Source organism: Suncus etruscus, chromosome 15 (genome assembly GCF_024139225.1).
Source record: "Suncus etruscus isolate mSunEtr1 chromosome 15, mSunEtr1.pri.cur, whole genome shotgun sequence".
Taxonomy (NCBI): Eukaryota; Metazoa; Chordata; class Mammalia; order Eulipotyphla; family Soricidae; genus Suncus; species Suncus etruscus.
In genome coordinates this window covers 93,198,819-93,270,193 of record NC_064862.1, presented here as the reverse complement: position 1 = coordinate 93,270,193, position 71,375 = coordinate 93,198,819, and the positions used below count along the sequence as shown (strand labels likewise).

The following is a 71,375-nucleotide window of genomic DNA, read 5'->3' as shown; positions in this document are numbered from 1 at the left end:
ATCAACATAAAGAACCATATCCACAAAAGAAAAATAAACCATATGATCATATCAATGCAGAGGAAAAATTCGATAAGATTCAATGCCCATTCATAATAAAAATTCTAAACAAGAGAAAATGAAACAACTACCCCATCTACCCCAAGCCAATAATAAATATTATTCTCAATGGAGATAAACTAAAAAAGCCTTTCCTCTAAAATCTGGTACAAGACAAGGCTATCCCCTTCACCACTCCTATTTAAAATTTTACTATACTTCGCATAGTAATTGAGAAAAAAGTTATCAAGTGCATCCAGATAGGAAAGCAAAAGTCAAGCTCTCACTGTCTGCAAATGACATACTATACTTAGAAAACCATACAGACTCTACCAAAAAGCACCTAGAAACAATAGATTTATATAATAGCAAAGTAGCAGGCTACAAAATTAACATGCAAAAACCAATGGCCTTCTTATACACAAATGATAGAGAAGAAATGGACATTAAAAAAAAAAAAAAAAAAAAAAACGGGGCCCGGAGAGATAGCACAGCGGCGTTTGCCTTGCAAGCAGCCGATCTAGGACCAAAGATGATTGGTTCGAATCCCAGTGTCCCATATGGTCCCCCATGCCTGCCAGGAGCTATTTCTGAGCAGACAGCCAGGAGTAACCCCTGAGCACCTCTGGGTGTGGCCCAAAAAACAAAAACAAAAACAAACAAACAAACAAAAAAAAACAATGTCAATCACAATAATGCTACAGAAACTCAAATACCTTGGAGTGAAGAGGTGAAGGATCTATACAAAGAAAAAAACACACTCCTCATGAAATAAAAGAGGATGGGGGCCGAAGAGATAGCATGGAGGTAGGGTGTTTACCTTGCATGCAGAAGGACTATGGTTCGAATCCCGGCATCCCATATGGTCCCCCGAGCCTGCCAGGAGCAATTTCTGAGCATAGAGCCAGGAGTAACCCTTGAGCGCTGCTGGGTGTGATCCAAAAACAAAGAAGAAGAAGAAAGAAGAAGAAGAAAAAGAAGAAGAAGAAGAAGAAGAAGAAGAAGAAGAAGAAGAAGAAGAAGAAGAAGAAGAAGAAGAAGAAGAAGAAGAAGAAGAAGAAGAAGAAGAAGAAGAAGAAGAAGAAGAAAAGAAAAAAAGAAATAAAAGAGGATGCTAGGAAATGGAGGCACATAACCTGTTCATGAATTGGGAGGTTGATTATAATTAAAATCGTAATTAATCCCCAAAACACTGTACAGATTTTTTTGTTTGTTTTTAAGTTCAGTAAGTTGTATTTTTTTTCTTAAAGGATAAGAGTAAAAAATATATATATAGTAAAGGTGTGATAGTGGCAATCGCCAATGTTTACATAGGTCCAGAAAAATGGAGAAAATGGAAAAAAGTCCTTGACCTGATTACAAAAAGGCCTCACCCCAGAAGTTTATTGGCATAAGACAGACTCTGGGTTCCAGGCATACCAGTCTATCCAACTCCAGTCATTCTCAAGGTCCCGGTGAAACTTTTGCACACTTTAGCTATAGTTGGTATCAGACTTTTATATTTAAAGACTCTGGATTCTGTGCATTTCTTTCGTCGATGTCAGGCTGATGTGGAGCATCCTCTAGTTTCAGCATATCATTAAATGCAGAGAGATCTGCCCTGCATGCAGACTGTTGCTTAGTCGCCTGGTTTTTGGGAGCTGTACAGATTTTTTTTAACACTGTACAGATTTAATGCAATTCCTCTAAGGAGACCCATGATATTCTTCAAAGAAGTGGATCAAACATTATTAAAATTCAATTGGAACAATAAACACCTACTGATGGCTAAAGAAACCCTTAGGGAAAAGATGAGAGACATGACTTTCCCCAACTTTAAATTGTATTACAAGACAATAGTCATTAAAATAACATCATATTGGAATAAAGACAGACTTTCGGATCAGTGTAACAGTCTTGAGTAGTCAGAGAATGTTCCCCAGACATACAATCAATGAATCTTTGATAAAGGGGCAAGAAACTCAAAATGGAACATCAACAAGTGGGGTTGGGTCAGCTACAAACTCAGACCTCCATCTAACACCATGCACAAAGGTGAAACCCAAATAAATTAAATACCTTGATAACAGACCTGGAACCATAGGTATATAGAAGAACATATAAGGGAACACTCCAGGACACTAAGACTAAAGGCATCTTCAAGGAAGAAACATCACTGTCCAAACAAGTGGAAGCAGAGATAAAGAAATGAGCCTAGATTAAGCTGAGAAGCTTTTGCACCTCAAAGGAAATAGTGCCTAGGATACAAAAGCCACCCACAGAATGGGAAAGTATTCACCCATTATCCATCAGATAAGGGGATAATATCCAAGATATACAAGGAACTGACAGTACTTAACAAGAAAAAACATCTAACTCCATAAAAAAATGGGAAAAAGAAATGAACAGACACAGCCTCAAATAAAAACACAAATGGCCAAAAGGCACATGAAAAAATGCTCTACATCATTAATCATCATGGAGATGCAAATCAATGAAGTACCATCTCAAGTCAAAGAGACTGGCACACATCATGAAAAACAAGAAAAATCAGTGCTGGTGGGAATATGGGGAGAAATTCTCATTCACTGCTGGTGGGAATGCCATCTAGTCCATCTATTATGGAAAACATGGATATTCCTCAAAAAACTGAAAATTGAGTTCCCTCCATATGATCCAGCTATACCACTCCTAATATACCCTAGAAAAAAACAAAAATACAATGCAATAATGCCTTCTGCATACCTATTTTCACTGCAGCACTATTTACAATAGCCAAAATCTAGAAACAAACCTGATGCCTGACAACTGTGGTACATATACACAATGGAACTCTATGCAGCAGACAGGAAATTTTTCTATACACACATGAGCATGAAAATAATTATACTGGGTGAAATAAGTCGAAGGTGTAGATGGTGTGGTGTATCTCCACCCTGGATTTAGGTGTACCTACCTGAGTCCCGCCCTTTTCTGGGAGGGGTCTTGGAAACCGGATATTAGGTGTAACCTTACCTGCAAGACCCCTCCCATTCTGGGGAGTGGTCTTGGAAGGTTATATAAAGCCTTTGACCCAGGGGATTAGGGTCTTTGCCCTTTTGGTCTTTGGCCAGCATGGAGGTCAAAGGAAAGATGGCTGAAAGGAGTTAAGATGCAGGGCTAGCTAAGAATGGCTGTGCTTGAAAGGTTCTGATATAGGCCACATACATGTGGTGAATAGGGTATGAATAAAGTTGATGTTTCCTGATGCCTGTCTCTGGATGTCTGATTCCGCCGTTTACCTAAACCTGGGACCCGCCAGCTGAATGGGGATTGCGGAGCCACGTGGCCTGGGATGGCAGAGAAAAATTCCTTCACCATCCATCCTTCTCCATTGTTAATTATTTAATGCTACAACTGGCACTCGAACTATGATTTGAATCCTGGACCCAAGAAAACAGCGAATATGGTGAGATTTCTGCTCTTCTGTTTGATTTTGGCTGTTTTCACATGGAGTCAGCCCAAAGTGTTTGGCCACGTGAAGCCATGTTCAAAGATGGCCGCGACCCCTCCTAGGGGCAAAAATATCAGTGAAGCAGGGTAGTTGAAAACTTGTATCACTCCCATCCAAGTCTCAGGACTGAAACTTTGTTGCTGAAAATCCTTTTTCCAAAAATCTCGGCCTCCTCAGATACTGATGGAGGGCCTTAATTGGAAAAGGTTCAGAAAGAAAAAGCTTCTACAAGCGGACTGATTTTCTGAGAACAACCTTCGGCTTGAATTTGGATTTCGACTTTGAAAATTTCGGACTGGACTTTTAGAACTCTGAACATCCAAAAGCCCCCTGCAAAAAAGCTGTGGCCACGAAACCTGCTTGCAAAGTGCCACCTGGAGGGGAAAAAAGGCAGCTGTAATCAGCCAAGAAGCCCTATCCTGCAGCAAAGAAGCAGCGGAAAAATCTCCTAATCAGCCCACAAACGGCAACACCTGCGGCTTGGCTCAGCTCTGCTATGGAAAAGCGGCAAGCCTGGAATCCACCCTCCAGATCACAAAGGTGAAATGGTGCGAGCAAACCGGCCTGCAGAAAGTTTAAAGAAGCCACGTGGTGAGATCAGCGTGGGACAAACCAGCATCTGGACTATGGTTTTAGGTGTAGGGACTAAGCGGGTAGTCATATATTTTACTCATAGTTGGTGATGGGATAAGTTTTAGTTAGTTAGTGGTTTAAAAAAAATAAATAGGGGCCAGGCGGTGGCGCTAAAGGTAAGGTGCCTGCCTTGCCAGCGCTAGCCTTGGACGGACCGCGGTTCGATCCCCCGGTGTCCCATATGGTCCTCCAAGCCAGGAGCAACTTCTGAGCGCATAGCCAGGAGTAACCCCTGAGCGTTACCGGGTGTGGCCCAAAAACCAAAATAAATAAATAAATAAATAAATAAATAAATAAATAAATAAATAAATAAAAAAGGAGTAGTAAGTTTAGCCCATTTAAAGATCTGATTTCTAACCGCCTGCATCTTTGTCTTGATTAAGTCATTTTCTTTATAATTTATATGTGTTTTGTTTACCATAATTAATATTTTCAATTGCAAAATGTTTTACTGTGTGTATATTAATGTACTTAGCCTGTTTTTAAAATGTATGTTATGCATTTATGCTGTAGTACTTGTGTTCAGGGAAGGTTAATCGGAACAGAAAGTTCCCCCAATATAGTTTAAAAGTATAGGAACATGAAAGTCCCGGAATAGTGCTTGGTAGAAAAGCATTAAGAAAATATTAAGTTACAGGTGTATAGTATATTTTGCAGAAATGTTGTTTTTGAAAAGGGCTGGTATGTTAATTTTCACTTTATTACGTTGTTGCATGAAAATATTAACCCACCTTTGGCTAAAGGTGGAGTCAGAATTACAAAAGGTTCTTTTATATTTCAGAGAAGGGGGAGATGTATCTCCACCCTGGATTTAGGTGTACCTACCTGAGACCCGCCCTTTTCTGGGAGGGGTCTTGGAAACCGGATATTAGGTGTAACCTTACCTGCAAGACCCCTCCCATTCTGGGGAGTGGTCTTGGAAGGTTATATAAAGCCTTTGACCCAGGGGATTAGGGTCTTTGCCCTTTTGGTCTTTGGCCAGCATGGAGGTCAAAGGAAAGATGGCTGAAAGGAGTTAAGATGTAGGGCTAGCTAAGAATGGCTGTGCTCGAAAGGTTCTGATATAGGCCACACACATGGGTGAATAGGGTATGAATAAAGTTGATGCTTCCTGATGCCTGTCTCTGGATGAGTCTGATTCCGCCGTTTACCTAAACCTGGGACCCGCCAGCTGAATGGGGATTGCGGAGCCACGTGGACTGGGATGGCAGAGAAAAATTCCTTCACCATCCATCCTTCACTATTCAGTACCATCGTTAATTATTTAATGCAACAGTGTGGAGGCCTTTCTCTGCCAGCCTGCGCCAGGTGCCTGCAACCCCTTCCATCTGGTGGGTAGCGGTTTTAGGGTAGAGGTGAGGAAATGATCCACAGTAGTCAGATTTCAGGAGACATCAGCTTTATTAATAATAAGGCTTTAGCCAACATATGTGGCTACTAAAATAAACCTTTAAAGCAGGCTTCATAAGCAGCCCTGCACTCTAAACCTGTCCCTGATATCTCTCCATGCTGCCAGCCCCTCCAGCCTTCCTTCCTTCTTCAGACACCCCTTACATCCCTCAGGAAACCCTTTTGTTACCTTCCATAGATGCCTGCCAGATGTGGGCAGGTCTGACCATCAGGTAAAATTAGCATTTAGTCTAGGGTGGGGTGACACCTCCCCCTTCCTTGAATAATAAACGAGGAAGGGTAAGCTTTGTTTTCCTGACTTTCACAAGATTCCCCTAAGCATAAAGTCCAAAGAGTAAAACTAAAATATCAGCCTTTTCCATAAACAGAACTTTTCTGCAAAATACACCTGTAGCTTAAATTTGTTTTTGTTTTTGTCTTTGGGCCACACCCTGTGGCGCTCAAGGGTTACTCCTGGCTATCTGCTCAGAAATAGCTCCTGGCAGGCCTGGGGGACCATATGGGACACGGGGATTCAAACCAACCACCTTAGGTCCTGGGTCTGCTGCTTGCAATGCCACTATGCTATCTCTCCGGCCCCTTAAAATTTCTTAATACCATTTACCCAGCATTTTTATCTTGAAACTTCCTTGTTCCTATTCATTAACCTTTCCCTAAACAAAATTACAAGAACATTTATACAGAAAATAATTTTTTTGTTTTTGTTTTTGGGTCACACCTGCCAGCGCTCAGGGGTTCCTCCTAGCTCCATGCTCAGAAATCTCTCCTAGCAGGCTCAGGGGACCATATGAGATGCTGAGATTCAAACCACAGACCTTCTGCATGCAAGGCAAATGCACTTCCTGCATGCTATCTCTCCGGCCCCAGAAAATACATTTTGAAAACAGGCTACTGCAGGGTCCGGAAAACCCGATTTCCAGCTGCCTGGCGCAGAGTAATGAAAAGACTCAAGCCCAGCAATAATGCAAGCAAGTTCCATATATTATCTGGCCGGTCAGGGTCTGAAACGTACCCGTGGCAAAGTAGAGGTTTGTGGACCCCGAAACCTTAAGCCAGTCTCTTTTTATATAGAATTTAGACAGGCTGATTCATTCTTATCATCGAAGCACAATCTTAAAAGAAACAGGAATGAGCACTGACATAGGAGAACTGCGCCCGGGGTTGTGAGATAAAGGTGATTTCAAATTTCAAGATTTTAGAGCGGGTGGGCCACACAGGAACGGGAAGCAGGGAGGCGGGGGGGGGGGGCAGGGGGGCAGCATTTTCAAATCTCAAGGGCGGGTGGGTCACACAGGGGCTCGTAAAGCTGTGGGAAGCAGGGAGGCCAGCAGGCAGGTTCTGTAACTTGGCAGATAAGAAATATGCAGGCAGGCAGTTAAAGAAAACAACTTATGGGCCCGGAGAGATAGCACAGCGGTGTTTGCCTTGCAAGCAGCCGATCCAGAACCTAAGGTGGTTGGTTCGAATCCCGGTGTCCCATATGGTCCCCCGTGCCTGCCGGGAGCTATTTCTGAGCAGACAGCCAGGAGTAACCCCTGAGCACTGCCGGGTGTGACCCAAAATCCAAAAAAAAAGAAAGAAAGAAAGAAAGAAAGAAAGAAAGAAAGAAAGAAAGAAAGAAAGAGAGAGAGAGAGAGAGAGAGAGAGAGAGAGAGAGAGAGGGAGGGAGGGAGGGAGGGAGGGAGGGAGGGAGGGAGGGAGGGAGGGAGGGAGGGAGGGAGGGAGGGAGGGAGAGGGAGGGAGGGAGGGAGGGGGAGGGAGGGAGGGAGGGGGAGGGAGGGGGGAGGGAGGGGAGGGGAGAGGGAGGGAGGGAGGGAGGGAGGGAGGGAGGGAAGGAAGGAAGGAAGGAAGGAAGGAAGGAAGGAAGGAAGGAAGGAAGGAAGAAAGAAAGAAAGAAAGAAAGAAAGAAAGAAAGAAAGAAAGAAAGAAAGAAAGAAAGAAAGAAAGAAAGAAAGAAAGAAAGAAAGAAAGAAAGAAAGAAAGAAAGAAAGAAAAACAACTTATGATTAGTTGAAATGAAACGGGAGAGAAAAGCAACTTATGGCTGGAGTTTAATAAATTCATATCATATTTTAAAGCTTTCATTAAAAGTATGTTTTTCACTTCTTTCACTTCTACATTAAAATACACAGTAAAATTATGCAATTGGAAACATTAATTATGGAAAACTATAAAACACATTTTTTTTTGGGCCACACCCGGTGATGCTCAGGGGTTACTCCTGGCTATGCGCTCAGAAGTTGCTCCTGGCTTGGGGGACCATATGGGACGCCGGGGGGATTGAACCTCGATAACTAGACCAGCCAAGATAATTGAAATAGTCTTTGTCTCTAGTAAGTTTTTAGATTTCTATAGAATAATATACAAATGGGAGTGGTCCAATTTTTTTGTTTTGTTTTGTTTTGTTTTGTTTTTGGGCCACACCCGGTGATGCTCAGGGGTTACTCCTGGCTATGCACTCAGAAGTCGCTCCTGGCTTGGGGGACCATATGGGACACCAGGGGATCGAACCGCGGTCCGTCCTAGGCTAGCGCAGGCAAGGCAGGCACCTTACCTCTAGCGCCACAGCCCGGCTCCCTATAAAACACATTTAAACCAGCAAGACGATGATGCAACAGATTAAGAGATAACCTGAAACAGTTCAAAGGCAGGTTTTTAAATCAAATTTTCAGTTGGGTTTCGCTGTTTTCTTTCTCCTATTTTTTCATTTTTTTATCCCATCACCAACACCAACAATTGTCCAGACTGGAATACACACGCTGTGGGCTTCTCCAGGCCGTGTGAGTTCTACACGTTGCTTTAGCTCCTCAGTACCCCAAGCTCCTGCAGGTGGGTCTTGGCGGGAGCTGCAAGCCACTTCTTGCCTTCTCTGTCCCGCCCGGCCACAGCCTCTCCCTCTCCCCACCACCCTGCTAGAAGGAGGGACCAGTTTGGTGCTTTTCCCTGAGAAAGTGATGCAGTGATCTGTAGTAACCTCTCGCAGCTGCCTCTCTGGCCCCCTCCGGTGTTTGGAATGTGATGCCTCTTTGCAGGAAGCCTAGCTCTTCATTGCACAGCCGGGGTCCAAAGCAACGGAGAGTCCAAAATTTCAAATCTGAAATCCATGTCTGGGCTGTCATCCAGAAATCAGTCCTTTTAGTGAAGCCATTTCTTCCTGGTCCTTTTCCAATTAGTGGCCTTCAGAAGTCTCTGAGGCCATGGTCCTTCGCAAAGGACATTTACAGAAAAGTCACAGTTCCATGCCTCTGAGGGGTGTGCTCCAAGTTTTCAGTTCCCCTCCTTCACTGCCCCTTCTGACTCTACCATGTTTAGAAAAGGCACCATGTGGCCCACTCTTTTGGACTCACTTCAGCTGAATAGAGCCAAAATCAAACACAAGAACAGGAATGTCGCCATCATCACTGTCTTCTTTGGTCCAGGGTTCAATCAATGTTCGGGCACCAGTATGTAGAATTAATATTAATTATAGAGTCCTGGATGGTGGTGGATGGTGAGGCTTTTTTCTTCCAACCTGGAACCTGCAACTTCTTTGGCCTGGTCAGCAGGTGTGCAGGTTCAGGGTAGTAGCTAGTAAATGATCGACAGGCAGTCAGATTTCAGGAGACGTCAGCTTTATTAACAAAAAACACTCACCACCATGTGTGGCTTTTAAGGTAACCTTTTAAGCAGGCTCTCTTTCTCTGCCCTGCCATTCAATCCTGTTTCTATCATCTCTCCATGCTGCCCACTCCTCCAGCCACTTCTAGCCTCCTGCAGACACTCTTTACACCCCTCAGGAAACCCTTTTATTACTTTCTATAGACCCCTCCCAGTTGTGGGCAGACCTGCCAGATGGAAGGGGTTGCAGGCGCCTGGCCCGGGCTGGCAGAGAAAGGCCTCCACTCCATCTCCTCATCTCCACTGTTGTGTATGTAAATATTTTAGGGATTATATTACTGACCCTAACCTGATCAGTGATTGTGCCCTATCCTAGGGTGTGACCTGGCATTCTGCCCCCACCCTAGGGTAGTACCTGATTCTGCATTCTCAGTTCCTTCTCACAATAATACCCATCCCTGCAGTTGTTTCCAATGGACTGTTCTCCCCCAAGGCATGCTGAATTCCCCAACAATGTGCCAGTTTTTTGTAGATAAGGTTTTGAGCCCTGCTCATGAAAAATGTCCTCAAGCCATGATATTTCATTATACAGATGGTATCTTGCTCACAATGAACAATGAAACAGATTTACAGGACTTATACTCTTATGTTATTGACTGTTTACAAACATCAGAACTGAAAATAGCTTTAGAAAAAATACAGATAATGCCACCGTATCAATATTTGGGTTTTATTTTGGACCGGACGTCTATACGTCCACAAAAAAATTCTATCAAAAAAGAAAGCCTCAGAAAGCTTAATGATTTTCAGAGACTTTTAGGTGACGTAAATTGGCTCCGCCCTGCACTAGGAATCCCGAATGCAGAGTTATCTAATCTGTTTAAAACGTTGGAGGGTGACCCTGCTTTAGATAGCCCGGAAACTTAACAGCTGCCAAAAATGAATTGGACATCTTCTTGAGCAGATTACAAAAATCGTTTCTCTCAAGATTCATCCCAGGAGAAAAGGTATTTCTGTTAATCTTCCCTACTATAGAAACCCCCACAGGGGCCTTGATGCAACAGTCAGGACCTTTGGAATGGGTGTATTTACATAACAAACAGCCTCGCTCAGTTGACCCCTACTTGCAACTGATTTCAGAGATTATTATCAAGGCAAGACTCAGATCTATATCTCTTTACTAGGTTTGACCCAGAAAAATAGTTTTGCCAATACCAAAAATGGAAATTGAGTCAATATTGTCTCTTAATGAATCTCTACAAAGGGCCCTCTCAGATTTCACAGGAGAAATATCCTCCCATTATCCAGCAGGAAAAACTTGGGACTTTTTAAAGAAAATTCAGTTTGTTATTTCTTCAATTGTTCAGGATTCCCCTATTCCTAATGCCAAGGTTTTTTTCATCGATGGATCCCAAAATAGAAAAGGAGGAATACCGGAGACATTAATATGACCATAGATACCAACTATAAATCTGCACAGAAAGTTGAATTAGCAACGTTAATTTACCTATTAGAAAATGTATCTGAAGCCATGAATATAGTTTCTGATTCTTTGTCTGTGGTAAATTTATGTCATGTGATAGCCGCTGCTTCCCTTAATGCTAATAACCCGATCATACAGAACTTACTTAAACGATTACAGCAGCTTCTTCAAAAACGAACTGAGCCCATCTTCATCACGAATATTAGAGCCCACTCAGGTCTTCCAGGACCGATGGCTCAAGGAAATAAAACTGCTGACTTGCTAGCAATGCCTATATTTAAATCACCTGTAGAGGAACATTCATCCCTACACACAAATGCTCACCGTTTACATGTGAATTACCAAATTCCATGAAGGCAAGCTAGAGAAATTGTAGAAAACTGCAACATATGTGCACTGTTAACAAAAAAGACTCACATAGCAGGAGCAAACCTAAGAGGCTTACAGTCTAACGAACTTTGGCAAATGGATATAACTCAAACAGATTTATTTCCAAGAAAACCTTATCTTCATGTGGTGGTGGACACTTATTCTCGTTTTATGCGGGCAATTCCCATGTCTTCTAAAAAATCTAAGGCTGCTTGTAGTTTTCTTTTACAATGTTTTTCTGTGATGGGTATTCCATATTCTATAAAAACTGATAATGGGCCAGTCTATGTTAGCAAAACTTTTGAATTTTTTTGTAAAGAATGGCAGATAAGACACCTCAAAGGAATTCCTTACAATTGTAGGGGACAGGCCATTGTAGAAAGGACTCACAGAACCTTAAAAACTCAATTACAGGGGCCGGGCGGTGGCGCTCGAGGTAAGGTGCCTGCCTTACCTGCGCTAGCCTAGGAGACGGACCGCGGTTCGATCCCCCGGCGTCCCATATGGTCCCCCAAGCCAGGAGCGACTTCTGAGCGCATAGTCAGGAGTAACCCCTGAGCGTCACCGGGTGTGGCCCAAAAACCAAAAAAAAAAAAAAAAAAAAACTCAATTACAAAAAAATAGAAAAAGAGGTTTAACACCAACAGATTTGCTATCTTTGACTCTTATCACACTCAATTACTTAAACTTACCCCAAGGGGAAAGTTACACTGCAGCGGAAAGACATTTTAAAGAAGATATTCGAGACAAGAAACAACCCATAAACCTATTTGGATCAAGGAGGATGAAAAATGAATAGCTGGATATCTTCTCCTAAGAGGAAGGGGTTATGCCTATGTTTCTACAAATGACAACCCTCCCAAGAAATGTTGGGTTCCATTACACCTTGTTAGAAATCGGACTAGCACAAATGATCAGGTTCAGACTATAAACTCCCCTTCAGAGCAAAAACAGAATACTCCAGACACTAACAGCAGTAATATTGCTGAGTTCTCTGGGGCAGGGAACAAGGATTTAGCTGTCACACACCATACATTGAGTGAGACTGATGGTAGTGATAAACCCTTACACTCCAAGATGCAAAAGGAAAGACAGGAACCTGTCTTAACTGGGCTCCAAAATATAGGAAACTCTTGCTACATGAACTCAGTATTGCAATGCTTGTATAATATTTCAGACTTGACTCAGTATTTTCATCAAGATCATTATAAAAAGGATAGTAACAAGAAAAATCCGAGGGGGCATGAAGGCAAATTAGCCGAAAAATTTGGTCGGCTCATCAAAACCATGGGAAATGGATTTCATAGATATATTAATCCTGAAAGCTTCAAAGAAACAATTGGCTTACTTAATGACCAGTTTGCTGGACACAATCAGCAGAATCCACACAAACTACTGATGTTCCTAATAGAGGGACTACATCAGGACTTGCTTACTGTAAATCTAATGACAGACAAAACTACACATCTTATGGAAAATGAAAATTATGAACAATTTAGTCCAGAACACCAAAAGGCTCACAAATCTATTAATTATGATCTCTTTTAAGGAAAATTCAAATCTATACTACAGTGTCTCATATGCCACCAAAAGTCTGAGGTTTATGAGACATTTGTTCATTTGTCTCTGGCTGTTACATCTACAGATAAATGTACATTACAGAAATGCCTCTCTGAATTTTTTGAAGAAGAGTTAAGGGATGACAACAAAGTTCTGTGCAACAGCTGCAAAATTAGAAGGGATTTTTCAAAGAAAACGTACTTATGGAAACTGCCACCAGTACTTATAATACACTTGAAACGTTTTGCTTTTGATGGCAAACAAATAAAAAAAATTGCATAGTTATGTAGATTTTCCTTTAGAAGACCTCAATTTAGTAGAATGCACTTCAAATAAAAGCAAGATTAAGAAATACAACTTATCATCAGTGTCAAACCATTATGGTAAATTTCACTATGGACACTGTACTTCATACTGTAAAATTGCTGCAAAACAACACTGGATTGATTTTGATGACAAGAAGATCAAAAAAGTCCCTAATACATTGGTGAACTTCACAGCAGCATACATCCTGTTTTATACTTCTTCAAGATCTACAATGAACACCAGATAATCATTTCACTTCCTTATCGGTTGCTATTAATGCTCTAGGATTCTTTCCACAGGCATGATCAATGAATATGGGTTGAAAATCATGGACCCCCAATGTGTTTCCTTGTATGATAGATTTATGTCTTAATTTAATTATTGCTCTAGGTCTCAGTTAATCATGAAATTTTACAATTTAATTTAGTCAAGGTTCACCTGAAAGAGAAATTTCTCATCATATTAATGTTGTTTTTCTTTCTAAGTATACTCATTTAACGACTTTCACTCTTTTTATTTTAACATCATTGCTTTATTTCCCTCAAGTTAGGTTTTAAGACGCTGACATAATGATAATATTTAGGTGGACTTTCTTCACAGTGCTTCTTGCCTATGATTATCATAGTTACTGTTATACAATAACTTTGTATATGTACTATTATACACTTATAGTAGTTTTCCATGTTTGTATTATGCATGAAATTCTCTTTCAGATCTGCTCTGCTCTGCCATAAAAAATATTTTTTTTTGAATTTGAAATGATTTATCTAAACAGGTGCCGGCTATTACATTTTAAGGCGCTTTTAGTTGATTCAGCTGAATTCTCTTTTTCTTTTGCTCTATTTTGGATCCTTTCAAACATTTCTTCATATGAGTGAGTGTTATGGCCATATTTTTGTGAAGTCTGTATTTGTATGTCTTGTTCAGTGTCTGTTTTGCATATTTTGTATATAGTTCCCTTTTTCCTAACTTTATCTTCCTTCCTAACTTTAACTTCCCCAATTTCGTCATTCTTATCCTTCCTTCCTAGTTCTTAACATTTAATTCTCAGGATTCCCTTCACATGTGCAACTCATCTCCTTCACCCACAATTACAAGCCTCCTGATCTCAGCCCGAGAAAGAAATCCGTGTCTGTTGGAGTTTTGTACCACGTTTGCTGCAAACTTGTTGAAAATGAAGCCACCTGGAATTTGTGTCACAATGAAACCCCAGAAAAAAAGATCCATGGATAAGACCCACAATTTCTGGATTCCAGTTAAACTGGAGTGTTATCTGAATCTCTGGTTTCCCATACACATACACAGTGCTATTGTTGGCCATCTCTACAATGGCTACCCCAAGATTGCACTGATCCCAAAGAAAATGCAGAAGCCCAACCAACTCATGATGGCTTCAACCCACTTTTCCAGACCCATCAAGTGTCTTTGGCCGGTCTTTTTGGAGTTCCAGTCCCCTCATCTTTACAAATTGATATTGGACTCTGTAGAAATTTCACCTTTTGTATTTTTCTTATAATTGTAATCCTTTGAATTTATATTTGGTACTACACTTCTTTTGACTGTTGTAATTGTTTTTCTATTTTAGTTTTTAATCTTAGGAGTTGCTGTTGTATTACATTAGGGTTTTGCTTTCTTGACTTTAAGTTAGTGGGTTAGATGTTGTTGTCTATAATTTCCTAAATGATATTTTTGTCTGGTCTCAGGGCTTTTTGCGTGGGCACATCATAGGCAAAATAGTAGGTTTATAGGAGGTTCCATCCATTTTGGATGGACCCTCAAGTTGTTTATTTACAAAGGGAGGGTCTCTGCCTTAAACATTTTGTTTTGGTTTGTGACTAAGCTCCCATCTATAAATAATCGACCTTATTGGTATATCAATTTCGGACATCATATGGACTTCAGCCTGGATTAAGAACTTGGATTAGGGCCCGGAGAGATAGCACAGCGGCGTTTGCCTTGCAAGCAGCCGATCCAGGACCAAAGGTGGTTGGTTCAAATCCCGGTGTCCCACATGGTCCCCCGTGCCTGCCAGGAGCTATTTCTGAGCAGACAGCCAGGAGTAACCCCTGAGCACTGCTGGGTGTGGCCCAAAAACAAAAAAAAAAAAAAAAAGAACTTGGATTAAGTTCAGAAGCCTATTGATCATCATTGCAGTGGCCCCCCACTGTGCAGGGGGTACATGCTTCTTCCTCCAAAATAAGGGCCTAATTCAATGACCTCAAAGATGGGCTTTCTGGTCTACCTGGACTTGAATGAAAATGGGGCTGGAGAAATAACATGGAGGTAAGGTGTTTGCCTTTCATGCAGAAGGTCATTGGTTCGAATGCCGGTATCTGCCAGGAGCGATTTCTGAGCGTGGAGCCTGAGCACTGCCAGGTGTGACTCAAAAACCAACAACAACAACAAATAAAGAAAAGGTGCTTCTTCTTGCCTGCTACACAACCTTTCTGGCGTCTCTTCGAAGGATCTATGTACGTCTTAGATTTTTCTCAGGAGCTTGTAGTTGATTCCTTGATACATGTTTCTGGTTTTAGACACCCTGTATTTAGGTTAGAAGTTTTCTTTACATTTTCCTGTGATGTGCTTATGCAAACAGCCACTCTTTTATTATTGACTAGTTTTTCCTTTAATAATTGTAGACAATATTGTTTGTTTACTAAAAACAAATGGGGGAATTGTTGTGTATGTAAATATTTTAGGGGATTATTATGTTACTGACCCTAACCTGATCGGTGATTGTGCCCTACCCTAGGATGTGACCTGGTATTCTGCCCCCACCCTAGGGTAGGACCTGATTCTGCTTCCACCATTGGGTGGTATCTGATCCCACCATTGAGTGGTACCTAATTCTGGGGGATATAAACAAGGGCTGTGGAAGGCAAGGGACTTTTTGGCAGAAACTGATGCTGAGGCTTTGGACTTCAATCTTGTTCCCCGAATAAACCTAATATTTCTACATGCCTGACTGTCTGTGAGCTGTTTACCCACCGCTTCACCTCAGAACCGTCGGCTAGACAGGGTGGCAGATGCGTGCTCCGAGCTGAAGGGAAAAGACCTCATCCTCCATCCCTCCATCAGTCAACCTCTTCAGGGGCTGACTTGCAACAGTCCACCACCATCCAGAACGCTATACTTAATATCTAATTCTAGAGGAGGGAGAGTGATAGACACAGAATAGTTTCATAAGAGTATTGCAATAATACCTGAAGAATATAAGTCCTTCAGATGGGCTTGGATGGTGGTTGATGGTGATGGAGGGATGAGAGGCCTTTCTCCTCCAGCCCAGGATCATGTGTATCTAAACCCCCTTCAGCTGGCAGGTCTGCAAGTTTCAGGTAGCGGTGAGAGAATCATCCACAGACAGGTTCCAGGAGATATCAGCTTTATTCATGCCCTGGCCAACATGTGTGACCTATTATCTTAAACCTATTTAAGCATGCTGTCCTCAGCTTGCCCTTCGTCTTAGCTTCTTTCAGCTATCTCTCCTCCTGCTCCCTCTATCCTCCAGCAATCCTCTAATTCCCTCCTGGCCTTCCAGCCAAACCTTTTGAGACCTCCCCAAGAAATGGGGAAGATATTTCTGGTAGGTAAGGTTACACAGGAAGAATGAGGGGTGGGGTAACAAATACCCAGAGGCAACAGAGATGAGGGCTGGAATGACTAGCCCACAATAAAAAGTCTACCACAAAGACTAGTGAGTGCAATTAGAGAACTAAATACACTAGCAACTAACACAGTGGTCTGCAACCTTTAAGACATAAAGAACCACTTGGATTCGTTTCTAAAGGATAAAAAACCTCAGAGCCACAAAACCATTGTGACATTTAAAACAAATATAGCACCACATACATGATTTCTTATCTTAATGCTATAGACAGGATCGTGCAGTTAGCTGTTGATCTGAAGAAAAAAAAGAACTTTTTCACTTAACAATGTAAAATATATTTATGCAAATTAATAGCTAATTAAAATATTTAATTTATGTATTTAATCAGATGTTTGCTCCTGAACTTCAGTGCTGTGCCTGCACATTAGGGCTGAGATGTCACCTTCATTTTCACACAGATTAGTAAGCTATCATCTGTGAGGTGTGATGGATGTTTGTTTTTAATATAGTTAATGTTAGAAAAGACCTGCTCCCATACATACGCTGAGCCCAAGATCGACAAGACACCAAATGCATACTTTTTCATGTTTATATAAATATTGGGGATGGCGTTCCATGTTTCAAATATACATTTGTCCTGTTTGGGAAGATTTTCAATATCACTCCATTTCTGATTTTGAGCCAGATTGGCCTTCTGAAGGGCAACGTCCTCAAGAATAGCAGTCAAGCATTTGAACTTGGACACCCATATATATTTGTCAGCTATATCGGCCAGTTCCATCTTAAGATCAGGTAAACTTACATCTGCAAATGCAGTCATATTCAATAAGGATGGATCAATCGCCAAGGGAGTAACAGGGAAGGATGTGGTTTTTTTCCTTTCTGAGCTTACAGAAGTTTCACAAAAATTTTTTTCATTGTGGTTATTGCAGACTTAAAATAATCCAAATTTATCATATCCTGACTTTTTTTGAACTCTCTCAAAGAGGGAAAGTGAGACAGAGTACCTCTCTGTAAATCTTTGATAAACACTGTCAACTTGCACTCAAATGCCAAAACCTCCAACATATGCAGGGCTGTGCTTCCTTTTCCCTGAAGGGTTGTATTTAGTGTGTTTAGATGTGCTGTTATATCTACCATAAAATGTAAATTGTCCAGCCACTCTGGTTGTTCTAGCTCAGCAAAGGTGAGCTCTTTACTGGCCAGGAAAGTTTTTACTTCTCCTAAACATGCGACAAAGTTTTTTAGCACCTCGCCTACAGCTGCCGGACCTTGTTGTGGAGCAGACGGTCAGAATATGTACTGTCCACCTCATCCAAAACTAAACGGAACTGGTGGTGGTTTAAACCCTTTACCATTATCTTATTAACAATCTGAATGACTACATCCATCACTTTTGTGCATTCTGGGAGAAATGTTTGAGCACACAATGCCTCTTGGTGCAGGATGCAATGAAATGACAGCAGCGTTCTACCAGAGCAACAAAGCCCTTCTGTGCTCCTCTCATGCTCGATGCTCCATCGGTAGCTACTGAGACCAGGTGGTTGGTGTTTATTTTTTTGCACTTAAATAGTCCAAGACAGCCTTACAAATATCCTCACCCCTTGTTTAGTCTTTTAGTGGTATCAGCTCAATCAGTTCTTCTTGTGGCCCAAAAGAGTTCACATATCAGCAGAACAGTGCTATTTGTTCAATATCACCTTTATCTTTGGACTCATTACAGGCAATCGAGTATGTCACAGCTGAACTGATGTCTTGAATTTGCTGTTTGTTAATGTTTTCTGCCATTTTGACAGTCTTAGCAGAAAGAGGCATGTCTTTAATTTTCTGCACAATTTCATTCTTGTTTTTGAAGTCCTTGTATAGATGTTCTGAAACCTTAATGAATGCTTCTTTTATAAACTCTCCCTCTGTGAATGGCTTCCCATGCTTGATTATTTCCTGAGCGGCCACAAAACTAGCATATGTTGAGGAATTTTCAGACTTTATCTGATTCAAAAAATTAGTTTTGTTCCTATCTGTGCTCGCTTTGGCAGCACATATGCTAAAATGATTTTTGTTCCTATCAACCTTCCTCATAAGTTCTGCAACGGCTTTTCGTCTCTCATCTCCATCTGGATATTGTTCAGCAAAGGCTCTGTGTTTACTCTGGAAATGTCTTGCAACATTCGACTTTTTGTTGTTTGCAAGTTTCTTACCACATATTAAGCATACTGGTAAACCAATCTCGTCAGTAGAGAATGCAAATGATTCAGTCCATGTATCATTAAACACTCTGTTTTCTTCAGAAATTTTTCTCTTCTTGCCTTTATCCATGGCTGACATATGGGGGGGGGGGGTCAAAAACAGAGACGTAATAAGAAATCATAAAATTAATCAGGGCCCCAGTGTACCATAAATCATAATCAGTGCTTAGTGTAAATAATAATTAATATTAATAAGAACATTAATAATGAGTCCAATGTCATCCTCATCATTATAAAAATAATTTTTCCACTTATTTTTTATTATTTCTTTGTTTGACCCCCTCAGAATTACTCCTTCTTATAGGAATAAACGTTAAATTAACAAGTCGCCTTTCTTTCTTTTTTTTTTAGTTTTTGGGCCACACCCAGCAGTGCTCAGGAGTTACCCTGACTCTATGCTCAGAAATCGCTCCTGGCAGGCTTGGGGGTAACATAAGGGATACTGAAACTCAAACCACCATCCTTCTGCATGCAAGGCAAACGCTCTACCTCCATGCTATCTCTCTGGCCCCAAGTCACTTTTTTAAAATAACAATTCATCAGGCCCAAAAATTTTGTAAATTAATTAGTAAGCCATGCATGCCATAAAAATAATTCATCAGGTCCCCCAATATCCTGTAAATCAAATTAAATAAATTGAATATAAAATGTAACTTATTTATCTAAAAAATATTTTTATATAATAGCCACAATTTTCCTACGGTGTCACCTTACAAAAGGACCTGTCTCCCATGCTTAACCAACAACAAAAATTAATATCTGTTAATTTTTTTTAACCTGGCTAATGTTTTTTTCTTTCAGACTCTTATTCTCCACTCACTGTACTGGCTGTCGACTCCCAGTAACAGTCACACTGCAAGCTCTCTCTTTCTCTTACCTCACTCCTCTCTGTCCTTTCTGTCTTCTTTCTCCTTTTCCCTATTTTCTCTTTATTGATTTTTTTTCAGTGTCCCTTCTGTCAGCATTTCTCTTTTCACTCACAACAGTCTCCTTCTCCCCAGTTCAGAGGTGCATGCTTAGCATGCCCTCAGTGACATCACATGCTGTGATGTAAGAGAGGAGGCTGGGCCAGGACAGGGATGCTGTGGTTGCCTAGCGACACCAAGTCTACAGCAACCTGCCACACAGGTGATCCCGCTCCCACCCCACTGAACCCCTGCTATTGGCCCTACTCTCAGAGCTGCGGCAAATCTTCAAAAAAGCTGAATGGAGCTCTGGAGCCCCAGAATGCAGACACCGGAACTAACATGACAATGGTAGTGAGTGATAGAAATAAAATGCTTGTCTCAATACAGACAGGTTGGGGGGAAGAATGTGTGTGGGAGGGTATAGTGGAAGGAAGGTTGCATTGATGGTGTGTTCTTTTTTATAAGTATAAACATGTTTTTAATCATGGTGCTTAATAAATGAAGATATTATAAAATTAAATTTTAAAACTTTTTTTTTTTGGTTTTTGGGCCACACCCGGCAGTGCTCAGGGGTCACTCCTGGCTGTCTGCTCAGAAATAGCTCCTGGCAGGCACGGGGGACCATATGGGACACCGGGATTTGAACCAACCACCTTTGGTCTGGATCGGCTGTTTGCAAGGCAAACGCCGCTGTGCCATCTCTCCGGGCCCATTTTAAAACTTTTTTAAAAAGAATGAAACCTTGCTGAATGTGCATCATTGCTGGAGTGTATACAGGTTATTTTCAGGTGCAAAAGAGCTGATAGAAAAGGCAAGACAGGGCCCGGAGAGATAGCACAGCAGCGTTTGCCTTACAAGCAGCCAATCCAGGACCAAAGGTGGTTGGTTCGAATCCCGGTGTCCCATATGGTCCCCCGTGCCTGCCAGGAGCTATTTCTGAGCAGACAGCCAGGAGTAACCCCTGAGCACGCCGGGTGTGACCCAAAAAACCAAAAAAAAAAAAAAATCAGAAAAGGCAAGACAGGGCCCGGAGAGATAGCACAGCGGCGTTTGCCTTGCAAGCAGCCGATCCAGGACCAAAGGTGGTTGGTTTGAATCCTGGTGTCCCATATGGTCCCCCGTGCCTGCCAGGAGCTATTTCTGAGCAGACAGCCAGGAGTAACCCCTGAGCACCGCCGGGTGTGACCCAAAAACCAAAAAAAAAAAAAAAAAAAAAAAAAAGAAAAGGCAAGACAAGGAGCTGAAGAGATAGCATGAAGGTAGGGCATTTGCCTTGCACGCAGAAGGACAGTGGTTCGAATCCAAGCATCCCATATAGTCCCCCAAGCTTGCCAGGAGCAATTTCTGAGCATAGAGCCAGGAGTAAATCCCTGAGCATTGCCAGGTGTGACCCAAAAATACAAAAAAAGAAAAAAGAAAAGAAAAGAAAAGAAAAGAAAAAAGAAAAGGCAAGACAGATTGGGAGAATCATGGTGAAGAGTGTGGAAAAATCCACCTGAGCTCTGTGCTGGGCTCACGCATCAAGGGTTTAAAACTACAGACAACAAGTTTATCTGAGAGGGCCGGAGAGAAAGCACAGCACTTGCTTTGTTCAATTCCCAGCATCATATCATGTCCCCTGAGTCCACTGTGAATGATTCTGAAGTACAGGACCAGGAGTCACCCCATCTACCATCTGAATGAACCTCAAAATAAAAGTAGAGGAAAATATATCCCTTCCTTGGGGATCTCAAAAGCTCCATAATCATCCAACAATCAAGTCAAGAGTGAAGGAAAAAGATAGAGTGGCCTGAGAAGGGCACCCTGGCATGGGGCTGTGCAGCCAAGCTGACAGGGAGGGAAGGTTCAGAATTTCAGGATCTGTTCTAAATGGCAGGGAACAAGAGCAAACGCAAAACAGCAAAGCTCCAGATCAATCTGATCGTCAGGATCAAGGACAGTGAATGGGAGTGGGTCCTGCACCCCTGATATAGGAGTTCCAAGCCCCAAGTCCAGGGCCTACATCTCAAAAGTACCCAGAAGCTCCAGACACAAACCACGCCCTGAGCTACGGGGGCTTTCCCATACTCACCTACAAACATGCCTCTCTTCAGCCTCTCCAGGGATCCTTCTTCCAACCAGGAGATCAGCGCAGGCTTTACCCCGCAATGCCCTGCCACAGAAGACCGAACCTTCGCTTAGAGAAGGGCACAGCAGGCAATGCACGAGTTTGGGTCCCTAACAAAAGGGGCCAAAGCATGGAAGAGATGAAGAAAAGAATCTCTGCTCTTCATGTGAACGTTAGTTACTTCACAGATGAGAACAGGTGGAAAAGAAAGAGTCTACTTGAGGAGCCTAGAATATACAGGGAGAAGGGGGTAGCAAAGGGACAGTGCTGGCCTTGCACTAGGCCGACCTGTATTTAATCTCAGCACCCTCTGCATGAATATTGAGGAGAGCCAGGAGTAAACCCATGCACCGCCAAAGCCCAAAGGTGTCTTAAAGAGAGCCTAGAGTGACAGTATATGTGTTAGGCATATATATGGTCAGGGTTGACAATGATTTGATTTCCAAAACCATATAGGATACACCAAGCCAAGTCACAAGTGATTCCTGGGATTAGACATGGGTATAAGACCTTGGTCTGCCTGGATAGATCAAATTAAAAGAAAACAACTGTCCCTGACCAGTGAAAAAAAATGTAACAGATTGGGAAAATGTTCTGCATACATGAACATAAGATTTGATTTCCCCCAACATAATGTCCTAAGAACTGAGGAGACACCAAAATAAGCTACCAGGTGGCCCTTTTGAAGTTATGAAAAAAAAAAAAACGTAAGTCTCTTCTAAATACTGCAGACTCATGAGGATTGAAACAACAGGAGAGGAGAGCTCATGACCATAAACAAGGCCAACCAGGTATGATTACTAACACCCCAGGTGATCCCCTAGAAGACCTCTCAGATGCCAGAATAAGTCCTAAGCACACCCAGGTGTTTCTAAGTACCCTGGTTCATAAATTCACATCACTTTTGACCAAACCCACATTGAGCAGGGCCAACTCCTAGCTCTGTGCTCAAAGAGAATACCTGCAAGCTTAGGGGAGGCAGATGCAGAATCTGGGGTCAAACCCAGTTTGGCTCCAATGTGGCAAACAGCCGACAGAATGGTCACTGAAATGGCATTTAAAAGTATAAAGTTAAAAAAAAAGTATAAAGTTAAACTCATCTAAGAAATAAAGTCGGAGCAGGAAGGTCAGAATAATGAGAAGGGGCTTCACCATGGAGATCAGAAGATTCATGTCCACCATTGAACACAGATCCCTGAGTGATCCCGGAACCTCCCTGTCAGCCTAGCATGTAGCCCAGGGCAGCTCTCACCTACTGCTTGCAGGTGCTCATAGGTCTCCAGCATCACATCTCTGTAGAGCTTCCTCTGAGAGGGATCCAAGCATGGCCACTCCTCGGGGGAGAAAGTCACAGCCACGTCGAGGAACATCACCTTATTCTGAGCACAAAAAAGAGGGCGTTTGGACCCAGGCTCACCCCGGGAGATGGGAAAAGGAAAGGACATCCTGGGTCCTAGAGGGACGCAGGGCCTCTCCTCTCTGCCTTCAGGAAGAACCAGCCTCCACGTCCTCTCCAGGGGCACCAAGAGGGAAGGTCCTAAATAGTATACTAGAAAGTCAGATCAGATAACATGATGTGCAGGCACTATTCTGGAAGGTTTTTAGAGGTGGCACTTTGCACAGAAACAACCCAGAGCCAATCCCTCAACTAGATTCAATGTGCACCAGTAAGCATAATGCCTGAGTATAGAACCTGAAGGAGCTGAAAAGGCAACTCTGGAGTGGCCAGAATTGCTAAACACACACTAGCCCCTTCTGCCTCAGAGCCCATCTCTGTCCAGGATACAGAGGTGAGAAGGGAAATTCAGAGTCCAGTGAGTGAGTCAAACCTGTACTTGGCTCAGCACTCATGGTTCATTCCCAAACAAATCCTTTCTGGAGCAGGTCAAAATATCCCTACTCCCAGCAGCTATGGCTTTCAAAAAGATCCTTTGTTTCTTGTTCCTAATTACAACCAAAGCCACAAGACTACAGACAAGTAGGTTTTAGAAGTACAACTGGTTTACCGAGGAGAAATGTGGCTGCAGAGTAGGTAGACTGCAGTGAAGAACAAAACAGCTCAGGTGCTTGTCCTAGGACCAGAGTAACATTTCCAGAAAGGATGCAGACAGGGCCAAAGTGAGATCAATCCCAGGGATAGGCTAGTGTCTCCTGACGTGGCCTGGAGCAAACCCTCTGTGTAGAGTCAAGAAAAAGCCTGGAGCACTGCCAATGTGGATTAAAACTGAAAACAAAACAAAAGCAGAGATAGCACAGGGCAAAGCAAACCAATCAAAACCCACATGAAAGAAAGTATTTTGCTGCATTCTTTCAATTGTGCAGAAATTCTTCACCTAGAGGTAGGACATGGGACCCCAGGGAGAGTGTGCCATACCTGATAAAGGATCCAGAGTGAATACAGGAAGGCGATGTGGGCATGGGCATCAGCTTGGCACTTTGGAGCAGCAAAAAAAATAACTTTGTGCTGGACCAACAAGAAAACTTGGTGGTTGCTTGCCTCACACAGGGCTGGCATGGGATGAACCCCTGACACCCTAGGAGGTCCCCCAACTCAGAAGGTCTGATTGCAGAGTGTCGAGCCAGAAGAATCCCCTTGCAGCTGTGGTGCCATTAACTAATCAAAGAGTTTTTCCACACATTAGGTAGGAATGATGCTTCATGGCAGAAATCCTGGGATCATGTCTCCTTCCTCAACAACACCCGACTGCAACCCTGGAACCTGGCATCCAATAGGGTCACAGGCCTGCCGGGGTGACCCAAGAACACTGAGGCCATAGGAAGGCATGAGAACCGCCTGGTGAAACTCCAAAACACACACAAGACAACAAACAAGGAAAAAAGTGGTATCAAACTGCAAAGACCAGCACCCTGCCAGGAGTGCCAGGAGCCACATCCACACCACAGATTCCATCCTCAAACAACTCTGAGCCCCACACGCCCCCAGGTCTTTGCACTCCTGTACTCTACCTGTCCTTGTCACAACCCGTCTTTCTCGCTGTCCCCTCACCTGCAGACAGGACTTCATTCGGTATGCCCCCATCTTCTCCACCCTAAATTGAACCTGAAGAGCAGCCGCAAGGTCCATTGCACAAAGCCCTAGAGAAAAGTCACAGCTATGAGCAACAAAGATGAGCACAACCCCTGCCCAGCTGCTTCCTGCTGGGTCTTGCTGGATCCTAACCAGATCCGCACATCTGAATTCTGCATCCAACACCTGCTCCTTTGTGAGGGAACATGTAGAAAGAGCCCAAACAGTGTGTTGTCCAGCAACACTATCCGATAAAGGCTAAAAGGTACATTTTATGTTAGAAGGGAACGTAAATTAGGAATTAACTGCTAAACTGGTGAGATAGCACGGTGAGATAGCACAGCAGTAGGGCATTTGCCTTGCACGCAGCTGACTTAGGACTGACAGTGGTTTGAATCCTGACATCCCATATGGTCCCCTGTACCTGCCAAGAGGGATTTCTGAGCACAGAGCCAGAAGTGATCCCTGAGTGTGACCCCAAAATAAGCAAAAACAAAACAAAGTAATCAACTGCTATTGTTTCACTTTTGTTTTTCGGGCCACACCCATTTGATGCTCAGGGGTTACTCCTGGCTAAGCCCTCAGAAATTGCCCTTGGCTTGGGGGGACCATATGGGATGCCGGGGAGGATCGAACCGCGGTCCTTCCTTGCTAGCGCTTGCAAGGCAGACACCTTACCTCTAGCGCCACCTCCCCGGCCCCTATTGTTTCACTTCTTAACCATGCTTTGCTTTAGATATAGGAACAGCCTGACAGGTCTCAGGTATTCAGAAGAAGGGAGCAGCCAGAGCAGCCAGTTCCAGGAACTCCAGGGCTCATGCGAGAGCAGTCAGGTAAACTAGCAGCACTAGGGAACCTGTGGGCAATAAACCTTCTGTAACTGCACGCCAACATCACGGGCGCCCAAAGGATGCCCGACCCCTCTTTTATCACTTCGGCCACGCACGCAGTTTGAACCTGGCTGACTCAACAAGTGCTAAGAACCTATAGTTTGGGGGCCAGAGGGATCGCACAGCCTTAGGGCAGTTGCCTTCCATGCAGCCTGGATAAACCGGGGTTAGACACCAGCCGTCTGAAAAGGTCCCCGTCCTACCGAGAGCGATTTCTGAGCACAGAGCAACACCGGCTGTGGCCCAAACACCAAATAAATAAATGAAGAAGCAAACAAATAAAAGCCCAGACTTTGCCCTCGACTGAAGGACGCCCAGGGGCCTCCAAGCGGGCTCGCAACGCCCAGCTGCCTGGGAGGGTGGAGGGTGGAGGGTGGGGCCCGGCACCTGCTCCCGGGCTCCCTGCCGTCCACTCCAGACTGCGATGGGCCGACCCGTCCATCCCGGCGCTGGTCTCGGGGCAGGAGCCAGAGGCAGCGGACCCAGGGGAGTCCGGGGTGGACCCGGCCGCCCTGCCCGGCCCAGCGCTGCCCGGCCAAGTCGGTCCTTGCGCCGTCTCCCCTCCTGCGAAACGAGACTCGCCGAGTTCTCACCCGAAGCCGAGTCGCCGGCCACAGCGGTGCGGAGCGTCCCGGGACACGAACCAAAGCGAAAGGTCAAGTGTCCGTCCACAACCGCGAGGCCCGGGCGGAGTCGCCCCAAGGTCCGGGCGGAGCGGGCGCGCCCCGGGAAGGGCCCAGGACGGGCAGCTGGGCGCTCCGAGGGGCCCCGCGACGGGCGGGCGGGCGGCCGGGGAGGCGGAGAGACAGACAGCCGTCCGTCCCGCGGCCCCTGCGCCCGCGGGACCCCGAAACCTCCGCGCGGGCCGCGAACTGGCGGGCGCTGGAGACCAAAAGGCGGGGTGCGTGACGTCCAACGACTCCTTCAAGGGCCAGGCCCATGTAGTCACCGCATCTGCTTTCCTCCTGGCTGGCCAAGTCGGGTCCCCCGCAGGCCACACGGAAGCGAAAACTGTTAGAGCTCACACCCTGCTTTCCCCCAAACAGGGACTTTGTCCTGACTGATTCTTTCATTCTCCCGCCCCTTTGGAAGCTTAAACATTGGGTAAGTGCTTTCATCCCTTAACTTCATGTGAACTGCCACCACAGTCTCCAGTGGTCCTCAAACTTTTTAAACAGGGGGCCAGTTCACTGTCCCTCACACAGTTGAAGGACCGGACTTTAGTGAAAATAAAAACTATGAACAAATTCCTATACACACTGCATATATCTTATTTTGAAGTGAAGAAACAAAACGGGAACAAATACAATATGTGGCCCGCGGGGCCGTAGTTTGAAGCAAACTTCAGAATGCGGGGCCGGGCGGTGGCGCTGGAGGTAAGGTGCCTGCCTTACCTGCGCTAGCCTTGGACGGACCGCGGTTCGATCCCCCGGCGTCCCATATGGTCCCCCAAGCCAGGAGCGACTTTTGAGCGCATAGCCAGGAGCAACCCCTGAGCGTCACCGGGTGTGGCCCAAAAAAAAAAAACAAAACAAAACAAAAAAAAACATCAGAATGCTTGCTGGGTCTCCCAGCAGGTGACTGGGACTGAACCTCGAAGAGAGGGCGCTTCCTTGAATTGTGAGGGTGTTATTTCTCGAGTTTAGTCCACTAATACTTGCAAGCATGCATCTGGCCTAATAAGAATCTCCCTTCTGCTGTGCTAAGTATGTATGTACGGGGCATTTGCCTCCAGATGAAAGAATTAAGCACAGGCAGATATGGCCTTGATTAAATGTCACTTTACCTAGGGCCGGAGAGATAGCACAGTGGTAGGGCACTTGCCTTGCATACGGCTGATTCAAACAGATGGTGGTTCAAATCCCAGCATCCCATATGGTCCCCTGTGCCTACCAGGAGTGACTTCTGAGCACAAAGTCAGGAGAAACCCCTGACCACTACCAGGTGTGACCCAAAAACTAAAAATAAAAAAGAAAGAAACATAAAAATGATTTAAACAAGTCTTTAAAAAGGTGTTCTGTATCATTAAGCTGTCTGCTCACTCAGGTGAAAGGAACCCTTCATAGGAACACTTGGCAAACTTGGTAATCTTTTCATTGATATCAGAATTGACACCCATGGTCTGGCCTGGAAGTAAAAAAACTTTAAGATGTAAAAATGCCCTTTTGATTCCTAAGAAGCCCTTAATTGAAGCTTATCATTCAAGTTTGTGACCCACAATAAAGGTCTGTGAATTGTTTGTTGTGAAGAAACTTATGGCTGCTTATTGTATGAATATCCCAGGGAACAGAAGAGAGGGGTCATAAACTCTAGACATTTCTCAAATGGCCATCAGGATTAACCATTTTCCTGGAGGAAGTCTAGATTTTCTAAATCAATCTTGGCGGCTCTCCAGCCTTTTTTTTTAGTTGGGGAGGGCAGAGGAAGATCTGTTGAAGTTATCTATGTGTATATGGGGGGGGGGGGACTCAAAATCAAGAAAACGATGGAAGGAAATTCTCAAGAGCTCTAGGCCCAGTGCTGGCCCAGCAGCTTTTCTGGTGTGAGAACTAGCTGGAGAGAGAAGACTAAAAATTGTGGTGCTTTTAAATACAAGCTAAGAGGCCTTAGAACTTGCTCTTACCTGGGCAAGAGAAATCTCCCCAAGGAGTCTATTGTCTGTATGGTAAAAGGTAAGCTGATAATTAACGAGGGAAGGAACATTTCAGCTTTTTAAATTATTTTTTTGTTTTGTTTTGTTTTTGGGCCACACCCGGCGGTGCTCAGGGGTTCCTCCTGGTTGTCTGCTCAGAAATAGCTCCTGGCAGGCACGGGGGACCATATGGGACACCAGGATTCGAACCAACCACCTTTGGTCCTGGATCGGCTGCTTGCAAGGCAAACGCCACTGTGCTATCTCTCTGGGCCCAGCTTTTTAAATTTTTACTGAGAAAAAGTTTCTCTGAGTTTAGAGATTTCTAAAGATTAAAAATCAAGTGAGGGGCCGGAGAGTTAGCATGGAGGTAGGGCATTTGCCTTGCATGCAGAAGGATGGTGGTTTGAATTCCTGCATCCCATGTGGTTCCCTGTGCCTGCCAGGAGCGATTTTTGAGCAGAGACCCAGGAGTAACCCCTGAGCACTGCCAGGTGTGACCCAAAAAAGTAAAAACAAAAACAAAAATCAGGTGAAAAATGTTGCAAGTCATTGTTAGCCTTTTTTGACAATGTTGTTAATTTTATGAGTCAATTTCATGACAGGTTTTTTTTGGGGGGGGGAGTCTTGGGTCACACCCGGTGGCATTCAGGGGTTACTCTGGCTCTGCACTCAGAAATCACTCCTGGCAGGCTCAGGGAACTATATGGGATGCCAGGATTCAAGCACCATCCGTCCTGGGTTGGCCGCTTGCAAGGCAAACACTCTGCCTCTGTGCTATGTCTCCGGCCCTCGTGACAGTTTTTTAAATTTAATGTTGGTCATAAGATTATTTCATAAAGTGTGAAAATATCAATGGGTTATAATAATATTAGAAATGCTATCTGAATGTAATGGTACTTTATTTTCTATATCCAAAATATAGGAGGTCTGAAACACTGATTTTAAGTGTCTTTAAAGAGCAAGTTTTCAAATTAAAAGATAGTGAAAGATCAACCCCATCCAAGGTCATGAAGAGGATGTAGGGAAGGGATGGAGGGAGGTTAGCTTTCTGATGATCTTTAAAATGATTGGCTATTGTCTATGGGTACCTTCCTACTGCTCCCTTGTGTCTTTCCCTGATAGGCTACATGGTATGGTCAGGTAGGTTGGGCAGTGTTAACGGAAATAGACTTGTGGAAACCTAGCATGTGGCTTCCACCATGTGGTCCTTGCAAAATGGCCTGTCTCCCTACTCAGAACCTTAGAAGAAAGCCTGCCATGTGGTCTTTACAAAATGGTGTCCCTCATTTTTCAGAACCCAGGTTCCAACAGTAATCAATAAGGGATTAAAAAGGAAAGAGATGGTTAGAAATAGGAGTGTGACTGTGTGGTTTATGCAAAAGTATAGTTGATTTGTAAAACTGCATGATCAAACTGCATTATTATTATTATATTTCTAAATTAGAAATGATCTCACATTTTGTATAGAGAATTCTATGAAAAAGTAACTTAGATATTACTTAGATATTACAGTGCTCTTAGAAAATTGGATCTATTGAGGCTGGAGAGATAGCACAGAGGTAAGACGTTTGCCTTCCATACAGAAGGTCAGTGGTTCAAATCCCGTTATCCCATATGGTCCTCTGAGCCTGCCAGGAGCGATTTCTGAGCACAGAGCCATAAGTAACCCCTGAGCACTGCCAGGTGTGACACACACACACACCCAAAAAAAAGAAAAGAAAATTGGGTCTATAGAAATTATTTAAAAATCAGGGCCAGAGAGATATCACAATGGTAGAGTGTTTGCTTGGCAAGCAGTCAACCCAAGACAAATGTTGGTTCGAATCCTGGAATTCCATATGATCCCCCGTGCCTGCCAGGAGCGATTTCTGAGAGCAGAGCCAGGAGGAACCCCTGAGTGCCACCGAGTGTGACCCAAAATCCAAAACAAAAAGAAAATCAAGGTTTTTCAAGTGAAATTTACAATGTATATGTCTAATGGTTGCTCTGTGTATTCTGTAAATTTGAGGAGGATTTGCTTTTTCTTGGCACCTTCAGTAACTTTTTGATGCTAATGACACTATGTTAGTTTGCATAAATACAAACAGGAAATTCTCCTTATGCAGACAGGGAATCTTAAAAGTCAGCTAGGGGGATCCCAGAACCCTCTTAACAGGTGCCCCAAATAGAGATGTCTCCAATCTTACTGAATTTATGTAAAAGGACAAGCCAAGATTATTCAGTTATCTGGCAAGGTTCAATGAAGGTGGAGAGAGTAACTAATTTTCTGTAATTGATTGAATTAAATACATTTTAGTGAACTTAAGTTAAAGCCCAATCCTCTTTGGTTTACAATCTACATGGAAGTTCCATACTGATTGTAATAGACTGGTCATAGAGAACTGGAAGCTGTAAATGCAATCACTAATCTGGCTAGAACTTTATTAGAAAAACAACCTGATATCAAGTGAGGAGAAGTACAATAGAAGTAACTCAGCTGTGTTTTTCTCCCTGTACAGAATTAGGGTGCTTTTCCTGAGGAAGACTGGCAGCATATCTTCAAATTTATGCCTAAATACTGAGGGATAAAGTATAATGCTATTTTTTCTACATTTAATTAGCTTCTAGATATCTAGAAAAAGTTGTCCTCATTTTATAACAACTTATTACATTAAAATATAGAATGATTATTATATAATTTATTGAAAAGCAAAATTTCTTTTTTTTTTGGTTCATTTTGGGGGTCACACCCAGCAGTGCTCAGGGGTTATTCCTGGCTCTACACTCAGAAATCACTCCTGGAAGGCTCGGGGGACCATGTGGGATGCCAGGATTCGAACCACCATCCTTCTGCATGCAAGGCAAATGCCCTACCTCCATGCTGTGCTATCTCTCTGGCCTAAAAGCAAAATTTCTTGAAGAATATTAAAACTTGCAATGTATAACTTAAATTTCCTTATATTATTTTCCTTATTTTTGAGTTTTCAAAATGACGATATACCACTCTTTTATTGGTTACTTATAGATAAAATACATTTGAACATATTGTAATTATTTATGGAAAATTTGTTTTGCTTCAGAACAACTTTTATTTTCTTTTTTGTTTGTTTGTTTTTGGGTCACACATGGCAGTGCTCAGGGTTACTCCTGGCTCTGTTCTCAGAAATCGCTCCTGGCAGGCTCTGGGGACCATATGGGTGCTGGTAATCAAACCTGAGAAAGTCCAGGATCAGCCGTTTGCAAAGCAAATGCTCTGCTGCTGTGCTATCTTTCCAGCCCCTTTTACCAATTTTGAAATGAATACTGCTATGATGCTTTGGTTTAACTTCTGTGCTATCATTCCAGAGAGACCTCTGTCCTCCCAAGGATAGAAAGGACCATTTACTGTTTCAGGGCCTGATTGGTTCAAGTAATATTGCACTGTCTAATTGATCTGAGATGTTGAAACTGTGGTAGCCAACCAGTCAATTGCTTCATTAATAGCCAAGGTAGCATAAGATTTCACATTCTCCCTTTTCTTTTTCCTTTATTTTCTTTTTTCTTTTTGTTTTGTTTTGGTTTGGTTTTGGTTTTGGTTTTTGGGTCATACAGGCTGGTGCTCTGGTTACTTCTGGGTCTGTGCTCAGAAATCGCTCCTGGCAGGCTCAGGGTACCATATGGGATGCTGGGATTCAAATTGCTACCCGTCCTAGGTTGGCTGCGTGCAAGGCAAATGCCCTATCACTGTGCTATCTCTCCAACCTTGATTTCACCTCTTTTTATAGGTGGATCTATAGTCCTTTGCCAACAGGAAATATACAGCGCTTTCACATAAATGACCTCTCTAGAAACATTGCTCTTGATCTGGTAACAAGAATTAATTGACCAAAAGTTAGAAACAAAGATCAATGCCTTGGAAAATACTGTCATCTGGTTGGGAAATAGAATTCAGAACATTAAGGCCCAAATGTTCATAAGATAGCATTATAATTATATATATTTCTGTGTCACATTTTATTCTTTTGGGGGGCACATCTGGCGGCTCTCAGGAGTTACTCCTTACTCTCTCTCTCTCTCTCTCTCTCTCTCTCTCTCAGTTCAGAAATCGTTCGTGGGGGGCGGAGAGATAGCATGGAAGTAGGGCATTTGCCTGGCATACAGAAGGACAGTGGTTCAAATCCTGGCATCCCATATGGTCCCTCAAGCCTGCCAGGAGCAATTTCTGAGTTTAGAGCCAGGAGGAACCCCTGAGCGCTGCTGGGTGTGATCCAAAAACCAAAAAACAAACAAACAAACAAAGAAGAAGGAGAAGGAGGAAGGAAGGAAGGAAGGAAGGAAGGAAGGAAGGAAGGAAGGAAGGAAGGAAGGAAGGAAGGAAGGAAGGAAGGAAGGAAGGAAGGAAGGAAGGAAGGAAGGAAGGAAGGAAGGAAGGAAGGAAGGAAGGAAGGAAGGAAGAGACGGTAACTGGCAGACATGGGGGATGGGGGACCATATGGGATGCCAGGATTTGAACCATCATTGGTCCTGGGTCAGCCGCTTGCAAGGCAAACACTCTACCACTGTGCTATCTCTCCGGCCCTTGTGTCATCACACTTTATAAGGTGAAAACCCAATTACTGGGTATATGGTGTCATAATGCTATGTACTAATATATAAAACAGCTTCAACAGATATAACAGTTATTAGTAAGTCACACTTAAATACAACTGCTATTGATCAATTGGCTGAAGGCATTTGGACAGATATCCAAAATTTGAAACTCGTCAATTGGCTGTATTGAATAGTTATAGCTGAGATCAGATTGCTGGTTATAAATCTTGGTGCAATTTGTTTTCCACTTCTGATCAGATTGACTTTCTCAACAGCTAAGGAGCTTAAAGCTGAGATTACAACTATCCTTCTAGAAAATAAAAAAGGGAAACTGCCACCACAGTCTAAGAAAAACAAAAATCAAGGATTTTTAAGAAATGAAAAACCAAGGATGACTGAGACTAAACTTCAAAAAGAAGTCACTTCCTTGAATAGTGAGGGTGATATTTCTAAAACTTAGTCCACTAATAGTTGCAAACATTCATTTGGCCTATTAAGAATCTACATTCTGGGCCCGGAGAGATAGCAGAGCGGCGTTTGCCTTGCAAGCAGCCCATCGAGGACCAAAGGTAGTTGGTTCAAATCCCAGTGTCCCATATGGTCCCCCGTGCCTGCCAGGAGCTATTTCTGAGCAGACAGCCAGGAGTAACCCCTGAGCAATGCTGGGTGTGACCCAAAAACCAAAAAAAAAAAAAAAAAAAAAGAATCTACATTCTAAAAAAAAAAAAAGAATCTACATTCTGTTGTGTTCATATGTATATATTTGAGCATTTACCTCCCAAGCACACAATACTGTATTGTGGACATGAACTAAAAAAGTCAGCTTCCTTATTTGTGATCTTCCACTTTCCCTTGCCTAGAATCATCTCCTAAAACAATCAAATCCTTGAAATTTTTCTCCCAGATGGACCTAAGGCACGAAGTTTTGTTTTGGTCTTGTCACTGAACCATACTTTCCATTGTATATATTGAGAAAGGCTGAGGTAGGCTCTACCAAATACATGAAAATCCTGGGGGTCCAATGCGAATTTTATTCCAGTCTGTAAGGCATTTATTTAATTAAGTAAGGAGACATAAGTCTGTAAGAAGCACAAGCCTTTATGAAGTGTCTGAGTGATTCCCTTTTCAACCCTTCAAAGACAGAGAGGATGATTATCTTTCAGATCAGAGGGGAAGAAAAGGCGAAGCTCATGAGTCCTAGGTAGAACAGACTATTTATGGAACAATAAGTTTATTTGTTTGTTTATTTAGGTTTTTGGGTCACACCTGGTGCCGCTCAGGAACCAGTCCTGGCTCTGTGCTCAGAAGTTATTCCTGTCTAGGGGGACCATATGGGATGCTGGGGATCAAATCTGTGTCCATCCTGGATCAGTGTGTGGGATGGTTTTCCAACTGGCACTCAAACAGTGAATCAAGAATCCAGAAAGACACCAGTGATGGCGAGTGACTTACTCTGTCTCTCTGGGCCGATGGCTCAAGGAAATTAAGTTGCTAATTCCCTGACAGTGCCTGTTTTTATCTCTACTGTAGAAGAGACTCAGGCACTACACACAAACATCTGTCGCCTTCATGTATAGTATGACATCACATTGGGCAAAGCCAGGCATATGTTAATCTTTTTCAAAGCAAAACAATTAGTCTCGTTTTATATTGGATGTCCCTAGGACTCCTGAAAGAGCTAAAGTTATTTGTTCTTCTTTGTTATGATGTTTTTCTGTCATGAGCATTCCCCAAACCATTAAAACTTATGATGGCTTATGGGGCTGGTGCCATAGTGCAGCGGTAGGTGTTTGCCTTGCATGTGGCTGACCCAGGACAAACCTGGGTTCTATCCCTGGTGTCCCATATGGCCCCCCAAGCCAGGAGCAATTTTTAAGAGCACAGCCAGGAGTAACCCCTGAGCATCACCGAGTGTGACCCCCCCCCAAAAAAAAAAAACAACTTATGATGGCTTAGACTACAGTAGAAAAACTTTTCATTCAGTAATAATGGTACATCGGATATGTCACTGGAATCCCCGATTAATCCTCGGGGCAAAGCATCATTGAACATGCTCCCAGGACTCTCAAAATATGATTATTAAAAAACAAAAAAGGGGGTATGCCTCTCCTTGACTTCTTATTCCTAACATTATTCTCTTTACATTTCTTAAATTTATCCCATGGAGAACCCCACATAGCTGCCAAATGTCACTTTCAAGAAAATGGACAGGCTGGGGCTGGAGAGATAACATGGAGGTAGGGCATTTATCTTGCATGCAGAAGGATGGTGGTTCAAATCCCAGCATTCCATATGGTCCCCAAGCCTGCAAAGAACTATTTCTGAGCACAGAGCCAGCAATAGCCCCTGAGTGCCCACATTAGTTTCATCCCTACCACCTAAACTGATCTATAAACTGTGTCTATGTGTGCATGTGTGTGTTTGTTGGCCTGCAAAAGCTTAAGAGGCCCAAAGCTGCCAGGGCTGCAGGCTGCAGACTCAAGACTGCCAGCGCCTGGTGCTACAAGGCACCACAGCCCAAGGGGTTCAAGAAGGAGTCAGTTCGATGGAGATTCACTGGCCAGAGGTGACTGGGAAGGCCCAAGTTCAACAAAGATAGGAAAGTGAATAGAGGGCCCGGAGAGATAGCACAGCGGCGTTTGCCTTGCAAGCAGCCGATCCAGGACCAAAGGTGGTTGGTTCGAATCCCGGTGTCCCATATGGTCCCCCGTGCCTGCCAGGAGCTATTTCTGAGCAGACAGCCAGGAGTAACCCCTGAGCAACGCTGGGTGTGGCTCAAAAACCAAAAAAAAAAAAAAAAAAAAAAAAAAAAAAAAAGTGAATAGAAGCAAAGCAGGCAGCATTTCTCTGATGATTTATTTCTGCCCCACCCTCCACCCCGTGAGCCAGCAGGGACGAGGCAGTGCTCTGGTCACTATTCTGGCCCCCCTTGCATCAAACAGTCCAAGTTTTTCCTTTCTTACCCATGACAGGCGTGTGTTCAGGCTCAAAAGTCATTACAGTGAGGGTCTCTAAGGGGTGTGTCTAAGTCCAACTGCCAAGTGGGGGTATTGAAGGGACAAGTTTTGTTTATTGAAGGGATATATTTTCACCTTTTCTTTCTTTTTTTTTTTTTTTTTGTTTGTTTTTTTGGGCCACACCCTGCGGCACTCAGGTGTTACTCCTGGCTATCTGCTCAGAAATAGCTCCTGGCGGGCACGGGGGTTGGGGGGTGGGGTGGGGGCAGGGATTCGAACCAACCACCTTAGGTCCTGGATCAGCTGCTTGCAAGGCAAATGACGGTGTGCTATCTCTCCGGCCCCCAGACTAAAGAATTTTAATTTTTGTTTTTGTTTTCTGGGTCACGGCTAGGGGGACCATATGGAATGTCAGGGTTCGAACCACCGTCCTTCTGTATGCAAGTCAAACGCCCTACCTCCATGCTATCTTCCGGCCCCGGGGGTTGGATTCTTTAATATTATAAACCAACTCAGTGATAGTGGTGATGACTGGTGACATGACATGGTGATAGTCAGCTGCATTTTTTCTTGACAGTAGCTCCAAAGCCAAGACACAGTGTAGGGAAGAAATGAAACTGGTGTTTAAGTAACAAAACATTCACTTTGTAACTTATGAAACCTATGTGTAACTTAAGAAAGTGAAATACTCCAATTCTTTAGGGCAGTGGTCGGCAACCTTTTTTTTTCAACTGAGCCAAATCTCCCCAAAACCACGACTGAAATTTATTTTGAGAGTCACACAGGGCACGCACTGACAGAGGCTAGGAGCAGAGTCCTGACTCCTGGAGCGGCAGCCTGGCACACAGAAGAGCCAAATTAAAAGTGGAAAGAGCCACGTGTGGCTCGAGAGCCGCAGGTTGCCGACCACTGCTTTAGGGTAAATGGTGATGAGTTCTTTCTAGCTACTTCCTGCTAATGGGGGGTGGATTATCTGAGTTTTTCACTTTCTTTCTTTCTTTCTTTCTTTTTTTTTTTTTTTTTTTTTTTGGTTTTTGGGCCACACCCGGCAGTGCTCAGGGGTTACTCCTGGCTGTCTGCTCAGAAATAGCTCCTGGCAGGCACGGGGACCCTATGGGACACCGGGATTCGAACCAACCGCCTTTGGTCCTGGATCGGCTGCTTGCAAGGCAAACGCCGCTGTGCTATCTCTCCGGGCCCAGTTTTTCACTTTCTATATCTATCTAAGGAACAAATATTCTCTGTTTAAAGTTTTCTTTGTTTTTTTGTGTCTGTCTCTTTATTCTCTCTCTATATATATAAAAAAAATCTCCTTTGTGGGCCTGGAGAGATAGCACAGCGGCGTTTGCCTTGCAAGCAGCCGATCCAGGACCAAAGGTGGTTGGTTCGAATCCCGGTGTCCCATATGGTCCCCTGTGCCTGCCAGGAGTTATTTCTGAGCAGACAGCCAGGAGTATTCCCTGAGCAACGCTGGGTGTGGCCCAAAAAACAAACAAACAAAAAATCTCCTTTGCTCATTTTCTTTGTCTGTTTCTCTTTCTAAATCTTTTTATCTATATAATAAGTCTATTTTTCTATTTATCTTAGTTTCAATTTCTAATCATTTTTTCTCTCTTACATTCATTTCTCTCTTCTTTCGATTTCTCTCTTTTAATCTTTTTTTTTTTTTTTTTTTTTTTTTTGGTTTTTTTGGTCACACCCATTTGATGCTCAGGGGTTACTCCTGGCTAAGCGCTCAGAAATTGCCCCTGGCTTGGGGGAGGGGGGACATATGGGATCGAACCGAGGTCCTTCCTTGGCTAGCGCTTGGAAGGCAGATACCTTACCTCTAGCACCACCTCACCGGCCCCAATCATCTATCTTTTTACTTACATTTTTTTTTCTGAAATCCTTGCTAGGTTCACTTAACCTGTTAAGGACACCATTTGCAGCAGCCCAAAGCTTCCAGGACTGCAGGGCTGCAGTGTCCACCTTTATGTTTGTAATCTATTCTCATGTCTGTCCATGTTGTACCTAAGCATAATCCTTCCAACCTCCATCCTCCTTCCTCTGCAAAGCCCTTTGTCCCCCTAATCTCCCCTTCTTGGCTATTGCCAATATCCCAAGTTCTTATTTTTCCTATTTAACTCTGTCACCCCTACAGCTCAACACCCTTGTTCTCTTGAGTGCAATGCCACCCTACACTTCCAGACTCATGTCATTAGAGTAAAAGAACTGCCATCTACATCTTCTGCATTCACATCCTCTCTCATGCTTCAGCTTGGACTGCCACTTGTGGCCAGATTGACCACATTGATTTGACTACATTGCTTCTTCGGGTGGGGCCATGGCTCAGGAACTGATCTCAGCCTGTGACTTCATCCATCAAGTGCAGGAAGTCACTGACACTTCCATTGCCTGCCTGCTGCTCGAAACCAACAGATTACCTCATTAGCTGAAGCAGTCTTCCTGAACTGACCTCTTGGAAAAGTCGCTGGTGAGGTCAGATCCCAGGCAAGTAGAGCACTCACAAAGAAGCATTCACAAGCCACTTTGGGATAATAACTCGCTTTTTTTAGGTAGAAAAGGGATATTTATATTGGGGGAAATGGGGTATGAACTCTGTGTCAGCCAATCGGGTAGGGTGTGAGAGGGAATTAAAGCAGGGTGTATGCTTCTGTATTTAGGGAAAACAGAGTAGGGGGTTAGGAAATGCAGGGCGTGTGCACTATGTCTAAACAGTGAATGTGTAATAGCAAGTGGGAAAAGCATTTGCCTTGCACTCGGCCAACACAGGATGGACCTGGTTCAATCCTCGCTATCTCATATGGCCACCCGAGCCTTCCAGAAGCAATTTTTGAGCACAAAGCCAGGAGTAACCCCTCAGTGCCACCAGGTTTGGCCCAAACATCAAAAAAAAAAAGTGTTTAGGGAGCCGGAAAGATAGCACAGTGGTAGAGCATTTGCCTTGCAAATGGCTGACACAGGACAGACATTAGTTCCAGTCTTGGCATCACGTATGGTCCCCCGAGGCTGCCAGGAGTGATTTCTGAGCAGAAAGCCAGGAGTAACTCCTGAGCACCACTGAGTGCGGCCCAGAAAACAAAATAAAATAAAATAAAAAGTGTCTATTATTTTGCATAGACACAGTAAAAGCTGGGGTAAAAACTTTTTTTTTTGCTTTTTGGGCCACACCCGGTGACTCTCAGGGGTAACTTCTGGCTAAGTGTCCAGAAATCGCCCCCTGGCAGGCATGGGGGACTATATGGGATGTGAGGAAATCAAACTGCGGTCCATTCTGGGTCAGCAGCGTGCAAGGCAAACGCCCTACTGCTGTGCTGTTGCTTCTGCTCCATGGGATAAAAACTTTTAACTCAGATTAAATTTAGAGCAGGGTGGCATTTCCCAGGAAATATTTACTTATATTTTTCAACTTCAGGCCAGTTTTTAGTTTCCTAACCCCAGAGGTTCCTTTTCCTAAGTCTTGGGGGAAAGTAAATGCTCCCTTTTCCTCGTCTTTTTTTTTTCATTAGTGGCTGTCTTTATAAAACATCAGATTTGAGTTCTTGAAGTCTCTCAAGTCCCAAGTTGTTGCCAGCATGGCACAAAGCCTGTCCTGGTTCCATGCAAAGCCCTTGGTGGGACCCATACTTTTGGGGTGTGTGGCCAATCTCAGAGCAACTGAAGCTTAAATCAAGCCAATATGATAAGTGTTTAGAGTTTAGGAGTCAACTGCAACATTCAAATTATTGAGTTCCTAGGGTAATGGACGAGAACTCCTTTCTTTCAGTAAAATATCCTATTTACTGGGTCTGTGCAAATAAAGGAAGAATGGTTATTGTCACAAAGTGTTATTGGGACTCAGATGACTATAACTAGGTTGTAGTCCACTACCCCTATGAAGGCAAAGTAACAACACCGTTCCCCAGGAAATACATATAAAGAAATATACATACCCCCTTTGTCTGCTGAATTATGTCCAAGGCAACACCATTCTTCCCCCCAAAATATACAAATCCTCCAAATTCAAGGTAGCTTAATTCTGAGAACTACTTCAGCTAATGAGGTAATCTGTTGACTGAGAATAGTCAGAAAGGCAATGGAAATGTCAATCATTTTCTACAGCTACTGGGTCACTGGCTGGTATCAGGCCCTGAGCCATTCTGGTGGCAATCAACAGTCCATGGTGACAGGAAGTTGAAAGGGTACGGGAGAGAAGGGGACTGGTGGAAATGGGGTGCTGCTCTATAACACGGACAGGCATAAGAATTGACTACAAACATAAAGGTGACCACCACCACATATACACAGCTGCAAACACCCACAGACTTGATCAAACAATTTGCCACAGTTGTTTATCTGACCCATCTAGGGTGATAATGGAAGTGGATCAAAGCACTTCACTATAAAGCTAGCAATACAGTGGTGAGAAAATTTTATCTAATTCTTAGGAATCACTCACTGTTAATGAGGGTAGACTTGGCTGTAAAAGCTTCATAAGTTAGATTGTGTATACATTATTCCCAAACATCTGCTTTTCACTATAATTGTCTTGTACATATCAAAAAAGCCTTTTTATAAGTTGCTAAACATTCTTATATTGAGCACTATAATAATAGTTTAGAGTACTAAGACTGTTATATGGGTCTAGAAGTCCAAGTTCCTTTTTCATAGACTTCTGTGAACAAAAACATTTAGAACACTTCTTCTGACATACTTATTTTGAAAATAAGTTGCTAAACATTAAAATATTGTTTATTATTATTTTATTTTTAAATACCATGGTGAAAAGGTTGTTCATACTGCAGATTTTTTCACAGATAAAGTTGTTCATGATTGGGGCCAGAGAGATAGCATGGAGCTAAGGCATTTGCCTTGCAATAAGGAGGTCAGTGGTTCGAATCCCAGCATCCCATGTATGGTCCCCTGAGCCTGCCAGGAGCGATGTCCGAACGTAGAGCTGGAAATAACCCCTGAGCACTGCCGGGTGTGACCCAAAAGAAAAAAAAAAGTTGTTCATGATTTAGTCATACAATGTATAACACACTTCACCATTGCACATATCCCACCACCAATATCAATAGTTTTCCTCTCATCCTCCCTGATGCTCTCTTCCCTCCTACCCACCCTCCCCTGCCTGCCTCTGGGCAGGCATTTTACTTTACTCTCGCTCTCCTTTTTTGACATTGTGGTTTTCACTAGCACTAATGAAGGGGTGCCATGAATATCCTTCTCTACTCTAACTGTACTCTCTGCTTTTTGTGACAAGCTTCCTGCCATGGACTGGTCCTCCTAATCCTCATCTTTATTGTCTCTAGATATCCTAGTCACTATTTCCTTTGATGTGCAGAAGCTTCTCAGTTTAATGTAGTCCCGTTTGTTTATTTTGCTTCCACTTGCTTAGATCAGAGTGAAATGTGGCCACCTTTCAGCCCTGTGTAGTCCCCTGCCCCTGAATATATGGAGTCAAAATCTACATGAATAGTGGCATGCTCAGATAATGATTAACTACTCCAGCCCCTTACTGGTGACTAATACAGAGCCCACAAATTTTTCATTGGGATGGTGTGCAACATCTCAGTTCACCCCTCTGCAGTCAGTGGAAGCACCACAACTGTGGACACTACAGTGATCCTTCAACAACATAAAGTTAAGGCATTGGTTGATTTGGTACAGGACTAGCTTAACTTAGGACATATTGAAACTTTGTTATAAGAGTGGAACTCCCCTATCTTTGTTATACAAAAAAAAATCATGCAAGTGGCATTTGTTAATTAACATAAGGAATTCAAATTCTACAATGGTTTCCATGGGGACACACACCCCCACTGGGCTTTCCTTTCCTTGCAGTGATTCCTAAAGACTGGTCTCTGGTTGTAATATAAATAATAGACTTTTATAACAGCCTTATCCATCCATTTTACATTTACCATTCCCCCTGATAACAACAGGGCCCCCATGCATAGATTGCAGTAGACTGTTTTTATTTCAGGAATGACCAGATCACAATATTGTATTGATGTGGTTTTATGCCCAGCTTATGCAAGGTTTTCCTGTGATTATATTATTCACCATATGGAAGATATCTTGCTTGAATGTTCTATTAACAGAGAACTTCAGAGATTGATGACATGCTTACCATGGGCTCATATACAGATTGCCAGAGAGATTCAGATGCTATTCCCTTGTAAATATTTGGGCTATGTTCTTGAGCCCACTATAATGCATCCCCCAGAAAATTTCCATTTACCAAAATAATTTTAAAGCCCTTAAAGAGATCTGATGTGAGTAATGAAAATGGGTTAAGAATGCTTTCATCCCTGAGCGTCACCGGGTGTGGCCCAAAAACCAAAAAAAAAAAAAAAAAAAAAAAAAAAGAATGCTTTCATAAAAGCGTTCGTAGTTGGGCCAGAGCAGAGCAATAGTATAGCAGTAAGGCAGTTGCCTTGCACGCGACCAACACAGAATCGACCCCATTTCAATTCCCGGCATCTCATATGGTCCCCCGAGCCTGCCAGGAGTGACTTCTGAGCACAGAGCCAGGAGTAATCCTTGAGTGCCATCAAGTGTGATTCCCCCCACCAAAAAAAAAAAAAAGTTTGTAGTTGCTAAAGCATTTCCAGAACCACATGGCTATTTGCATTTAGGGAAGCAGTACAATTCTAAGGAAAAGGCCGACCACATATGCTGAGTCACTCGCCACATTACATGGTCCTGACACATGGGAAAATCAGTAAATCAAGGTGATCTGTTCCACTTGTTGGGCAGACTTGTAATTTGTAAAACAAACAAACAAAACTGTTATGGGGCCGGGAAGGTGGCGCTAGAGGTAAGGTGCCTGCCTTGCAAGCGCTAGCGTAGGACGGACCACACGGACCGCGGTTTGATCCTCTTCGTCCCATATGGTCCCCCCAAGCCAGGGGCGATTTCTGAGCACATAGCTAGGAGTAACCCCTGAGTGTCAAACAGGTGTGGCCCAAAAACCAAAATAAGATAAAATAAAATAAAATAAAATAAAAACTGTTATTATCTGTGAGGGGCCAGTGATACTACTGTTCCCTAATAAAGAGCCATCAGTGTAATATTCTCACATTTTAGGAATAAGAGAACAAATAAAGGAAGAAATTACAAATAGTATTCTTCTGAAAAAGTCCCAAGCTTTTCCAGCCAGGTAATAAAGGGAATTTTCTCCTCAGAAATCAACGAAAGGTCTTTGAAGAGCATCCCTGAGGGGCAAAATGGTTTCAATTTCCTTTGTTTGGAATGTGTAAAACAATCATGTGAGAGTCATATCTCAATAGATCATGAGCTTGCAGGTCCCTTGAATTATAAAAATGGCTATTAACTCCAAATGTGGCACCAAAGTGTAAGGCTGTTTATTGTGTAAGCAAAGCTCTCCTAGTGGGAGGAATAACTCTGCTAAAGCCGCCCTTGGTGATTGGGATGTAGAAAGTAACAATAACTATACTTTTTCTCCAGGGGTAAACGTAGAAAGAGAGGATTTTTGAAGCCAGTCCCTAAAAAATTTTAATTCTTTATGAGCTTCAGGGGTGAGTTGCCTTGTGCTGTTCCTAGAGGAGTTTTTTTGAAGGGTGAGGAACAAACAAGTTACTAAGCTCTGAGTTGGGAATTCCAAGGGAGGGGCAGACACAATTAATGTATTCCAGCAGTTTATGAATAGATACATTTCAATTAAGAGCCCAAAGTATAACAAGAAGGTAAAACCCAACCACAATCATGTTTTAACCAAGATGTTTAAATAAAAAATATTATTAAAAAAATTTTTTTTAACATCTCAAACAGTTCCTCTCTGGCTAGGCCCTAGGTATCAATTCTGATGTAGGTTAAGGGGTTTAGCTAGAAGCCAGGTTTTCCTATCAAATTTCCTTTTCCTGAGGGAACAGGTTTTTGCTTTAGGGGTTAAATCACAGGTAAGTAGCTTCCTAAAAAACAAAAAAGTTTTTAGAAAGGGCAATACGAGAGACAAACTTATATGAAAGAGATGCAAATCTATACCTAGTAAAAAGTTCTTAACAACCCATTGCTACTTTCAGGCCAAACTTAAGATATTAACTCTGAGGTAAAATTTAGTTAGCAAGTCACTCAAAAGTCTCTTAGAGGGGCTGGAGAGATACCATGAAGGCAGGGCATTTGCCTTGCATGCAGAAGAATGGTGGTTCAAATTCTGGCATCCTGAGTCTGCCAGGAGCGATTTTTGAGAGTAGAGCCAGGAATAACCCCTGAGCACTGCCGGGTGTGAACCAAAAACCAAAAGAAAAAAAAAAAAAAGAATCTCTTAGAGATGTCCCAAAGCAAACATTCCTTTTATCTTACAGCAGCCTGTAGGGCCCTTTAAACGACTATGAGGATTAAAGTTGTTTTCAAGTATCTTTTGGTGCTGAGTTTTCCAGGTAAAGAAATATTTAATCCGGGCCCGGAGAGATAGCACAGCGGTGTTTCCTTGCAAGCAGCCGATCCAGGACCAAAGGTGGTTGGTTCGAATCCCTGTGTCCCATATGGTCCCCCGTGCCTGCCAGGAGCTATTTCTGAGCAGACAGCCAGGAGTAACCCCTGAGCACTGCCGAGTGTGGCCCAAAAACCAAAAAAAAAAAAAAAAAAATTTAATCCAGGCTATATTTTCCTGTATTAATCTTTATATTAGGAGGTAGATGCTCAAATATATACACACTTAATACAGAAGGAAGATTCATATTTAGGCCAAATAAATGTTTGTAACTAGGCATGAGAAATATCATCCTCACTATCAGAGGTCTTCTCAGCCATCCGCACTGAAGTAAGGCCTCACAGCAGGCCTTCTGACAGAACTTAGATCATAATGGCAACAGCATATAGAATGATCTTACTCACTTGTGGGACATGAGAAAAACAAGAGATAGTATGGTAACAATATCCAGAGACAACAGAGTTAAGAGTCAGAGCGTCCAACCCAGGGTAGAAAGATGCCACTAAGAGTGGTAAGTAAGTTCAGTTAGAGCAGAGAAGGTTCTACCAGGACAATTCCTCAAAGAAGAAATACACATGAAAAAATGCTCCACATCACTAATCATCATGGAGATGCAAATCAAAACAACAATGAGGCACCATCTCACATCACAAAGACTAGCACACATCGCAAAACATAAGAAAAATCAGTGCTGGTGGGGATGTGGAGAGAAAGAAACTCTTATTCACTACTTGTGGGGATGCCTCTAGTCCAGCCTTTATGGAAAATAATATGGAGATTCCTCAAAAAACTAAAAATTGAGCTCCCATATGATTTAGCTATACCACTTCTAGAGATATACCCTAAGAACCAAAAACAATGTAAAAATGCCCTCTGCACACCTATATTCATTGCAGCGCTTTTTACAATAGCCAGAGTCTGGAAACCACCCAGATGCCTGACAACAGATGAGTGGCTAAAGAAACAATAGTACATATGCACAATAGAATGCTTTGCAGCTGTCAGAAGAGAGGAAGTCATGAAATTTTCCTACATAGGGATGGACATGGAAACTATTATATTGAGTGAAATAAGTCAGAGGCAGAGAGATAGACATAAAAGAGTCTCACTCATTTATGGGATTTAAGAAAAATAAAAGCTATTATTATAATAATACCCAGAGACAATCGAGATGAGGGCTGAAGTGCATGTCACCTGGGCTGGTCCTTCCAGTCCTCATCTCTATTGTGTATGAGTATTATTAACATACTGTCTTTCATTTTTCTTAAATCCCACAGATAAGTGAAACTATTCTGTGTGTGTGTGTGTCTCTCTCTCTGACTTGATAAAGTAGATTTTGTAACCTCTAGAAGATGCACTTACTCTTAGAAATCCTAAGGAATCTATAAACATAATCAATATTGAAAAAGACAATGAAAGTATTCTAAGTAAATATATAACCTTAGCTTTAATCTTAGCATTGAATATTTAAGTAAGCTAAACATTTACATATGTCCCTAGAATAAGACTGATTGTTAATGGAAGGTGCAAGTTAATGTAGACCTGACGGGATCTAATACCCTTAGAACAATGCATTCCAAAGCTCCCTTGAGCAAGATTCCATGACAGGCAAAACACAGAGTGGTGCCAAATGGAACAGCCCTGGCTAGGGGCACTGAGTACCTGACTGGGGGAAAGGTTTTGAAACGCACAGGAAAGGAATGCAGAACAGGATGTGGTAGATCCACCCACACCTCACACAGGAGCACATGAGGAGGGAGCTGGGAATTTCTGGGTGAATGAAAACTCAGTTGAACTTTTATGGTAAGACTGGTTGGCCAGATCCTTATTGATGACATGCAAGCTTCTGCCTATCAACTATCAAGGCAACTACGTGTTCCTTTTCCTTGTATTTTTAATCTAATATTGACTGTGGCTAAAAAAGAAATGGATATGCATTTTGTAATGCATGACGTGGTTGAACCATGAACTTCAGAGAAATGGAGAAAGCTTTTTTCTCTATCGGATTAAGTTCAAGCTGGTAGAAAAATATATAAATAAGGACCAGAGAGATAGCATGGAGGTAGGGCATTTGCCTTGCACACAGAAGGACAGAGGTTCGAATCCCGGCATCCCATATGGTCCCCCGAGCCTGGCAGGAGCAATTTCTGAGAATAGAGCCAGGGGAACCCCTGAGAGCTGCCGGGTATGACCCAAAAACCAACCAAAAAGAAAAAAGAAAAGAAATAAATAAAATAAAATAGGAGACAGGAGAGAGAGCATGGAGGCAGGGTGTTTGCCTTGCATACAGAAAGATGGTGGTTTGAATACCGGCATCCCATATGGTCCCCCCTGCCTGCCAGGAGCGATTTCTGAGCCTAGAGCCAGTAGTAACCCCTGAGCACTGTCGGTTGTGACCAAAAAAACAAAAACAAAATAAATAAATAAACACGCTAAGCCAAGTAGAAATGGAGCCGGCTTTAGCACTCTACCTGCATGCTGTTGTCTCTCATCACAAACTCCACACCACCACTTATGGGACCCACTGAGCTTCCCTGCAAATGAGCTGGCCTTTGGCAGCAAATCAAATGTGTTTATTGTTAGAGTTGGCAATCACAAATTACCTCTTTATCAAATGAATATCTGATGAAGAAGGCAGGTAGAGAGAGAAATCCAAGCATGGCAATGAGATCTCATAAAAATTTCTTAGAACATACTAAAACCAAGAGGTAGAATTAGACAAATTGGCTTTGGAGAGTAACCTAATAAGAAATAATTTCGAACAAAGTTCTCCCTGAGCCCATAAGTCTTAGCTGAAAATATGTGTAGATGAACATGGGGCCCACGTGTACATATCAGCAACCCCCCTTAAGATGTAGACTTTTCAACTTTCATTCTTTAACACTAGATTGTATATTGGCTATATCTGACTTTGGAGAAGCTCACATCCCCCACCCCTGTTCTCTATAAACCTACAAGCTTTTGAAAGTTTAGGGTGTCTTTAAATGGTTTACGCTGGTAACAGTGTCATAATTAAAAGACCCTGCAAGTTTAAATAATACATTTATAAATATTGAAGACTGGAAATATAGCACCAAAGTGAAGGCACTTGCCTCCCAAGCTACCTGACCACAACTTTAGCAATGCATAAGGTGCTCTGAACAGAAGGAGGTATGTGCGGCAGAATACAATAAATATTTTTAATTTTTTTTGTCACACCTGGCAGTGCTCAGCGGTTACTCCTGGCTCCACGCTCAGAAATCGCTCCTGGCAGGCACGGGGGACCATATGGGATGCCGGGATTTGAACCAATGACCTTCTGCATGAAAGGCAAATGCCCTACCTCCATGCTATCTCTCTGGCCCCAATATTTTAAATTTTTAATTCCTCATTAAATACATATAGATAAATTGAAATGTGTAATATTTATAGGACTCTGATTTAGACTATGGCTCTTTGGGGAGTTCTAGGATGAGTTTTGGGAACTAGAGGATCCAGGAAGAGCCACAACTGAGATTTCTAGTTCCTGATCAGCGGATGGATGAGGATGGTGCTAGGAAAGCCTGCTGGGGGATATCTGGCCACACGAGGGCAGCAGGAAACCAACAATCAACCTTGTGGCACAAGCAAACATCCTTGTGGCACGTCACTGCCAATACAGCATAAATTGATTAGATCCACAGGCAGGGTGTCGTTTCTCAGTCTTGGGTAAAGAAAAATGAGAATTAGGTTTTATTTTAATTATCAAGGATAAATTTCTCAGTGACCTGGGAGAACGTGGGTAGGAATCAGTAGGAATAGATACAATCAGAAAAAAAGACTGTCACGCATTATCTAATTAGTTCCAGAACAAATTGTATCGGGCAGCATTTGGACACCAACCTGTCAATTCGGAAGATAACAGAGAAAGAACACATGGTCATGAGAAGTAGAAAAGGGAAAACAGGCATAAATGGCTTAGCTATGAACTGCCACACAGGGCTTCTACAACTGCACCCAGGCCATGTTAAGTCACAGAAGATGAAGTTTTGGGGTGAATTACAGCAATAAAAGACTTTGCCAGCACTGCTCTTGGCCCGAGGTGCTATTTTTAAGCACGTAAACGTAAATACCAGATCAGCAAGGGTGATGTTAGCATTCCAAGAAAAGTCAGAGAACTTTGATATTTGAGCAGGGACAGTCCCAGTACAGAGGTCCTCCCCCATCGGGTGACTGTGACATCACCTCCCCTGTCCAAGCCCCTTTCAAGAGTGCTCAGGCATGGGAGGAAGGGACCTGAGAACGCTCTCGGGGAATGTTTATCTTATTGCAGAAACACATCTTACCTGAACTTGCTCCAGTTCCTGGAGAAAAAGGAATTTGAGCATACAAATGCTCCAGGAGGACACTCAAGGAAGCTCTGCCCAGGGAGGCCCTGACACCTGGGAGCCCCCCCCCCCCGCCCCCCGAATCATGCCCCAATCTAAACCCAGACCCGGGGAGCCAGGAAGATACATCCACAGGGAGACCTTGCACTCCTTGATCCCAAGAGCACTCCTACACTAGGGTAGCACAGCCACTGTGAACCCAGAAACGCTGCCCATGGGAACTCTGAAATCCCAGAGTTACTCTAAAGTACCACCCCAGAGGCCCGAGCGATAACACAATGGGAGGGCGTTTCCCTTGCACACAGCTGGCCCAAGATGGACGGTGGTTCGAATCTCGGCATACCATATAGTCCCACAAGCCTGCCAGGAGCTATTTCTGAGCGCAGAGCCAGGAGTAACCCCTGAGAGCTGATGGGTCTGATCCAAAGCCCAAAAAATAAATGAAGTACCACCCCAGGGAAGCCACACCCTGTGAGCCCCAAGGACCTTCCATCAGGGAAGCCCCGAATCTATGAGCCATCAAGCCCAATCCCCGGAGAAAACAATCCCTGTTCACCAGGCTCCCTCCCACTGTGTTTCCAGCACTCGAGACAAAAAGAGACACACCCACACACTGGTTCTTGCACCTTTATCTTGGTCACCCCCAAACATCAAGGCAAGATGTGTCTGCTCATGGCCAGGTACCCCAGTTTGCCCCAGCCCTCTTTCTGGAATCACAGGGCACTCTCGCTGCCTCCACGCCCCCGAGACGACACCTTCTCAGGGGCCATGAGGGACTTGTAGGGCTTCCCCAGGCTGGGGAGCGTAAGCTCGGCTTCCTGAAGGTCAAGCTCTTGTTGAGACAAGTGTTCGATGACGGCAGCTCCGATGGAGTCCCCCAAGACATTGGTCATTGTCCGCAAGCGGTCACTGGGTGAAAAGAGGAGATAACCTCAGGAGAAATTCTCACAGTGCATCAGCAAGTGTAGCACAAAAACAAAACAAAACAAAACCAAAGAAAAACCATAGGGGCTGGAGTGATAGCACAGTGGTAGGGCGTTTGCCTTGCACACAGACAACCTGAATGGACCTGGGCATTCCATATGGTCCCCCGGGCCATTTTTGAGTGATTTTTAAGTGCAGAGCCAGGAGCGCCATTGGGTATGGCCAAAAAACAAAAATAAATAAATAAACATTTAGAAGAAGAAAAACAATTATAACACATTGTAGCAAAAGAACTATATTCCATCTTTGGGGCTACAGCATTAGTTACAGTGACACATCCAGAAGAACACAGGATCAATTGCTTAGGTGATTACCTAAGGGCCCCAGAGCACAGGCAGGACTAATACCTGAGCAAAGAGTCTAGAGTTTCCCCAGAGCAATCACACCAGGAGATGTGGACCCCAAAAAATAATAAATAGAGGCCAGAGTAATAGAGCAGTAGTAGGGCATTTGCTTTGCACACAGCCAATTCAGGACAGACCTTGGTTCAATCCCTGGTTCAATCCCATATGGTCCCCAAGCCAGGAGCAATTTCTGAGCACATAGCCAGGAGTAATCCCTGAGTGTCACTGAGTGTGGCCCAAACAAAACAAAACATAGACAGACACTCATGCACAGGGTAGGCAAGAAAGGAATTAGCAAGGATCATGGTAACATGTGTGAAATTGTGTGTGGGGGGGAGATGGTGTCAGGACATGCTGTAAGAACACTCACAGGAACCAGTCCACAGCGATGATGAGCGTGATGTCCTCTGTGGGAAGCCCGACCGAAGTGAGCACGATGACCATGGTGACCAGCCCGGCCTGCGGGATACCCGCTGCCCCAACGCTGGCTGCTGTTGCCGTGATGCTATGGACAGCGGGAGGGGTGTTAAGGAAAGTTGGAAGATGAAAAGGGAAAGAGGCGAGGGGGGGCCCTGAGAAAAGGATTTGAAGTTCACACATGAGAATATCGAACAGCTCTCAAGGTGACTTCGCAGGAACGGCCATGTCTGTCATGAGACGTTCTTTGGGAGTTTGGTTGAGGTTTGGTTACCCCACAGATCCCAAAAGGGAAAGGGAAATCCCAACCCCTATCTAGGGAGGACAGAAGATGGTTTATTAACAATTGTCTGCACTAAGTAATGCACACAGATATGGAGGACATAGCAGGCAAGCAAACTCACACTGCAAGCTGTTCACCCACAAGCCAGTCACTCCAACACATGGAACCACAAGCCTGGATGACAGCCCCAGCTAAGCTCTCCTTTTTTTTGCCTTCCCTTTATTAAAATCCAATTCAAGACCTTCCCCAAGGGGAGGGGGAAAATCCAGATGAAAGGCAATAAGAAAACAAGACCAACAGAAAATAATTAATATACGAATGAGAAATATTTGATACAAAAGGGTACTATTTCAAAGGCCTCAATTTACGTCATGCATGTCCTTCGTCAAAGCCCACTGGGAATGTAAAGGAAAAGTTTCCCCTGGGTTTGCTAACTGCCCTGATCACCTACCCCCCTTCACAATTCTGGAAACTTAAGTTTCCCCTGGGTTTCCAGACTGCCCTGATCACTCACCCCCCTTCACAATTGTGGGAACATGTAGACCCAGTTATAGTTTAACTTTCTTTCTGTTCCTACATGGTTTTAACCTGGTCATGTTAACCCTGTAAGCTTGCACCTACACCTTGCAAAAATGTGATTGAGCAAATGCCAGATGTCATGTACTTCCTAAAGCAAATCAATCTACTGTACCTTTCTATTGTTTGAAATACTATATACAGCTTGTAAGCTCATGGCTCAGGGCTGGCAGTTTCTGGCTTATGCTGGATTCTAGCACAGCCCCTGCATGCTTGTAAGAAAATAAACCCCCTGTTTTTGCATGAGACTGTGGTCTTGGTGTCTTTGAACGGCGCATCATTCTCCAGGACTTAACATTGGAGGTTCCACCGAGATATTCACGCCTGTTCAGGGACATCAACGCTTCACCTCGGGGTTTTGAGAACACCGGCGCCTAGGAGGTAAAATGTGCACTTGGTGTGGGCAGTGTGACTGCCGTACGAGCCCGTGAGGGTTCTCGGTGGCGGCTGACAGACGTGTCTAGAGGGCCGCAGGTCACAGATCTGAGGGACGCCTCAGTGAGGTTTGGGGATCCCGAGGACGCTCGGGAGCCCTTCTGTATGTATGACCCTTAGTGGGGTATACATTGGTAAACTGCCCAAGTATCGGGACCTAGGTCAGATTCTGTTTGTCTGTCTACTGTTTTGTGTGAGTTGTTTCTCCTTGTCTTGTGTGACTTGTTTTATTAAGGAGCCCTAGGGAGAAGTGGCCAGAGGGGCCCTTCTCATCAGGGAGGAGGTCGGGCGAGGCCTCCTCAGCAGGGAACAGAAATCTTGGCTCCAAACGTAGGAGACTCCACGGAGCTCCAAGGATCAGTGCAAGTCCCGGCCGGGCTTTCCAAACTGGGCGTGAGCCCTTTGCAGATCCTTCAGGTTGGTTTGATTTCATTTTGATCTCGTTTTTTTAGTTTTGGTTTTATTTTTTGGCTTTCCACTTCTCTGGTTCATTTTCTCCTGTCTTTCTCTTCAAAACTGGAAGTTACTCAGTGAGGGAAAAATCCCTCCCAGTCCTGGAGAGGTGTGGAGTTCATTGGGCATGGCCCAGAGAGCAAAAGATATTTGTAAAAGTTTAAAGTGAGAGTGAAGACCGGTCAGTGTGAGTGGTGAAGTGCTTGGCAGAATGTGTGGGGAATTTGTGTGATAACTGATTTCTTGACTGTTATTATCTATTGCCTTTTCTCAGTCAACCATGGAGCAGGCTCAGACTGCTCAGTCCAAGGTCTCTTGCTGGCGAACTTCCCAGAGGTGCAAAAATTGGTGTTAAGTGGCAATTCCTATACTTCTTGCTATTTTCTGTTTCGTTGTGTTTTTGTATTTCAAGGCAGGCTCTGTTAGGGACAGGGCAAGGTGGTGGTCGCAAACTCTGCCTCTTTGCTGGCCAGCAGGACTTAAATTTGTCCTGGAGGGGCTGGACTTTGTGACTAAACACCTCAGCCAAAAGGTAAAAATCAGAAAAATCTTGAGAGCTGCCGTCTTGTTGCTTCTGGCTGGGAAGCTAAGAAATTAGTCAGTTAAAAAAATTCTTTACTGGTTGGGGCCGGGTAGGTGGCGCTGGAGGTAAGGTGTCTGCCTTGCAAGCGCTAGCCAAGGAAGGACCGCGGTTCGATCCCCCGGCGTCCCATATGGTCCCCCCAAGCCAGAGGCGATTTCTGAGCACATAGCCAGGAGTAACCCCTGAGCGTCAAACGGGTGTGGCCCAAAAACCAAAAAAAAAAAAAAATTCTTTACTGGAGTTTATCCAAGAAAGGAAAACTTACCAAACGCCCACCCCCCCCCCCCCCCGGTTAACATATCGAAGAAGAAATTGGGAGTGGCTGGGAGTCCAGAAGGAAAAATTGGGTCTTTAAATCTCTTTGAAAAATTCCTCCGACTTAAAGGTTTCTTAGAATGAATAATTTGGTGGGAAATGTTGCAAATTATTGTAATTAACTTTTCTGATGAAACTGAGTTCTAATACAGACTGGAAAATGCCACCTGCCATAAGGAATTTCACTCACTCTAAGAAATAATCAATCAGTTCAGAGACAGGTTCCAACAGCATTGTAATGTGGGAATAATATAAATTTTTGTATTTCTATTTCTGTTAAAAATAATATTAATTTTAAGAGGCCAAAACTGTAAAAAAATGTTGTGGTTAGCATTTTGATAATATTGTTAATCTTGTGAATGCTTAATATTGTTGAAATAACTAAATCTAAATAACAATGTGAAATTTAATGTGGTTTTAAGGTCTTAATGTAAAAATGCCTAGATTGTCTTTACTAAGTGTAACAAAGAAAACTTGGTCCTGTCAGATAAAAGTAATTCTAGCAATTTGTTTTCTAATTGGGAAAAATAAAAGAAATAAAAGTTTTAGGTATTTGTATAAAGTGCAGACCTTTTAAAATTGAAGTAAAATTAGTCATTTTTAATATCTCAAAGGTTTTTATAACTTAAGTTATACTGTAGTGCTTGAATGGTTACGATACCTACCTCTCATTTGCTGAAGTTGCATCTTGTAAAGCCTAAGTAACTTGGTAACTGGAATTTAAGATATAGTATGTTCTGAACACTGTCATAAATTTGGCATTTTAATCAATAAACAGGGTATATTTGCAGTAAACTCATTTGGACCTATGATAAGTTATAGAGCAGTAAAAAATTGTAAAATAAATTTTTAGAAACTGCAAAATGCTATGTCTGAAAATAGTTAAAGACAAAAGACCATTTTGAATAATGTACTAAGTTGTTCAGAAAAATAAAATAATTAAAATTGAGTGGAAAGGATCAGACTTTAAGAACTATAACTTCTCTAAATTGTAAATTTAAAATACTTTTAAGAAAATTTATGTTTTGCTTTGGTCTAAAAATTTAGTCAAATCTGGCATATAGAAATTTTAACATGAAATACATATGAAAGCATAGCTTTTAAAAATTTGTTTAATGTTTTAATTAAAAGTCTTATCAAATATTATTTATGTAGGAAAATATGTGGTTATGCAAAATAAAAAGATATAAATTTAATACTGAAAAAAAATAAATAAAACTCTGAAAAAGAGTAGCCAGTTGGTAAAACTAAAGGAAATTTGTAAAGTGAATTTAGAAAGAAAAAATTTAAAAATGTGTAAAAGAAACTAAGAAGGTGTACTAAGAAAGAAACTATCAGATTAAGTCGGATTATTATTGTTATTATTATTATTATTAAAATGCCTCTAACTCAGGAATTAGCCAATGTTTTGTGCAAAAGAATTTTGAATGTTTTAAACCATGTTATAGTATTCATATGTTGTTGGGTAAAAATGGAATAATAATGAGGTATTATAAACAGCTAAAATATATATATATATATAAAGGTTTTAAAAGGAAATAATCAAGAATTTAAAAAATTGAGGTTCAGTTTAAAGGTTAAAAAAAAGTGATTGTTAATTGTAAAATTTTTTAAAAGTCTAAAGTCTGCCAGAAAATTTTGTAAAATATAAATTGCTGGTGTCTAATATGTTTTCTGCTTTAAGCTGAGTCCAGAAGAATAAGCAAACTTCTACTCTCTGTATGTAAAATTATTTGTTGCCAAGAATATTAATATGTGTATCACAAGGAGCTTTGTGAATATAGTCATGGTTTAAAGAATTAATAATAATAATATGGAAAATCTTATTGTAAAAGCCTCTAGACAATAATCAGGTTTAGGATTTTCTGTGCAAAATTAAGTAACATTTGTTTTTTTCTCTCTTCCTTAGCACTTTTAGTTCCATATTTATGTCATGGCATCAGTTTGCTTTGCATAAAATACAAACAAATAAATTTCCTCTCTGCATGAGGAGTAATCCCCATGCAAACAGGAAATCTTAAAATTAGTAAGGGGACCCCAAAGCCTTCTTTTGGGGAAATAAACAGGCTTGAGGTGGTGTGACGAGCAGGCACCTTTAGGCATCTGGCTAACAAAACCAGGAAGACATCAAGATGAATGGCCTGAAAAAGGAAATGGGAAATTTTCTAAAAGTTTCTGGACCTGCACTAACTGGCCACAGCCACTCTCACCTTCCACCCTCAGTCTCAAGATAAAAAAGGACTTGAGGTCAGAGTCTCTTCCAAGCCTGAAGAGGAGTGGAACAGGCTACCTCTAGGAAAATCCTGCAGTGGGTGAGAAGACAACAGCCATCCTCGAACCAACTCGTTCTTACATCAGCCTAGCCTAAGTGATTGTAACGTGACAAACCTGCTGTGTCCCCACCCTATCCTCAAAAATTCTCTGTGAGTATTGGGGGTGCCCCAAATGGAGATTTCTCCAGTAGTATTGTGTTTATGCAAAGGAAAGAGCCAAAAATTTTTCAAATATCTGATAAGGTGCAGGGTGGAGGTGGAGAGAAAAATAATTTTTATAATTAAAGTAAAGTAACCTATGTGTGGAAGCATTTTTCATTAATTGTACTGGAACAGATCATAAATTATAAATGTAAGCATTAGTCTAACTAAAAATAATTCAGAGCTGTTTGTTAATAATGCTATAATGCTTTGATTTCTGTTGTTTAACTTGTGTTATCATTAATTGTTACACGTCAGGTATAAAAGACGGTTCTCTTAGACACAGAACAAGTGAGAAACCTCCCGAGAACCTCTTCATAAGTCTTTTTCAGATACTTCTCAGAAGCCCACAGCCCGGGTGGTCAGTGGCCTGGACGGACTATCTGGGACCTCAAAGAAACCCCCCTGCATATCCATCTGACTCAACTTCCTGGACCGGGGCAAAATGAAGATCACCTAATGTACCAGATAACAGCATAGAACTGTGAAACCACTGGTCAGGCATACTGGAAGCTCCCTTCCAGTTGGGACTGAATCATGATAACCAGATTTGTAGTGAATCACACTTTTTGAAGAGCAGCTGGGGAAGGGGGCATAAAAAGAAATGTCTTGCATTGCCCTTGTTTTTAATCTGGCCTCCCATTATTGTGTGCTAATTCAGAAGCTGCCCAGAGTGCTATATTCTAATTCTGATTTCTTTAAGGCAAGGTTTAGTAGCTGCTCTACCCTCGAAAACTGGTTTCCCTCACCCTGGCAGTCATCCTAGGGATGGGGTTAGCTGCTGAAATTAAAACAGGAACAACTGCGCTCTTAAGGGGGCCGATCAAATCAGTAAGCTTGAAACAGCCGTCAGGCAGGACCTAAGAGAAATAGAAACCTCAGTTCGAGCTCTCAAGGACTCGCTAACTTCCCTGTCAGAAGTTGTGCTCCAGAATAGAAGGGGGTTAAATCTCCTCTTTTAGCAGGAAAGTGGGCTATACGTGGCCCTCAAAAACACTGGGGTTGTACAGGCATCCATGGACATACTTAAAGAAAGGCTAGACAAAAGGGAACAAAAATCCCGGGTTCAAGACAATTGGTTTCAGTCCTGGTTCAAGCAGTCCCCCTGGCTAACAACTCTAATGTCTGCCATTACAGGCCCACTTGTGCTCCTGCTGCTATTACTAACTATAGGACCTTATGATTATTAGGCAGCAATATGAGGCACTTAATCAAATAACCCAAGATCTCTAGGATTAGAGATCAAACAAAAGAAAAGGGGGGGATGTAAAGGAAAAGTTTCCCCTGGGTTTGCTAACTGCCCTGATCACCTACCCCCCTTCACAATTCTGGGAACTTAAGTTTCCCCTGGGTTTCCAGACTGCCCTGATCACTCACCCCCCCTTCACAATTGTGGGAACGTGTAGACCCAGTTATAGTGTAACTTTCTTTCTGTTCCTACATGGTTTTAACCTGGTCATGTTAACCCTGTAAGCTTGCACCTACACCTTGCAAAAATGTGATTGAGCAAATGCCAGATGTCATGTATTTCCTAAAGCAAATCAATCTACTGTACCTTTCTATTGTTTGAAATACTATATACAGCTTGTAAGCTCATGGCTCAGGGCTGGCAGTTTCTGGCTTATGCTGGATTCTAGCACAGCCCCTGCATGCTTGTAAGAAAATAAACCCCCTGTTTTTGCATGAAACTGTGGTCTTGGTGTCTTTGAACGGCGCATCATTCTCCAGGACTTAACAGGAAGAGATCAGAAATGGGGGGAGGGCACTGGTATAACTGGTAACTCACGTGGCAGATGGGCAAAGAGCATCTGTGGGGCCAGAAAAGGGGGGAAAAAAACAACAATGCAGATGGCAGCTGAGAACCTGGAATGCAATGGCCGGTGTGATGACCCACTGAAAAGAAGTAAAGTCATTGCACAGGGCCCAGCAGTCAATGAGGGGACAATGACGGGCACTGCAGAGATTTAAACCACTGGGAATCACGTAGGGACCAAATGGAGCAGGTAATGCAGATGCTTAAAGTGCCACAGTTAATTGCAGTCATCGCTGCCATGTGCTCATCGTCAAATAACATCCTGACCATCTCATGAACATCTTTAGAGTCAAGTCATCGCCGTGTACGTCCCCACTGGGGTGTCATGACCATGTGACCAGAAACATCACTGTCATCGACATGAATAACCCAGGACTGAGAAAATGTTGGGAGTCCACATCAAGAAAGGCAGAATTCAGACACCTCCTTCCTATTCCAGCTTCCAAGTTGCATTCGGGACCTGCCATCTCCTTGTGAAGGCTTCCACGGGGTGACTATAACACGGTCCAAAGATTTCTCAGCAAAGCACTCAGAGACACACAAGCAAAATGCCCGCGTCATTCGGAATGTCTCACCTATAAACTCATCTTACTGGCAGAATGGATACCCAAGACAAGCCTGGGTTCTCAGAAGGGTAAGTGCCAGGGTGCCAATGCTGCTGAAATGTTAGAGAGAAATAGAAGCTAAAAGCTGGCATTGGCACACAGGAAGGGGACTCTGTCTGCCACCTGGGGGAGAAATGACTAAAGGAACAGACACTGGAGATATGAGACCAGCTCACCTGCAGTGCTTGGGGAAACTGCAGAGTGCAGGAGATGGAACCCGGGTAAGCAGCCTGCATGACAAATACCCTTCTGGATTGTTCCATCTCTCTGCATGCACACCCAACATCTATGTAATCCATAAGCTTTCTTTTACTAGGGGGTTATTTCCACCAATTATGAGTATACACATACCTCTAATCATGAACACGTGGTATGTTTTTTCTTTTTTTATGTTTTTTTTTTTCATTATTATTCCCTTTTGGAACATGCTGAGCAGTACTCAGGCTTAATACTGGCTTTGTGCTCAAGGATCATTTGTGGCAGCCTCTGGGGATCATATGTGTGTCCGTGCTCAACGCCAGGTAAGACACATACGAGGCAAGTGCCCTTAGAACTATGGGGCTTGGAGCTGTAGCACAGTGGTAGGGCCAACCAGGGAGAGACCCAAGTTTAATCCCTGGCATCCCATAGGGTCCCCTGAGCCTGCCAGGCGCAATTTCTGAGCACAGAGCCAGGAGTAAACCCTGAGCGCCACCAGGTATGGCCCACAAACAAACAAACACAATAACTATTGGGGCTGGCATGCTCTAATAGACTGAGGAGAAATCGCAGCATAAACAGTAACGCAAAAGCCCAACTCCCACCAACAGCTTAGACAGATTTTACTGTTGATTTAAATGTGGGTAATTCTGTTGGCCTTTGTGTTGTACTGTGACAAACTAGACAACAAAAATGAGTTGGTGCCTGAAAGAAGGCAGGGCACAGGGGTGAGTGGGAAATCAGAGACACTGGTGAAGGAAAGCCAAAGTGGTGGCAGGATCGGTTTTTGGTCATTTATTCCAGGAAATGTCTATATTAGAAACATCTTGATAAATCATGGGATTATGACATTTTTGAGTTAAAGAAACAAACTGGCATTTAATTTGGTTAGAAAAGATTTATAGGGGACTGAGTAATAGATAGTACAGTGGGTGGGTCATTTGCCTTGAACACAGCCAACACAGGTTTGATTCCAGGTATATAGTCAAGCCTGAGTCATGCCTCTTTTGACACCAAAAGAAACATTTTAACGTAGCAATTAAAGTTTAATTACGTTAATTATTTATACATATTTATAAGTTATTCTAACTAAATGTTTATTAGACATAGTATATCTAACCATAAATTTCATAATATTGAATTGCTGTTTAATTTAATATTTGATTAATAATGTATAATTAATGAATAATGTTGGTTAATACTGTTATAATTAGTGAATGATATTAAGAGTATTATGATGAATGGTCAGTAATATTAATAATATACAACATATTAATGTGAACATATGATGTGTCAATAATATTACTTTAATATTGAATATTATGAATATTTAATAATTTGACTCATTGTTTAATCAATTGTTTATCTATAATATTTAATTAAGAAGCAGGCATGGAGGAAAGGATGGCACCAAGAGGAAACTTCCTTTTATATATACAACAGCCATTCTTTGAAATGCATTGGGGAGGGAGACTGAAAGCAATGTGCAGGTTCGGTGCAGACTGTTGACTATCGGTGAATCCCACCCAACACGCACGGAGGCTCACACTCTGCATCTCTCTTTGGGTTCACTGGGCTACTTCCACAAACAGTTTTGGAACCATGAGAGCAGACCTCGACTTCCTGCCATAAGCCCAATCAATAGGCGAGTGAGGGGGCTCCTCTCAGAGGTGATGGCCCAGCCACACCCACTCACCTGATGGTTGTGATCTGGCCCAAGTTCAGCTCATAGTTGTTCACTTGGGCGATAAAGATGGCGGCCAAGGCCTCGTACAGGGCGGTGCCGTCCATGTTGATGGTGGCCCCCACTGGCAGCACGAACCTGGTGATGCGGCGGTCCACGCCCAGGCCCTCTTCCAGGCAGCGGAAGGTGATGGGCAGAGTTGCAGAACTGTGGGAAGGAACCCCAGGGAGCTGAAGACAGGGGGTCCAGTGTGCTGACAGAGAAGCCCAAGGAGGGAGGGAAGGGGGGGTCAGGGACAGGAAGGGAGTTCAAGGTCAAAGGTCAAATGAAGGGGAAAGGGATGGGGGGAGCCAGGCCCAAGAAGGGAGGACAGGGTCACAGTTCTGAGGGTCAAGGAGAGAGTGGGAAAGAGGACAGGAGGCAGGGTCACACTTCTGGAGCGGAGGGCTGAGGGGGAAGATGCACTCCTGGAAAAACCAGGAGCACACAGAAATGACACCTCTGGGAGAAAGCCGCTTGACCCTAGAAACCAAGAGTAATGAGACATTCGCTCTGCAACAACTGGCCGGGGCTGCGGCCATGCTGCCCACCCACCCGAGTTTGCCACGGGTTCCCTGAGGTGTGACCACACCTGGTAAATCTGTAGCCTCCTGGCTGCTTTCCCCAGGAAAGGCAAGTGACCTCACTGGTGACAGGGAGTCCCCACTGGCAACATGACCAGGTCACCAGGGAGGACAGCACAACCTTTGTAGGCAGCATTTTGCTGGAGCCGAGATGGGGAAACAAGGTGGAACCTGAGGGAGCTGGCGGAAGGGGACTGGCCCTACCTGGAAGACGTGCCCATGGCAGTGATGAGGGCCTGCAGCATGCCTCCAATGAAAGGGAAGGGGTTCCGGTGGGTGATGAGGAAGTAAATGAGGGGCAGGACCCCACCAGCGTGGAGCAGAAGGCCCACTATGACGGTCAGCGTGTACATGCCCAGCTGGCCACCCAGGACGGCCATGTCCTCCATCTCCAGGATCTTGCCCGCGATCAGGAACAGGATGCCCACTGGCGCATACCTAGGCCAAGACATACACCTGTGAGATGCCTCCCGCACCATAACCTGCCGCCGGCATCGCACCAGCCCTGTGTACACACCCACAAAGGCAAACTCATCACTGCCTTCGGCCCATCATGTTTCCCACCCCCCCCACACACAAGATTGCCTGCTCGTCCCGCAAACACCCCAAACAGCCTAGAGTAGGTTTTCGGCACAATGAAGATTGAAGGAAGGTAACAAGTGTGTGATCAAGGACAGTGCGAGGAAGGTATAAAGACACTGAGAGAAATTCGCACCAGCAACGAGAAAGGTGTGGGGGGAAGAACTGAACTGAGGGCAGCCTGGCTAAGCTTCTCGCCCTTGCACAGATGACCAAATGCTATGAGGCCTCAGCCGTCCTCTTCCCTCTGCAGCTGTGTCTCTGTCCCTCCCACAAGGGTCCCAGGTTCCATCACTTTCACAATGACACTCCCCTAGACCTCCCTCCAATGGATGCTCTTGGCTGTGTGTTACATTTTTTATTCCATAGGGACCCCCAGAGTCCACTGCAGGAGAATAATTCCTGAGCACATAGCCAAAAGTAACCCCTAAGCACTGCCAGGTAAACCCTGAGCACAGCTAGGTGTGCCAGCCCCCCGCCCCAATTCAAATCTTCTGGAGCAGGCAAGTCTCCCTCTGCTGATACTAAATTATTGAATGCCCAAATTCTCCTAGTTCTCCAAGACAGTGCAGCTCCCAGTGGACCATGAGTGGGCTAAATGTCAGAGAGAGTTGAAGGCGGACAGAGAGGCGCATAGGCATCGGGTGACTCCATACAGTGATTCATAAATCATTGGGAAGACTGAGTAAGTGAGAACTGAGCAAAGTAGACAGAAGGAGGGAATGAATACTGGGAATGAAATATCTGACAGAATAGATGAAAGAAAATAAAGAGGCAGGAACATGGCTTTGTATGTTTGTTTGTTTTTTGTTTGGGGGCCACACCATCCGTGCTCAGTAGTTACCCCTGGCTCTGTGCTCAGAAATCACTTCTGGCAGGCTTGGGGGACCATATGGGATGCTAGGGATTGAATCTGTGTCCCTCCTGAGTCAGCCGCATGCAAGGCAAACGCCCTACCCCTGTGCTACCACTCCGACCCCAGACATGGCTTTGTGAATCAGACACAGATAGAAGCTAACTGCCTGGAGGGGCTTCTCTGTGAGAGGAGGAGTGCCAAATGCATGGACGGGTATGGGTGATGTCCGCAAAGCATGGGAGAAAGGACACTTACAAATGCAAGGAAGATGAGATTGGGGCAGGAAATAGCACACCACCCCAGTGAGCGTGATGACCACAGAGATGAGCTAAGGGATGATGGGAGGTGAAGGAGTGAGTGACTGAGTGAGGGGTCAATGAGGGACTGAGGGAAAGAGTCAATTGGCCAGAGGAGTAGGGACCAGCTGCTCCGTCCTGCCCAAGAGCTGTTGGTGCCACAGTGGCAGGGTGTGCACTCACCAGATGATGATGCCCACCAGCCTCATGATGGCCTCGTTGAGGCTGTCGAAGAAGTCCCGCAGGACCCGGCCTTTGTGCTTCATGCCGCCAATGACCAGCCCGAAGGCCACAGAGAAGACCACGAGGCCCAGTGCGTTGATGCCGTTGGCGGAGCCAGGCACGGGGACCACCTCCTCGAAGCTCAGCACCTCCTGGAGGCTGCCCAAGGCCCGAGTGACATTCTCCAAGAGGCTGGTTCCATTCTCCGGGGAGGCACCGGGCTCAGACCCGTTGTTGGGGCGCACCACCGTCCTGGTGACCAGCCTTGTGCTGTACTGGGTCTTGAACTGAAATGGACGGAGGTGGGACATGGGCTCACTTGACCTGCGGGTCACTAAGGGAACATCCCAGAGCCTATAGACTCCCCATGAACCAAAGAGCGAGTGACTGTGTGGCCAGGCGGTGCCTACCAGCACGAGACAGTGGACAATCCAATCCGTCCATGGGAGAGGTAAGTGGGCATTTGTTTTACAATGCTCAGAGGCTCTCTGGCCTGTCCCCAATCTGCTGAAGTCACATCTGCTGCCTCCATCCCGGAGAATCACCGTTTCCCCAATGGCCCTACCTCAGCATTGGCCCTCTACGATTTTCTTTGGGGACGCCAGCCTGACCAAACTCCAGGTACACCAGGTTGGGGTCTGCTAACACCAGGGCATTTGAGAACGAGTGTGGGCACCCATCCCCTGTATCTTCCTTCTTCCAGGAGGCCTGGTAGCTAGATACCTGCCCCTAAAATTTCTAGTATCCGTAATAGTACTTTGAATTTCTGGATCACTTCATTTGTTCAATGCTGCCACCCTATAGGAACATTCCAAGTTAGCAGAATGCACAGCTAAGAACAAGAGCTTACTAAACCTTTGCCACTGCATTACTGACACTGTTGGAGATGCAATCATTTCCACAAATGTGCTTACTACTGTACTTTTTTTCTTTCCTTCTTTCTTTTGAACTTTTTTCCTATTTTTTCAAATATATTTGTTTTCATTTATCTTGGAATAAATGTATTATGACCAATGTTGTCAACTATATGATGCCTTTTTTAAAAATAAAATTTAATAAATAAATAGCTAAAAATCTGAAAGAGATGTTTCTCCTTCAGTACCATGGCCAATACCATGTGCCCAAAGTCCTTCTCAATGGACCTCTCTGGGTCATCCCTCCTATGGCAAGGGCATTCTCACCTTCTCCAGGACTCTGCCAGCAGCAAATGGCCAGAGCTTTCTGGAGCTTAAGCCACCCCTCACGCCTCACCCACACACACCCCGAAGAATGAGACTTGCCCTGACCTGTTTGAAGCAGGCCTCCACAAGGTTGGGTGGAAACATATTTCTGCAGGAAAAAAAATCAGAGAGAGGAAAGGGGTTAAAATTCAGAAAGGGGTCTGGACTGAAAATAGCATAAGGGTGCCAGCGGCAAGGAGAAAGATGGCAAACAAGGGGCTGTGGCTACAGGCAAAGCAGTGACGGACGGGCACTGCCTGGCGTGTGTGAACATGACCCTGAAAGAGTCACTCACGTTCCAGGGCTATGCACAATGTGTGTAAGTTACCCAGAGCCATGTATCTTTATGTGTATGTGTCACACACACCCCACATGGGTGAGCCCTGGCGCTGGGTGACCAAGTACCTGGGTGCTGACATGTGGGCACATAAACTCACTCTGCAACCTTCCGCCAAGCACCACCTTCTCTCATACCTCATGGGGCCACTGATCCCTCCACACAGATGCACCTCAAACATTCCAACCCTAGGAAATGGCTGCCAGTGGATGCCACCATTCCCAGGCAGTGGGTGAGAATATTTCACCATTCCTCTCGCCTCTGGTGGCAGGTGGATGGTCACGTGGGAGGCAGGAATGACCGTCATGCTTGTAAATAACATCGATCAGCTGGGACCAGTGAGACAGAACAGCAGATGAGGCCACTTGCCTCGCAGGTAATATGTATGCCCTGGGCCCCACAAGGAGTGATCCCTGAGCACAGAGCTAGAAGGAAGCCCTGCACACTTAAAACACAAACACATGAAGGGAACAGAGAGATAGTGCAGTGGGTAAGACTCTTGCCTTTTTTTTTCCAGTCTCCCCTCCCCAGACTTTTGCCTTCATACAACAGACCTGGGTTCAATAACCCAGGATCCAAAATGGTCTCCCGAGCATGCCAGGAGAGGTTCTGGAGTGCAGAGATAGAAGTGATCCCTGAGCACCACCAGGAGGGTCTTCTGAGTTCGGAGTTAGGAGGAACCCCTGAGCACTACTGCTGTGGCCCAAAAGAAATTAAAAGGCATCACCTGACCAGGTCCATGAAGGCGTCAGCAGTGGGGATGGTCTCGATACGGCCCGCACGGTGCAGGCCCTCCTTGGAACCCTTCCCCGGGTGGATGATGGTGACCATAAGGATGCCAATGAAGACGGCGATGATCGTGGTCACCATGTAGTAGACGGCTGCCCGCATGCCCATACGCCCGGTCGCCTTGTTATCCAAAGATGCCATGCCTGGGGAAACAGGTGAGCCAGCACCCCTTTGGCAGCACCCCAAACCACCACCCACCTGCTCCACGTGCCACCCACTCAAATACCACTCTTAAACAGCCCTTCTCCGATCCCTGCCTATCACCCACCTCCCACACCCTTCACACACAGACTGTTGCTCAACCAGCCGATGTATTTCCCAAAGCCTCTGTGGATCCCATCCTTTATCCCAACAATCCCCTGGAACCTTCTCTGCACTCCAAGCTGCTCCTCATCCCCACTTGTTGGCAACATCACATCACTCTCCTCCCACTTCAGGTGTCACCCAGCCCAATCCACTTCTTTCCAAACGTTACCATACGGGGTTGGAGCAATAGCACAGCGAGAAGAGAGGGTGTCTGCCTTACACGTAGCTGGGTTCAATTCCAAGAATCCCACAGGGAATCCCATAGAGTCTCCTGAGCTTGCCAGGACTAATTTCTGAGAGCAGAGCCAGGAGTAACCAACCCTTGAGTGCTACTGGTGTGGCTCCCAAAAAATAAAAACAAACAAACATTGCCATATGCTCCCCAGCGTGCAGACTTCAGGTACCAGGTGGTCAACAGCTCCTACAACCCCCTTTTCTAGGAGAGTGGCCCGGGGACACCTGGGACAGGAAATCAAAAGGCCAGCTTCATGGCTCAGGTGAGTGAAACAGCCTGCATATGTGTTTGTGCGTGTGCAAACAGGAATGAGGAGGCAGGACACAGACCATGAGCTGAGAGCCTGGACTTGGGCTAGCAGCTGATCTTGTCAGTGGGCTCCGAAGGAGTGTCTGTCCACGGCTCAGACGCTCACCTGTGACCAGGCTGGACACGATGAGCGGCAGCACCAGCATCTGTAGCATTCTCATGAGCAGCTCCCCGGGGAAGGAGAAGTACTTGATCTGGCGGTAGGAAAGCTGGCAAGGGCGCAGTGCAAAGGCCAAGCTGACCCCTGGGGACAAAATGGGGTGAACAGAGAGGCGTAGAGGGAAGGGAAAGAGAGAAGGAGAGTGAGCGATAGGGGACCATGCTACAGCTAGTTTAGACACTGCAGGAACAGAATTGTGGCCCACGTGAACATGGACATGTTTCCCTATTATGTATCATATCTATGTATCCTTAGGCACTCATTCCATTATGTTTCCATGCCTATCTGGCCATCCATATGTGACATCATGCATGGTAGTTGGGCATGTACATAGAACAAATGACTTGTGTGTTACTGTTTCAAGAAAGAGGGGTGGTCCTGTTAGGTTACACCTTATTTACACCAAAAACGAAATTCATCCCTGGTTCCTTCATATGTTTGTTTACAATTTTAATTTACCCCGAAACAGAGATTGTGTTACTTGTAAACCTGGCTGGGACTAATTCAGAATAGCCTAGGATATCTGTCCTTACACCTCCATCTGGGGCTGGTCTCTGTGCTCAATAAAAACGAAAGTGCTGGCAGGCAACTGGGTGGAGATAGGTAGAAGATTGCCAGACTACACGTGTTTCACCCTCAGCTTCGTTTGGATTATTTCATGCACGACCTTGATACAGACTCATTCACCTGGGCTTGGAGATAAGTAAGGCCTGTGGGGTGATTTTTCAAGGTCCTATGCATTTTGTAACTCGCAAGTGTATAGATGTGAGTGTAAATACACGAGAGGCCAGGGCCATAGCACAGCAGGGAAGGCACTGGCCTTGAATGCCGCAAACTGGGGTTCGATCCAGTATCTCATAGGATCCCCGATCCTGCCAGGAGTGATTCCTGAGTGCAGAGCCAGAAGTAAACCTTCAGTGCCGCCGGGTGTGGCCCAAAAAGCAAACTAAAAATTACATGTGTGTGTGATGCCGTGTTAAAGAGCATACATGGCAGTGTACAGGTGAATTTCTATAGCCACATCTGCAGGTTTGGTGCGTACATTAAAGGTGTGTTCAGGGCCGAAGAGATAGCACGGAGGTAGGGCATTTTGCCTTTCATGCAGAAGGTCGATGGATCGAATCCCAGCATCCCATATGGTCCCTCGTGCCTGCCAGGGGCGATTTCTGAGTGCAGAGCCAGGAGTAACCCCTGAGTGCTGCCGGGTGTGACCCAAAAACCAAAAATAAATAAATACATAAATACATAAATAAATAAATAAATAAATAAATAAATAAATAAATAAATAAATAAATAAATAAATAAATAAATAAAGGTGTGTTCAGGGATACGGTGACAGCGCAGCAGGGAGGGCCTTTGCCTTGCACTCGGCCAGTCTGAGTTGGGCCTGGCTTCCATCCCCGGCATCCCATCCGCAAGGGCCGACAGGAGTAATTCCTGAGCAGCGAGCCAGAAGTCACCCCTGAGCATCGCTGGGTTGACGCCAGGACCAAAATTAAATCGCGACAGAAATAAAGTGACATTAAGGTGCAGAGAGAGCTCGTGGATGGGTGGCCCACACGCACACCGGGATGCTTATGGGACTCAGCACCCAAGACTAGGAGGCGTTGGCTTGTGCCCCCGCCGCGGGCTTGCCCCTCACCGATGATCACGGCGCTCACGGTCAGCAGGATGAAGGCGTTGCGCCGCAGGACACGCTGGACGTGCTGGAGAGTCATGGTTTGCAGGCGGAGACGCAGGCGCAGCGCGCGCTGCTGCAGCCGGGCCTGGAGTCCTCGCAGGCAGCCGGGGCCGCCCAGCCGCTGGCCGCTCTCCCGCAGAAACAGGCTGTTGCCGTGGCTGCTCATGGTCTACCTGGGGGGTGGCCAGAGGGCCTGGTGAGGGACACGACGTGGCAGGTGCAGGAGGGAATGGGGGAATGCGAGGTGGGGGGGCAGGCACTTCATGCAGAGAACCCAGCGTCTAAAGTCGGTACACTGGCACCTTGGACCTTTGTGCACCCTGGTTTGGTCTCACAAAGATTGAGACCAGGGGCCGGAAAGGTAGTACAGTACTAGGGCATTTGCCTTTCATGTGGCCGACCCAGCAAGGACCGGGGTTCGATCCCCAGCATCCCATATGGTTTCCTGAGCCTGCCAGGAGCGATTTCTGAGCACACAGCCAAGAGGAACCCCTGAGTGCCCCTGGGTGTGGTCCAAAAACAAAAAAAAAAGGGGGGGGGGTCAGAGAGATAGCATGGAGGTATGGCATTTGCCTTGCATGCAGAAGGACGGTGGTTCGAATCCCGGCATCCCATATGGTCCCCCGAGCCTGCCAGGAGCGATTTCTGAGAGTAGAATCAGGAGTAACCCCTGAGCAAAGCCGGGTATGACCCAAAAACCAAAAACAAACAAACGAACGAAAGAAAGAAAGAAAGGAAGAAAAAAAGATTGAAAGATTGAGACCAACAGAAACAGTCAGACACACACACACACACACACACACACACACACACACACACTATCTAGGCTTTAGGGTTGAGAAGTTTTCTACATCTTGAACACTACACTCTTTTGTGGGTTTGTGTTTGTCTTGTGCTTTGCTTTTGCGGCCCACATGCAGCAATGCTCAGGGGTTGCTCCTGGCTCTGCACTGAGGAAGCACTCCTGGCAGGGTCAGGGGATCCTATAGGATACAGGGGATCGAACCCTGGTTGGCTGCGTGCAAGCCCTCCATGCTGTGCTACCACTCAGGTCCTAAACAGTGTTTAGTAAAACAGTGTATGGGACAGCACATTTTGGCCAACATTTATATTCTAAAATCTTTGCTGTTTTGACCAACTGGCATGATTAATTCCTGAGTGCAGCCTTGAGCTGGGAGGTGTTGCCAAAAACAACAACAACAACAACAACAACAAGAGAAACCCAGTTTAGACTTGTATGTGCTTCCTGCATTGAGCCATTCTCCCCAGAACACGATTCATTTTCTAACAGATGCTTCGGGAGACAGGAGGTGGGGATTATCCCTTAGACCTGTGATGGCGAACCTATAGCACGCATGCCAGCTGTGGCACGCAAAGGCCTTGCAGCTGGCACGAGTGAAGGTCCGCAATTAATAAGTTTATAAAATTTATAAAGAGTTTTTAGATACTAAAATGTTGTTATTAAGGTTTAATTGACGTGCTGGCACTTTGAGGAAATTTTTTGGTTTTGTGCAGCAGTTCAGGCACACGGGCTCAAAAAGGTTAACCTTCACTGCCTTAGACGGATAGTGACAGTTTAATGCACATTAAATAAAATGTGTCTGAAACAAAGAAGCCTGACTGGGTGGCAGCTCAATGGACTGAGTGCCAACTTGGCCTGTAAGACCCTGAGTGCAACCCCCAGCAGCCCAATTCCAAAGAGCATCCCCAGGAGTGATGGAAATGGCCCCAAGTTGTTACTTGAGGGAGGTTTCCATTAGTTTGTTTTCACTCCAGTCCACCCCCCCACCAATTTTTAAAAGATTATTATTTTTTTGTTTGTGTGGTTTGGGGCCACACCCGGCAGTGATCAGGGGTTACTCCAGTCTCTGGAGTCATCCCTGGCAGTGCTCAGGGGAGACTGTACGATGCTGGGATAGATTAAGGCAAACACCACCCACACCATAATATGGCTCTGGCACCCTAAAATTTAATTTTTTTTTTGGTGTTTTAGGGTCACACCAGACTGCACTCAGGGGTTATTTCTGGCTCTACGCTCAGAAATCACTTCTGGCAGGCTCAGGGGACCATATGGAATGTGGGGGGGTCAAACCCTGGTCAGTCCTGGGACGGCCGCATGCAAGACCAACGCCCTACCGCTGAGCTACCACTCTGGCCCCTAAAAACTAATTTTCCATGCGAATATGTCTGCCCTCCCAGCTGAAACTTGTCCCTGTTGGGGCAGTAGATGGCTTGGGCAGCGCATAAACAATTCAGGGGCTGACACAGCCAAACTCTGCCGAAAAACTTGGTCTCCCCAGGCCTGGCCTCACGCACGGACCCTTGGGGTCTTCTCCCCTCTACTGGGCCAAGGCCTTCTGTGGCACCTGCCTCCGAAATTCTCCTTTGGTCTTCCTCGAAACTCCATGCCTGCAAAGGCTCAAGTGGGCCAGCCATGAGCCTGCCGCTCAGCTCATGGTGGGACGGAGAAAGGCGAGGAAAAGGCTGAGGTGGAGGCAGGTGGACAGACGGAGCCAGGCTGTTTGCACCATGCCCTGCATGTGCTGGCCGCCAAGGAGGGACCCCCGCTCCACACGATGGGAACACGGCCTCGTTGTATAGTTGTGAGGGGCGCCCACGCGCTGCAAATCCCATCACACAGAGAACACGGCCACTACACCGCTTGCGCTTGTGCCCAGAAACGCGTCCCCACCCCACAATACATGCTCCCTTCCGCCGCGCAAGCCACGCGTGGACACGGAACACGCGCACACACCCACGGGCACACATGGTGCCAACAGCGCGCGCCTACGCGCACACGAACAGGCGCAAGGCACAAACGCGGGCTCTTTGGACACGTCACGGGCTGCTCCCACCCAAGAGAGACCAGGCACCCCTTGTGAGAAAACGACACAGAGGGACCCCCAGATTAAGAACTCCCTCCTATGCTCTTCCCAACTCCAAGGCGCGCCCGCCCGGCTCGGCTCGGGAACTCTCCCTCCGTGCCAAGCACCACCGCCCCGCTCAGCTGTGGACCAGGGGGTGCGCAGAGGAACGGAGCCCCGGAACGAGGGACGTCAGGAGCCCAGAAAAGGGAGGAGACCCCCCGAAAAGGGAGCGAGTGGAGGGTGCTGCCCGGGACACGGGCGAGGGCTCCGGCGCGCGCGCGGAGAGTAGGCAGGCCGCGGGCAGGGGACGCGGGCTCGGGGATGTCGCCGGCGCGGCCACCTCACGGTGCACGGAGAGGAGCGCACCCCCGATGCGTCCTGCCCCCCAACTCTGCGCCGGCGCCTCGCGGGGCCCCACTCACCGCGCCTCGGCCTGCGTGCGCGCTGAGCCCGATGCCTGCAGGGTCAGGAGCCGGAGCCCGGCGACCCTCCGGGCCGGGGAGGGCGCAGCGCCCGTGCAGGCTCCGGTCGGTCGCAGAGGCACCGCCGCGCCCCGACGCTCTGAGCCGCCGGGGTACCCGGGCCAGCCCCGCGCTCACGTGGACGCGGGTGGCGGCGCTCGGGGAGGGCGGGATCCCCTGCGGGAGGTCCCCCCACCTCCGCGTGTCGGGCGCTGTGGTGCTGGGGGCGGCGAGCGCGGAGACCCGGCCAGGCCCCGCGGGGCGCGCGCGCGCGCGCACACACACACACATACACACACACACACGCACACACACACACGCACACACGCACGCACGCACACCCGCGCGTGGACACCGCAGGGCTGCCGGCCCCTCCCAGCGCTAGCAAATTAGGGCGCAGGAGTCTGGGGTTTGCGCTGCTGCATGGGGCAGATGAATCTCAGATACCGTTAGTCGGTCTCACCACACCCCACCCCACCCCAGGCTCGGAGAGGGTCAGAAAGGGTCAGGAACTTCGCGATATCACACAGGAAGGAGCAACCACCGCCACTGACGGAGCAGAGAGGGGTGCCTACAGGGGCTTGAGGACAAAGAGGGCCACTGGGCCAGGCCCAAAGCATGCCGTGTTCCAGCTCCTGGAACCAAAAGAAAACAAGTTGGGGGCCGGAGAGATGGCAAGCACAGCG

At 44.8% G+C, this 71,375-nt stretch overlaps 2 protein-coding genes across 4 annotated transcripts; both read right to left on the bottom strand.

Annotated features, from left to right (window-relative positions):
* Positions 1 to 18,026: 18,026 nt before the first annotated feature.
* Positions 18,027 to 24,829, bottom strand: ZNF333 (zinc finger protein 333). Of its 3 annotated transcripts, none has more exons than XM_049788732.1 (4): positions 24,745 to 24,829; positions 22,990 to 23,116; positions 21,702 to 21,782; positions 18,027 to 18,782 (listed from the first exon to the last, which is right to left on the bottom strand). In XM_049788732.1, exons 1-4 carry the CDS (start codon positions 24,820 to 24,822, stop codon positions 18,145 to 18,147), a joined length of 924 nt encoding a protein of 307 aa, XP_049644689.1. In that variant the 5' UTR covers positions 24,823 to 24,829; the 3' UTR covers positions 18,027 to 18,144. The 3 variants fall into 3 exon arrangements, 2 of the variants coding, with proteins under 2 accessions (XP_049644689.1, XP_049644690.1); XM_049788733.1 differs by lacking the exon at positions 18,027 to 18,782 and adding an exon at positions 21,238 to 21,315; XR_007503129.1 differs by lacking the exon at positions 22,990 to 23,116.
* A 24,368-nt stretch (positions 24,830 to 49,197) lies between these two features.
* SLC1A6 (solute carrier family 1 member 6) lies at positions 49,198 to 70,786 on the bottom strand. The gene is made up of 10 exons (XM_049789307.1): positions 70,651 to 70,786; positions 67,323 to 67,534; positions 65,627 to 65,764; positions 64,609 to 64,813; positions 63,611 to 63,653; positions 62,286 to 62,611; positions 60,576 to 60,809; positions 59,761 to 59,955; positions 50,283 to 50,417; positions 49,198 to 49,493 (listed from the first exon to the last, which is right to left on the bottom strand). The coding sequence occupies exons 2-10, from the start codon at positions 67,525 to 67,527 to the stop codon at positions 49,298 to 49,300; spliced, it is 1,677 nt and encodes a 558-aa protein (XP_049645264.1). The 5' UTR covers positions 67,528 to 67,534; positions 70,651 to 70,786; the 3' UTR covers positions 49,198 to 49,297.
* Between the last annotated feature and the right edge of the window lie 589 nt (positions 70,787 to 71,375).

What these genes read in the sequence shown, in the direction of transcription:
- ZNF333 (XM_049788732.1), bottom strand. Translation starts at nt 24,822, where the DNA reads ATGGACCTTGCGGCTGCTCTTCAGGTTCAATTTAGGGTGGAGAAGATG. An exon ending in GAATGAAGTCCTGTCTGCAG is followed by an intron (nt 23,117 to 24,744) that starts GTGAGGGGACAG and finishes TTTTGTGCTCAG; the next exon opens with AATAAGGTGATGTTCCTCGA. An exon ending in TGAGCACCTGCAAGCAGTAG is followed by an intron (nt 21,783 to 22,989) that starts GTGAGAGCTGCC and finishes CTTCTGTGGCAG; the next exon opens with GGCATTGCGGGGTAAAGCCT.
- SLC1A6 (XM_049789307.1), bottom strand. Translation starts at nt 67,527, where the DNA reads ATGAGCAGCCACGGCAACAGCCTGTTTCTGCGGGAGAGCGGCCAGCGG. An exon ending in CGTGAGCGCCGTGATCATCG is followed by an intron (nt 65,765 to 67,322) that starts GTGAGGGGCAAG and finishes TTTTGTCCCCAG; the next exon opens with GGGTCAGCTTGGCCTTTGCA. An exon ending in TGGAGGCCTGCTTCAAACAG is followed by an intron (nt 62,612 to 63,610) that starts GTCAGGGCAAGT and finishes CGTCCATTTCAG; the next exon opens with TTCAAGACCCAGTACAGCAC.